General features: G+C 33.8%; 2 protein-coding genes and 1 long non-coding RNA gene across 15 annotated transcripts; 1 reads left to right on the plus strand and 2 right to left on the minus strand.

Annotated features, from left to right (window-relative positions):
• Window positions 1–27,902: 27,902 nt before the first annotated feature.
• On the minus strand, window positions 27,903–46,708 carry LOC114414604 (protein SPT2 homolog). Of its 12 annotated transcripts, none has more exons than XM_028378949.1 (15): window positions 46,388–46,708; window positions 45,204–45,282; window positions 44,942–45,011; window positions 44,036–44,200; window positions 43,649–43,704; window positions 43,161–43,279; window positions 33,444–33,532; window positions 33,060–33,343; window positions 32,206–32,323; window positions 30,417–30,491; window positions 30,206–30,329; window positions 29,610–30,103; window positions 29,365–29,501; window positions 28,783–28,869; window positions 27,903–28,376 (listed from the first exon to the last, which is right to left on the minus strand). In XM_028378949.1, the coding sequence occupies exons 7-15, from the start codon at window positions 33,468–33,470 to the stop codon at window positions 28,265–28,267; spliced, it is 1,458 nt and encodes a 485-aa protein (XP_028234750.1). In that variant the 5' UTR covers window positions 33,471–33,532; window positions 43,161–43,279; window positions 43,649–43,704; window positions 44,036–44,200; window positions 44,942–45,011; window positions 45,204–45,282; window positions 46,388–46,708; the 3' UTR covers window positions 27,903–28,264. The 12 variants fall into 12 exon arrangements, with proteins under 12 accessions (XP_028234750.1, XP_028234782.1, XP_028234719.1 ...); XM_028378981.1 differs by having other exon boundaries at window positions 30,426–30,491; window positions 43,637–43,704; XM_028378918.1 differs by having other exon boundaries at window positions 43,637–43,704.
• On the plus strand, window positions 34,564–40,577 carry LOC114414666. The gene is made up of 3 exons (XR_003667249.1): window positions 34,564–34,677; window positions 35,105–35,146; window positions 40,393–40,577. It is a non-coding gene; the product is annotated as an uncharacterized LOC114414666 (long non-coding RNA).
• Window positions 46,709–48,767: 2,059 nt separating the features above from the next.
• LOC114414670 (phosphoenolpyruvate carboxykinase (ATP)-like) lies at window positions 48,768–57,726 on the minus strand. Of its 2 annotated transcripts, XM_028379030.1 has the most exons (13): window positions 57,602–57,724; window positions 56,865–57,100; window positions 54,796–54,977; window positions 53,724–53,877; window positions 53,195–53,279; window positions 52,496–52,596; window positions 51,753–52,051; window positions 50,976–51,149; window positions 50,820–50,885; window positions 50,309–50,487; window positions 50,046–50,215; window positions 49,421–49,589; window positions 48,768–49,312 (listed from the first exon to the last, which is right to left on the minus strand). In XM_028379030.1, the coding sequence occupies exons 2-13, from the start codon at window positions 57,086–57,088 to the stop codon at window positions 49,169–49,171; spliced, it is 1,947 nt and encodes a 648-aa protein (XP_028234831.1). In that variant the 5' UTR covers window positions 57,089–57,100; window positions 57,602–57,724; the 3' UTR covers window positions 48,768–49,168. The 2 variants fall into 2 exon arrangements, with proteins under 2 accessions (XP_028234831.1, XP_028234823.1); XM_028379022.1 differs by having other exon boundaries at window positions 50,820–51,149; window positions 57,602–57,726.
• Between the last annotated feature and the right edge of the window lie 14,363 nt (window positions 57,727–72,089).

A 72,089-nucleotide genomic window follows, 5' to 3' on the forward strand; every position in this document is an offset into this window, starting at 1 on the left:
CTTTGCAGAAAAGATAGCAAATAGCTAGCCTCACCTTAGCAATAACAGATACAAATGTCTTTGTAGAAGCATTCATTGCAGCAAGAGTTGGCTTCGCCATAGTGAAAACAAGAAAAGACAGCTAGTTGCAGCAAATATTATTGCAAAACATCTATAACTATTTCACCATAGCGATTTTTTGACCCCTACTACCTCTATCACAACTCTTATACTTACCTTTCTCCACCAAGCAATTATCTAAAATGTAGTAATCATTGTAACACCTCATTGTGCTACAAAGATTACTACTTCATTATTGTTTCAATTTAAAACTTTATTTACTTAATCATGAAAAAATGAGTTAATTATTTTTCCATGTTGTTGTGCTTAATGATGTATATTGAAATCCTACAACCATCCAAAAGTAACACAAATATATCATACATAGATCTACTACATCATTATCATACATCCATGTCCTACAGTGTACTGATCGAAAGGTCTTCTAACTCATGCCTATCTAAATATATACATATAGGCCAAAAAGTAAAACTGTTTTAAAAGGATAAGTGGAGTGTGTGCTACAAGTAAGAATGTAACATCTACCATATATAATACATCCAAAAGGGGTGGCGGATACAAAGACTTAGTCACTAAGTTGGCCTACTAACAAAAAGTACAAGAAGTCATCACCCTCTAATCACACCTATGACCGCCATTGCTGGAGGTGCCACAAAAACCACCATGACAACGTGATGCAATCCTAACCCGCAAGGGCATTGGATAGAAGACTCCAAGAAGATTGGGCCAAAGATGCAAGAGAAGACCCTAGGGTTCTCATGAGCCTTAGGGTAGATTTCGGGCCCACGGGCTAAGTATAAGCCCGTTTATCTTTGTACATATTAGATTAAGGTTTCATTATTTTTGGGCCTTGTATTTAGGGCTCCATAATATAGGTAAGGTACCCTAGAAATGTAGGATTTTTCAGCCCTTGTATTTTAGGACACCTACACTAGTTTTTTTGTATTAGGGGTAGTTTTGTAATTTCACATGCATTAAGTGAATATTTTATGTGTGTGTTTAGAAATAAATTTAATTGAAATGGGAGAATCCCAATCCAATTAAATTTTAGAGGGGGAGGTGAGCATTTTCTTGCTACACCCTATTGTCACATCATATAGTCACACTTTGTGCATGTCCTTCATGTTTTACATGCCTCATGACACCTAAGCACACTTAGTGGAGAATCTTGGACTTGATCTTGGATTAGTGGGCTGAACCATAACTAAAATTCACCAATCATAATTAGTGAAATTTTGGCTCCAAAATTTGGCTCCACAAATTCAATTTCAAATTCAAGTGAAATTTGAATAAAAATTCAAATTTCCCTCCGATTTTGTGTGACACTTAGGCTATAAATAGAGGCCATGTGTGTGCATTTTTTGGAACTTTGATCATTTGAATATTAAACTTCAGATTTCAAAGCTCTCTTAGAGCACAAAATTTCGTGCTCTTCTCTCCCTCTCCCTTCATTCATCTCCTTCTTCCTCCAAGCTCTTATCCATGGCCTCCTATGGTGGTGAGCTTCTTCTAGACTCATCTTCTCCTTGAAGTGGTGTCTCCTCTCTCTCTTCCTTCTCCATTCCGCTGCCATTCATCTTTCAAGAAGCAAAGGAATCCATTGATGAAGAAGATCCTAGGCCTACAAGCTCCAATGGAGCTTACATCACCACGGCTGTAATCACACCTACGATCGCATCCACCAACAGCCACATGAAATAAACCCTTATATTCTCGAGAGTTCCTCATCCCACAAGGAATCTGGGAAGAGGTATGTCTAATAGTGTGTCATACCCTAATTTCGTTCGGGGATGATCATTTGCCAACATTTGGATATTTGCCAGCCGAAATGAGCTACTTAACAGCCGAATCGTGACTGCAACCGATTTCTACATCGTTCATCATTCGTTCTTCATCATTCTTCGGTCGTTCTTTGTTCATTCTTCATCCAGTTAGTTTTTGCTTTTAAGGATTTGAATTTGATTTATGGACCCTTAGGGGTCCCCTTTATTGTTTGTGCATCTTTATCTCCTTCTTCGATCATTGGTGATCTTTTTCTTTGTTTAAAGCGAGTTTCGATCGATCGTTCATAGCATAATCTCGTTTAATCACTGTTAAAATAAAATTCAACCGATCGTTTGTGTTGTAATCTCACTTAATCACTGTTTAAATAAGTTTCGACCAATCGTTTGTGTTGTAAACTCTTTTCATCAAATGTAAAGTAAGTTTTAACCAATTATTAACGCCGCAAGTTATCTTTAAAAAAAGGGATTGAAGATTAATAAGCAAAAACCAAATAAAACCAACTCATAAACTTCTTCATTTCATCAAAAAAAATCAAGAGGTCGTTTCAAGGTCCAACGCCTTAACGATTTTCTCCTTTCAAAATCAAGAGATCGTTTCAAGGTCCAACACCTTAAACGATTCTCTCCTTTCAAAAAATCAAGAGGTCGTTTCAAGGTCCAACGCCTTCACGACCCTCTCCTCTTTTCAAAAATTAAAAGATCGTTTCGAGGTCTAAACGCCTTAAACGAATTTTGTTCAGTTAAAATCAATCTTTCAAAAAAGATAAATACAATTTAACCATCAACATTCATACTTAAAGAACTACGTAGGTCTGATTTCCTCATCTCACCCGAGGATATGTAGGAGCGAGGGAAACACCCTTGTTGACCCCAAAAAAGTAAAAAATATAAAAAGGGAAAATAAAGATAAAAGAGAAAATAAATAACATTGACGTCATGATTTGCACACTCGATTAAAGGTTGTCGTCCCTTGTGACGAGTGTGTGGGGTGCTAGTACCTTCCTCGTGCATAAACAACTTTTGAATCCTCATTTTCAAAATATGCAGACCATTTGTCTTTTTTTGGTTTTTTCTAACGTTTTCCTCCAATAAATGTTGGTGGCGACTCCGCTCATTTTCTCCCTCGGAGACAAACGCTTTGGCCCATCTGATATCGGCTTTTCGCGCCCCCCTTCCGCCGAAGGGTAAGTTGCGACACAGTGCATAGGAGATTGACAATAGTAATAATAATATTGTAGGATAGGTCATCACTATAGATTTTTCAGGTAGATATCGGATCAAAAGTAATCCATCATAATGGAATGCAACTATGTCAGGTAGAAAGGTCCATCCTTGCTCATGGTGATGAAGATTTGAGCCTAACTTGAAGACAATATGAAAATCCAAAATCCACAAGTCAAGAAGCACTCATGGGGTGAAGATTTATTAGTTTTAGCAAGAATAATTATCCCAAACCCATTTTTCTTATTTTCATGGATTCTCACACTTTTTGTTGGAATAAGTTCATAAGTATTCTGATATTGTCTAGGTAAAATTTTAGTGTCGTTAGGCTTTCTAAACAATTATGATGGTTAATTGGTTAGTGTGAAGTCATTTCTAGGAATAAAAGCTTAGTCAGAAGTAATTCCTAGTAGGTAATTAATGCCTAGTGCATATGTTAGTGGGAATTCACTACTTGTACTTCAAGGGTTGTTTAGCTTAGCATATAAATAGTAACATTTTGTAAACAACCAAGACAAAATTTGGAGGTTAAAAATTGAGTGTTTCTTAATTAGGAGAGCATCCCTTTTATTCTTAGGTTAAGAACTTTTAGTGTTGGCTCTACTGGCAGGTAGCGATTAGGTTACACTTTCTTTGATAACTTTGATTCTACTTGCAGGTTATAATTAGAATCAAGATTCTCCAACTTTCTTTTACCAATTTTCAAGATGATCCTAAGTAAAATTACATCATCCCCTTTCTAAAGATGTGTTATGTGGGAACTAAACTCAAGTTATCTCCCACAAGCTTAATGTACCACGCTAGACTCAAATATAAGCAAAAAATTGTCATTTGTGATGGAATCAAATATAAGCAAATCTAATTAGTTTCACCTTTTCAATGAGAACATTCCTAAAATATCCTTCATTTAATTACAATTATATTTTAATAACTCTATTTATAATACAAGTTCAAATGAAGAACATTTTAGAAAGAAAAAAAAAGCAGTGTTTAATTGAAATTAATAAAATTAAATGACATTAACGGAGTTTTAATTAGTTGAAATTATTTATTTTTATTTCTATTTATCTTAAAATTTAGAGAGAGCATATTACCAATTAAACACACTCATTTATTTTAATTATGGACAAGTTTGTTTAAATTTATAAAAAAAAAATCGATTTTATAAAAAGCTATATAAGCTTTTAAGAAGTGAATAAGAATTGCTTCTTAAAAAAATAGAAAATTACTTATTTTAAGTAAAAGCAATTTAGACAAACACATTAAAAAAATCATAAAACCATTTACTTTATTTTAAAAATAAGTTTAAACAAATTAACCCGGTGTTTTAATCTTATAAATTCATAAGAAGTTGGAAATTGGGTAGTTTGCATATGATTTTTAGGTTCTAGCCAAATTCATCATTATACGTGGAAAAAAATATAAAAATATTTTTGATAGGATTCACAAAAACAATTTTCTCTGCCCTACTTTTTCTCCCTATTTCTATCCAAACAAATAAGGAGAAAAAGTGCAAATATTTTTTTGAAAAAAAAATTCAAAGACTAGAAGCAAACAAAACTTTAGACAAAAAGAAGAAAAAAACTATGTATACAGACTTAAAATATATTTAAATTGTTTCAATTTTCTTCTTTAAATATTATACTACTCATGTTCTTCCTTATTCTATTATTTGTATTCGTTTATTAACACGTCTTCTTATACTCCTATTCTTTAAAATTAATTGATTTATAAAATAATTTTTAAAACTATAACCAGAAACATTTCCTAGAACATATGCATCACATGTATTTAATAGGGAAAAAAGGAAAAATATATATTTGTTAAATAAAATATAACTTGACCAGAAAAGAAGAGAGAAAATTAAAAAAGAGAATACAAGAGGTTAGAGAGGATGAGAATTGTGTGTATTCTTTCTAATAGGAGTAGCCTATTTATAGGTACAAAAGATAAATATAAATAAGAAAAGATTATAAAAGATAATGAAAGATATGAACAATCACAAATATATTATTCATAACACTCTCTCTTGGATGTTCATTATCCAAGAATGTGTCTCGTTAAAACCTTATTAGGAAAAACCCTATTGGATAAAAACCTAATGAAGGAAAAAAAAAAGTACATCATTTCTCAATACGTTATTGCCTGCCTCATGAAAAACCTTACTAGGAAAATCCAATGGGATAAAACCATAATGAAGAGAAAAGAAGTACAAAACGAATTTATTTCTTGGCTTAATTGCAAAATTCGTCCCCCTATTTTGTCTATTACACTAAATCGGTCCCCTTATTTTTTAATTCACTATTTGAGTTCCCCTATATTTCAACAAGAGCCTAAGAGAAACCTATCCTTAGCCCAAACTAGAAACACCTATTCTAGCATGCCTTCAGCGATTCATCCACAAACAAAAAGATGTGTAAAACCATACACGAAAACCAAGAGTAAAGATAGACACAACCTAATCAATCCTTTCCGCAAAACCTTACTTGACTAAAGAGGTGTTCTTCTTGAACCCAAGAAAGTGACACAACTCACTTATCACAAAAGATCTTCACAATCAAAAGATTTGAAGGTGTGAGTTACTTTTCTAAGCATTTTTCTTCTCTTCTTTCTTTAACTAATAACAACATGTGATCTTAGCTCATTCAGAAGCTCAAAAATATTGTATTTCATTGTATTTTGAAGAGAACTCAAGCTGGTTATTTATAGACAAAACAATTATAATCGCCTGTAATCGATTAAATCTACAAGATAATTGATTAAGTAATCAATTAGATTATCTTTTTAATCGATTAAAGTGTTCTTCCCATAACCTGGAAATAGCTCAAGAACAATGAAATTGATTAGATACTCAAAGTAATAGATTAAAGTGTTCTTGTTCACTTCTAGAACACTTGTAGAAAGAGAAGTAATCGATTATATCACATGGTAATCGCTTAAAGCAGAGACTCTTGAAAAATCAATCATTACCGTTGTTTAAAACAAAAAATTTGCAACCAAAAAGCTCTCCAAAGAGAAATATTTGGTTTTCTTCCTTTATACAGTTCATAAAGAGTTTTCTTTAGAATAGGTGTAATAAGTACTTTGTTTAAGGTGTAACAAATAGTGATGTAAGCTCCATTGGAGCTTGTAGGCCTAGGATCTTCTTCATCAATGGATTCCTTTGCTTCTTGGAAGATGAATGGCAGCGGAATGGAGAAGGAAGAGAGAGAGGAGACGCCACTTCAAGGAGAAGATGAGTCTAGAAGAAGCTCACCACCATAGGAGGCCATGGATAAGAGCTTGGAGGAAAAAGGAGATGAATGAAGGGAGAGGGAGAGAAGAGCACGAAATTTTGTGCTCTAAAAGAGCTCTGAAATCTGAAGTTAATATTCAAATGATCAAAGTTTAAAAAAATGCACACACATTACCTCTATTTATAGCCTAAGTGTCACACAAAATTGGAGGGAAATTTGAATTTAATTTCAAATTTCACTTGAAACGTCGAAATTTCACTAATTTGAATTTTGAATTTGAAATTGAATTTGTGGAGCCAAACTTTGGAGCCAAAATTTCACTAATTATGATTGGTGAATTTTAGTTATGGTTCAACCCACTAATCCAAGATCAATTCCAAGATTCTCCACTAAGTGTGCTTAGGTGTCATGAGGCATGTAAAGCATGAAGGACATGCACAAAGTGTGACTATATGATGTGGCAATGGGGTGTAGTAAGCAAATGCTCACCTCCCCCTCTAAAATTTAATTGGATTGGGCTTCAACCAATTCAATTAAATTTATTTCTAAACACACACATCAAATATTCACTTAGTGCATGTGAAATTACAAAACTACCCCTAATACAAAAACTAGTCTAGGTGCCCTAAAATACAAGGGCTGAAATATCCTACATTATGGAGCCCTAAATACAAGGCCCAAAAATAATGAAACCTTAATCTAATATGTACTAAGATAAGTGGGCTCATACTTAGCCCATGGGCCCGAAATATACCCTAAGGCTCATGAGAACCCTAGGGCCTTCTCTTGCATCTCTAGCCCAATCTTCTTGGAGTCTTCTATCCAATACCTTTGCGGGGTAGGATTGCATCATTCCCTCCCCCTTGAAAAGGATTTGACCTCAAATCCCGAGGTTCTTGAAACTCTGGGCTTTTTTCCTTAACACCTGTAAAAGAACAAAAGCATATATATTAGTGGTGTTTAGTATATTGAAGTAAGGTAAGGTCTGAAAACCCATTTCCTGGGTATCTTCCCATGAAGGAACATGGTTCCTCACCAACTCAATGAGTGGTGCTACAAGTATAGAAAAATATGGGACAAACCTTTTGTAAAAGTTTGTTAAGTTATGGAAGTCCCAAATTTTTCTTATACTTGGTGGAGTGGGCCACTCAGGAATGACCTTTATTCTCTTAGGGTTCATGGGAATCCCTTGATCACTATTTAAAAAATTAAGAAAAGTAATGCAATAAAACATACCTTTTTCTGAATTTTCTTGTTGATTATTCCTACCAAAAAGTATGACAAACCTAAGGTGTCCCATATGAGTACCTAAGTTTGTATTGAAACTAAAAATTAGAACAAACCTACCTAATGGGTCCCTATGTACACACACCATGAAGATGTTAGGTGCACGAGTGATTTTACAAAAGAGGGTTGCACCAGTCAAAACATTCTTCATACCACCTATTTTAGGGACTTGATACCTAATAATACCTATTTTGGGCACCAACAAAGCACAAGGATTTAAGCTCTTGCGAACCAAACCCTCATCCAACAACTTCTTTACTTGAGGAATAAACTCAAGCCCAAGAGGTGTGGCAATGCTAGCAAGTGTCTTTTTACAAAAGAGAAAATGTGGAGGTTGTGTAAGAGGGAAAGTTTCTTTAATGTTTGTCTTTATTTCAAAATGTCTTTCCTTCTTAGCTAACCTCTTGGAGGAGACACTTACCTCCTTACACTCCTCCTTAACCATTAAAGGTTTTCCTTCTTCTTGGGGGTAGATTTCTTCACTAGATTCTTCCCCTTTTCCTTCTTCTTGGCTACTATAAATGTCTTGGCTCCTCATAATCATGGTTTTCTTGGTGGAGCATTGAGAAGTAATGTGTCCTCTTCCAAGACATTTAAAGCACTTTATGGAGCTAGTCTTTTCTTGCATACTAGCCTTAGGGGTTGCTTTTCTATTGTCTTCCCCTTATCATCATTGGGCTTAGAAGGTGTCACCCCTAAGATGCCTTGACCTTTTTCTTTCTTTGGATAAGAGTGAGAGCCATAAGATTTTGAAGTAGACTTATTTTTAAGTTGTTGCTTTACCCTTATTTCCCAATCTAAGTTAGCCTCTACATTGTCCTTCCCATGGAAGTATGGGAGGTTAATGTTAGCCTCTTGAGGCTTTCTTTCCTTTTATCTTCTATGGGAGTGAGGTCTAAGATGTGACCTATACCTTTCTTCGTAATAGTTACGAAGTTCTTCACTTAGGCTTTTGCAAGAGTTATGACTACTATAGGAGGCATGTTTTTCTCTTTTCATTTCTTTCATTATTTTTCTTCTTTCTTCCTCTCTTATTTTCTCTCTTTCATCTTGACTTATTTCTTCCACTCTTTTTTTCCCTTTTTCTTTTCTCTCTTGTTTTTCTTTCCACAACTTAAGGGATCTCAACTCATCTAATATCTTATACAAGGGGTCCTTAGGAGTAGAACCCTCACCATTAACACTAGATGAAGAATGAAGACTCATGTTGGTTCCCAAGTTATGGTTCTTTCTTGTTGGGGGTTTGAAAACAAAAGGTAAAAGAAACTATGGTTGAAACTAGCCAAAATAAACACTAAAAGAGGTGTGAAATAAGCTATGAAAATAAGCAAGAAATTAAAGTGCAAGAAATGCAAACTAGGCGGATCCTAAGAGTGTTTGGATGACCTCATTTAAGGTTCCCAACAAAACACTCACTATCCTAAGGGGAAATTGCCTAAAATTATTACACACAAATGGAAGTAGGGTGACCTAGCGGAGGCTCCCAACTTACTTCCAATGAAAGGCCTTTTTGTTACAAAATTTGAAAGCAAAGCAAATTGCCAATTACAAAATTACAAAGAAAAAAGTCCTCAATTGTGGTGGCTATTCTCTCTTTAGTGTTTCACTCAATTTGGAGTGCTTCTTAGTCTAATAGCTCTTAAGGTGGTTGGCCCCTTGCTTCTTGACTCAAATTCTTCAAGCTATGACACCAATCCTCATTTCCAATTCCCTATATGGCAACTCACAAGCAAGGAAACAAAGAGACAAGCAATAACCAAAGACAAAAAAAATGAAATGAAAGCTAAACCGATAGAGTTTTAACAAGACAAATTTTCAAGGATTATTCAACAATTAAAGCAATGAAAAGCACACAAAAGCAAGCTAGGACTCAAAGAGAAACCTAGAATGGCTCTAGAGTAGAGTAGAAAAACTAAAAAAAAGACACAAGAAACCTCTAGTTTTGGCACTTGTTTTCACAATAATTTTCAATTGAAATTTCAGAACTAGGATTGGTATAAAATAGGCACCAATTGTAGAACAAATTTTGAGCCAAAACAACAAGCACACTTCCCTTTCACTTTTTTTTTCCTGGACAATGATTTTTCTGCCAACTTGTGTGATTTTTTTTATTTTTTCCTTTAATCCAAATCGCTTGGTTCTTTTTTTATAATTTTGGTCCATATGTCTAGAAAATTCAGTAAAAATTTCAGCTCAAAACACGTAGTGACCAATTCCCAGTAATGTATACAATTTTGTATGTTCAAGCTGCTAGCACCAACGATTTCAACCTAGAAATCAAGAGTAGTGTTTATGTTGCTTAAGGCTTGGATAGTTACAATTTGTGTTTGCTTATGCTCAATTATCTTGAATGACACAATTAAAGAGATCTTAAGACTTATTTTGATTCACAAATCCAGCCACAACTCAGGACCACAACTCAACTTCATCATAGGCATCATGTAGGAAACTTAGAAAACAAAAAAAAGAGTTCAACAACAAGAGTACTTCTAGGAATTGGTTTAGAACATGTTATGAACTAAATAACATGCATGAATTAGACTCAAAATTCAAAAGATAGGCTAAGAATGACAAGAATACATGAACAAATGTATCTAGAATTCAATCAACAAAAATAAAAATTCAACACAAACTTAGAACATAATGTGACAATTACTATGACTAAACATGACTCTAAGACAACATGGATTAAGTGATTTACACTTAGATTTTTGTGTTTTTTTTCCTAATCAATATTTTGGAAGAAAATTTAGATCTAAAGGTTCAGCACAAGAATATTATGAATGAAAATTGATAGAACCTAAAATCAACACAAAAACATGATTCAAGAGTAGATCTACAAAATTTGAACCATAGAAATGCAAGAACAAGTGTAGATCTAAGATTTAATCGGTTTATTTTTTTTAATCTACTTTAAACAGCACCAAACCACAAGACAATTGAGGATATACATGGAGAATAAGATGAAGAACAAGGAATTAAAGAGAATTCACCGAACAAATAGATAGAGGAAGCAAAAGAACATCACCTAGATGAAGATGCTCTTGATACCACATGATGTAAGCTCCATTGGAGCTTGTAGGCCTTGGATCTTCTTCATCAATGGATTCCTTTGCTTCTTGGAAGATGAATGGCAGCGGAATCGAGAAGGAAGAGAGAGAGGAGATGCCACTTCAAGGAGAAGATGAGTCTAGAAGAAGCTCACCACCATAGGAGGCCATGGATAAGAGCTTGGAGGAATAAGGAGATGAATGAAGGGAGAGGGAGAGAAGAGCACGAAATTTTGTGCTCTAAAAGAGTTCTGAAATCTGAAGTTAATATTCAAATGATCAAAGTTCAAAAAAATGCACACACATGACCTCTATTTATAGCCTAAGTGTCACACAAAATTGGAGGGAAATTTGAATTTCAATTCAAATTTCACTTGAATTTGAAATTGAATTTGTGGAGCCAAAATTTGGAGCCAAAATTTCACTAATTATGATTAGTGAATTTTAGTTATGGTTCAGCCCACTAATCCAAGATCAATTCCAAGATTCTCCACTAAGTGTGCTTAGGTATCATGAGGCATGTAAAGCATGAAGGACATGCACAAAGTGTGACTATATGATGTGGCAATGGGGTGTAGTAAGCAAATGCTCACCTCCCCCTCTAAAATTTAATTGGATTGGGCTTCAACCAATTCAATTAAATTTATTTCCAACTACACATCAAATATTCACTTAGTGCATGTGAAAATATAAAACTACCCCTAATACAAAAACTAGTCTAGGTGCCCTAAAATACAAGGGCTGAAAAATCCTACATTTCTAGGGTACCTTACCTACATTATGGAGCCCTAAATACAAGGCCCAAAAATAATGAAACCTTAATCTAATATGTACTAAGATAAGTGGGCTCATACTTAGCCCATGGGCCCGAAATCTACCCTAAGGCTCATGAGAACCCTAGGGCCTTCTCTTGCATCTCTGGCCCAATCTTCTTGGAGTGTTCTATCCAATGCCCTTGCGGGGTAGGATTGCATCAAATAGTGTGTACAACATCAGCCCTGTCACAACCTACCCTACGGCGGGGTTGCGAAAAAAGGCCAAAATAACAGGCCGAAGCGTTTGTCTCCAAGGGAGAAAATGAGCGGAGTCACCACCAACATTTATTTGAGGAAAACGTTAGAAAAACCAAAAAGAAAAAAGGTCTGCGGATTTTGAAAATAAGGGTTCGGGAGTTGTTTACGCATGAGGGAGGTATTAGCACCCCACGCGCCCGTCACAAGGGACGACAACCTCTAATCAAGTGTGCAAAGCATGACTTCAAAATTATGTACTATCCATTTTATATTTATTATCTTTTCCCTTTTTATGTTTTTTACTTTTTGGGGTCGACAAGGGTATTGCCCTCGCTCCTATGTATCCTCAGGTGCGATGAAGAACTCAGACCTACATAGTTCTTTAAGTCTGAAAGTTTGTGTGTTAAATTATTTTTATATTTTTGAAAGGGTGAGTTTAATTACGAACAAAACTCGTTTAAGGCGCTGGACCTTGAAACAATTTTTTAAACTTTGAAAAATGGAGAGGATCGTTAAGGCGTTGAACCTTGAAACGATCTTTTGATTTTTGAAAAGAGGAGAGAATCGTTAAGGCGTTGGACCTCAAAACGATCTCAAGATTTTTGATGAAATGAAGAAGTTTATGAGTTGGTTTTATTTTGGTTTTTTTCCTATTAACCTTCAATCCTTTTTTAAAGATAACTTGCAACACTAATGATCAGTTAAAATTTACTTTACAAAAGAAAAGCGATTACCGATGATAGGAGAATGAGATGAAGATGCACAAAACAATAAAGAGGACCCCTAAGGGTCCATAAACCATGTTCAAATCCTTAAAGACAAACACTAACCGGATGAAAAACGAAGAACGAACAAAGAACAATGTAGAAATCGATTGCAGTCGTGGTTCGGCGGCGATTTAGCTTCTTTTTTTCTCTTCTTTTTCCCCAATTCTTCACCTCTAGACCTCAGAACCTCCCTCTCAGTAGTAGAGATTACTCAAGGTTCACATGGACTTTGTTTTTGAAAACCAAAAAGGAAGCTTTTCATGCTTTTCGCAAACTTGCCAAGATGATTCAAAATGAAAAAGGTCTCAACATTGTTTTACTTAGAAGTGATCATGAAGGTGAATTTCAAAATGAGTCTTTTGAAAGCTTTTGTGAAGGAAATGGAATTCACCATAACTTTTATGCCCCAAGAACACCTCAATAGAATGGTGTTATGGAGAAGAAAAATAGATTCCTTGAAGAAGGTTTGAAAACCCTTCTAAATGAAACAAAGTTAACTAAGTACTTTTGGGCTTGTCATATCCTAATTTCGTTCCAGGACTATCATTTGCTAATAGTTTGATTATTGCTAGCTGAATTAAGTTGCTTGACACCAGGTGCCGCGCAATACGAAAGGTTTTTCAACTTTTTAATCAAGGATGCAAAAATACCCAAAGGGGAGGGCAAAAGGGTCATTTTAAGGCTTTTTCTGAACCCTGGCTCGCCCAGGCTAGCCTATGTCTCGCCTGGGCCACCAAATAACTTCATGGTGAAGTAACCAGCTCGCCTAGGCAAGCAAGGTTACTTCAGAGTGAAGCAATAGCTCGCCTGGGTGAGCTACCTTTGTCCTAAATGCCTTGTTTTGCTATAAATAGGCGTGAACTAAGGCATAGTAATTACCACCAAAACTCATAGTTCTAGAGGGACCAAATAAATCAATGTGAAGTAGTTCAAGGGGTTTTGAAGGAGAAACAACATTTTTACTTTGAAAAGAGTTTTTGACTTGCTTACCTTTTTGACAAGCTTCACACAATTTATTTTTCTCAAACTTGAGTTTTGGAAGACCAATTACTAAGTCTTTCCTGACTAGATGATTGAGATGATGAATGTTTATATGTGCAGTCCTACAATGCCACAACCAAGAATCATCTATTTTACTTACCAAACAGCTAAGCTCATGAAATGATGCATGTTCAATGTTTAACATATAGATATTACCTATCCTTTTACCAATATGGAAAACCTCACAGGACATGGCTTCATTAATAAGGCAGCAATTCTTGTTGAATTCTATTTTGAAGCCTTTGTCACATAGTTGACTAATTCTCAAGAGGTTATGCTTTAGTCCATCAACATATAGAACATTCTTTATCTGTGTTTTGTACTGATTTCCAATATTTCTTTCTCCCATAATTTTTCCTTTATTGTTGTCTCCAAAAGTGGTGTATCCTCCATCTTTTGACACAAAGTCAATGAGTTTGGGCTTGTCACTCATCATGTGCCTAGAGCAGCCACTATCCAAGTACCATAGTGAGTCCCTTTCTTTTAGGCACACCTACATGACAAAATCAACTAGAGAGAGATGGTACCCAATTTAAGTTGGATCCAATGGGGTTAATCTTCACAAATAAATCTTTTGGAATCCAAATACATTTGCCTCTTGGAACATTAAATCTCCTAACATAGCGTTTATATTATGCATGACCTATTTTCATGCAATAATGACATATGTCTTTACATTCCTCTTAGAATACACTATGTTATTCCTTTTGGAGACCTTGTTTGGGTTTACCCCTTTTGAAGGTATAAACTTAGTTTTCTTTGAAAAGATAATTTGCATGTTATACCTCAAACCAATCTTTGTTGGATCAAGTGGCCTCGGAATAATTAAGAAGGGGGGTTGAATTAATTATTAACGTGTCTTGACTAATTAAAAAATTAACCTTCTTAATGTTACTAGATTCAATTAGGCTTTTACTACTAAGTTAAGAAAGTAAAGAACAGAAATAGAAACTTAACCAAAAGTAAAAGTGATAATTAAAAGTACACAGCGAAAATTAAAGAGTGTGGGGAAGAAGAAGACAAACACAAAATTTATACTGGTTCGGCCACAAACCGTGCCTACATCCAATCCCCAAGCAACCTGCGGTTCTTGAGATTTCTTTTCAACCTTGTAAAATCCTTTACAAGCCAAAGATCCACAAGGGATGTACCATCCCTTGTTCTCTTTGAAAAACCAAGTGGATGTACCCTTCACTTGAACTGATCCACAAGAGATGTACCCTCTCTTGTTCTCAGTATAACAATCCCCAAGTAGATGTATCCTCTACTTGTACCACAAAGGATGTACCCTCCAATGTGTTGGGACAAAGAATTCTCAGGCGGTTAGTCCTTTGAATCTTTGTAAGGGGAAACAAAAGATATCTCAGGCAGTTAGTCCTTTGAGATCTTTTGTTTAAGGGGAAGGGAAGAATGATGCAATCCTACCCCGCAAAGGCATTGGATAGAAGACTCCAAGTAGATTGGGCCAGAGATCCAAGGGAAGGCCCTAGGGTTCTCATGAGCCTTAGGGTAGATTTTGAGTCCATGGGCTAAGTATGAGCCCGCTTATCTTTGTAAATATTAGAATAGGTTTTTCCTTCGTTTGAGCCTTGTATTTTGGCCATTCTAGTAGTATGGGGTTTTAGCCTTGTATTTCGAGGCATTTTGAATAGTCTTTGTAGTAGGGATTTTTTTTTGTATCTTCATGTATTTTTTCATGGGGGTGAGCTTAGCTATTAAAGGGGGTGCGTAGCTAAGCTCTAGCTTCTCATCTCAAGGAGGTGAGCTTAGCTATTAGAGAGGTATGTGTAGCTAAGCTCTAGCTTCTTTAGGAATCTTCTTAAGGAAGCTTCTCAAGGAGGTGAGCTTAGTTATGAGAGGGGTGTGTGTAGCTAAGCTCTAGCTTCTCAAGGAAGTTTTCTCAAAGAAGCTTCTCAAGGAAGTTTTCTCAAGAAAGCTTCTCAAGGAAGCTTCCTAGTCTAAATAGAAGCATGTGTAACACTTGTTGTAACTTTGATGAATGAGAGTCTTGTGAGACACAACTCAAAGTTCAACTTCTCTCCTTTTTTCTTCCTTCAATTTCGTGCTCCCCCCTCTCTTTTTATCTCCCTCTTTCTTTTCCTCCATTGAAGCATCCTCTCCAAGCTTCTTATCCAAGGCTCATCTTGGTGGTGAAGCTCCTTCTTCCATGGCTTATTCCCTAGTGGATGGCGCCTCCTCTCACCTCTTCTCCTTTGTTTTCCGCTGCATCTCCATGGTGTAAAATCACCATTAAAGGACCTCATTGAAGCTCAAAGATCTAGCCTCCATGGAAGCTCCAGAAGCAAGCTTCCATCAAGTGGTAATCAGAGCACAAGAGCTTCAAGTAGGTGCTCCTTAAACCTCCATTAATTTTTTTGCTTTACCTTTTCTTCCATTGTTGTTTCTTCATTTTTTTCTCCATGCATCTCCTCACATGTCTTGTGCCAAATTTTGTTAACATGATTCTTTAGAGTTTCCACCGATTAAACTTGCTATAGAAGCTAGATTTGATTTTCTATGGTTCAAATTTCTTGTTCTTGTTCTTGAACCATGAATTGTGTTGAGTTTAGGTTCCTTTGAGTTTTGTCTTGTTATTTTTTGTGGCTGAAACCTAAACCATAAAATTCTTACAAAAATATTAAAGTAGAAGAAAACCTCAAAAATCTAGAGTGACTTGTTCACCTATTGTAGTTTTGTCATAGAAGTCATGTCTAGTCATGAAACTTGTCACATAAGATTTCTTATGTTGTGCTGAATTTTATTTTCTTGTTTCTTTGTCTAACTCATTTATTCATGAGTGTATGAAATTATTTTAGCCTATTATTTGATTTGAGTAAAATCTTTCATGTTAATTAGTCCTTAACATGCTCATGCAAAATTCTTAGAGAATCTTTAATTGTGAACCTTTTCTTAAACTTTTAGGTTTCCTTATGATTGTGTCTATTGTGAATTTGAGTTTTGGTGATTGAATTGCTGGCTGAAATGTTGATCCTAAGTGAATATTGAACTCCTAAAACTATGGTAAACAATACTAGTGAGTTCAACATACATAGGAAGGTTGAAAGTAAGCCCAAGGCAATCAATATACCATGCTTAAAAAAAATCGCTGGTGCTGGCAGCTTGGACATACAAACTTGTAAAAATTACTGAGAATTGGTTACTTCGAATTTTAAGCTGAAATTTTTTACTGAATTTTCTAGACATCTGTAAAAAATTTATACAAAAAGAACCAAGTGATTTGGATAAAAGTAAAAAATACTAAAAATCACACAAGTTTGCATAAAAATCGGTATCCAGGAAAAAAAAGTGAAAGGGAAGTGTGCTTGTTGTTTTGGCTCAAAATTTATTCTATAATTGGTTCCTATGTTATACCAATCTTAGTTCCGAAATTTCAATTGAAAATTACTGTGAAAACAAGTGCTAAAGCTAGAGGTTTGTTGAGTCTTTTTTTATAGTTTTTTTACTCTACTCTAGAGTCATTCTAAGTTTCTCTTTGAGTCCTAGCTTGCTTCTATGTCCTTTTCATTGCTTTAATTGTTCAGTAATCCTTGAAAAATTGTTTTGTTAAAACTTTATTGGTTTAGCTTTCATTTCATTTTTTTTGGGTCTTTGGTTATTGCTTGTCTCTTTGTTGCCTTGTTTGTGGGTTGCCATATAGGGAATTGGAAGGAGGATTGGTGCCATCCCTTGAAGAATTTGAGTAAAGAAGAAAGGGGTCAACCACCTTAAGAGCTATTGGACTAAGAAGAACTCCAAATTGAGTGAATCACCAAAGAGAGAAAAACCACTAAAATTGAGGACCATTTTGTAAGTTTGTAATTTGCAATTTACTTACATTCATTGCTTTCAAGTTTTCTAACAAAAAGACCTTTCATTGGAAGTGTGTTGGGAGCCTCCAATAGGTTACCAAACTTCCATTTGTGTGTAATAATTTTAGGCAATTTTTCCTTAGGATAGTGACTTGAATGTGGTCATCCAAACACTCTTAGGATTCGCCTAGTTTACATTTCTTGCTTACTTTCATAGCTTATTTCCTTTACCTTCCATTGTCAAACCGCCTAGATAGCTTTCCTTTTACCAATTAGTTTTTTACCTTATCTTTCAAAAGAATTAAAAGAATCAAAAGAATTCTCAGGCGGTTAGTCCTTTGAATCTTTTGGAAGAGAGAAAAGAGACAAAAGAATTCAGGCGGTTAGTCCTTCTATTCTTTTGGCAAATGGAGAAGAGAATGAAAAAGAATAGCACAAGTTTTTGATCAAAGAACTTTTCTTGAAAGAGAAAGGATTGAACAAAAACTTTTTGAAAGATGAAGAGAAATGAATCAGAAAGATCTGTAAAGAACTTGTTATGAAACTTGTTGAAAGATGAAGAGAAATGAGTTAGAAAGTTCTGTAGAAAAGCGCTGAAAGATTATGAAGAATGAAAATGAAATTCATGCCATGGTCACATATTTATAATCTCTTGATAACTCAAGTTAAAGTTTGTGACTCTTGGTAATTTCTTTAAAACTAGTCACTCTTTAAAAATTGTGACTCTTTTGAAAACTAGTCACTTAAAAAGTTATGACTTTTGAAAAAATCTTCAGAAACAAGTCACTTTAAGAATTGTGACTTTTGGAAATTTATTTTTCAAAATCAATCACTGGTAATCAATTACCATCAAGGTGTAATCGATTACACATCAACAGATGTGACTCTTCATGTTTAAATTTGAAAATCAAAACATTTAGAAACACTGGTAATCGATTACAAGTATTGTGTAATCGATTACACAAGTTTAAAATGATTTGAAAATGTTTAAACACAAGTTGTGACTCTTGAAATTTGAAATCTAACGTTTTAAAACACTGGTAATTGATTACATGCTCATGGTAATCGATTACAGCTTTGTAAATCAGTTTTGAAAACAATGCTCGCTACCGGTAATCGATTACTACCTTCTGGTAATCAATTACCAGAGAGTAAAACTCTTTGGTAATGATTTTGTGAAAACTTCTTGTGCTACTCAATGTTTTGAAAAACTTTTTTAGTACTTATCTTGATTAAGTCTTCTCTTGATTCTTGAATCTTAAGTCTTGAATCTTAAGTCTTGAATCTTGATCTTGATTATCCTTGAATCTTGATTCTTGAATCTTGAATCTTGAATCTTGATTCTTGAAACTTGATTCTTGAATCTTTGGAATTTGCTTAACTCTTGATTCTTTGGCATCATCAAAATAACCTTGGAAGGCATTGCTTTCACAGCCTTATCTGTAGTATGCTTTTGCATGCTGAGCATGTGATTGAGATCACTCTTTCCTTTGTTTTAATTTTCCAAATAGATCTTTAAGATAGGAAAGCTCAGTTTGCAACTTCATATGTTCAGCACAGTGATCCTTTTTGAAATTTTCAAATTCAGTTTGCAAAGACTTGTAATCATTCATGTTAAAAGAAGTAGAGGTACAATCACAGTCAGTGGCTTTATAGTTTGAAACAAGTTTTTCATTTTCTTGCTTCAATTTATCTAGCTCACTTTGTGTTGAAGCCAATTTAGTGATATGCAATTTCAAATCACTTTTCAATTTTTTGTTTAAAACATCAAGCCTTTGAGCTTCTTGATGCATTTCATTAAATGCTTCCAAAACTTCTTCAAGTTTAGGATTTACCTCAGTTTCTTCAAAGGTTGATGAGTTATCCATTGACTTTGCCATTAAGCATACATTTTCAACTTCTTCATGACTAGAAGAGTCGGAGGTTGTTGACACATTATCTTCCCAAGCTATGTAGGCTTTCTTTTGTTTTTTGTCCTTCTTTCCTTTCTTTTCACCAACATGTTTTCTAAGGTAGATAGGACACTCATATTTGATATGACCTTGCTTACCATATTCGAAGCATGTGAAGTTGTTTTTGTTGTTGTTCTCAATCTTCTTGGAGCATTTAGAGAATTTTCTGTCTTTGGACTTATGAAATTTTCCAAATTTCCTTACCATCTAATTGAAATTCTTTGCATCTTCCTCACTGTTGGAACTATCCTTATAATCTTCCTTTGAGGAGTTGACTTTGAGTGAAATTCCTTTCCTTTCCTTTTCTTTTATGTTTCTTTTGCATGAGATTGTTGAATCAACTCATGTTCATATGCAAGCAATTTACCAAAAAGAGCTTCCATCGTCATTGAAGCTAAGTTCTTGGATTCCTTGATTGTTGTAATCTTTGGCTCCCAAGTTCGTGTAAGACAATTGGGGATCTTGATGACTAGCTCTTCATCTTCAAATGTTTTTCCTAGACCAAGGAGATGGTTCACAATATGAGTAAATCTTGTTTGCAATTCTGAAATGGTTTTTCCATTCTTCATTCAAAACGCTTCATATTCGCATACAAGAGTGTGCTTTCTTGCCTTTCTCACATCTGATGTGCCTTCATGAGTGACTTCAAGCATATTCCAAATTTCCTTTGCACTTATGCACCTTGTGATAAGAAAGAATTCATCAGAAGATAAACTAGAAGTTAAAAATTTTTTTGCTTTTTGATCATCTTGCACTTTTCTTTTCTCTTCATCTTTCATCTCATCCCATTCTTTAGGTACTAATTCACCATTAAGTTCTTTAGTAGGAATGAAAGGACCTTTAACAATGGCATTCCATGCACCAGGATCAATTGATTGAATAAAGATTTTCATTCTCTTTTGCCAAAAAAAAATGTTCACCCTCAAACAAATGAGGTTGATTTAAAGATGCACCCTCTTTGAAAGTGTATGGTTCACTCTCTATCACTAGAGAAGCTAATCTAGTTATCTAATCCAAAATCCAAATTAGATTTTCACTATGCATATAGAATCCTTACAATCAATCTACAGTTCCCACCCTGGAAAAAGAGACTTAGGCACCTAACAATAGGGTCCTCTATGAATAAGAGCCTAAGAGAAACCTACCCTTAGCCCAAACTAGAAACACTTATTCTAGCATGCCTTCAGTGATTCATGCATAAACAAAAAGATGTGTAAAACCATACATGAAAACCAAGAGTAAAGATAGGCACAACCTGATCAATCCTTTCCGCAAAACCTTTCTTTACTAAAGAGGTGTTCTTCTTGAACTCAAGAAAGTGACACAACTCACTTATCACAAAAGATCTTCACAATCAAAACATTTGAAGGTGTGAGTTACTTTTCTAAGCACTTTTCTTCTCTTCTTTCTTTAACTAATAACATCACATGATCTTAGCTCTTTTAGAAGCTCAAAAATATTGTATTTTGTTGTATTTCGAAGAGAACATAAGCTGGATATTTATAGAGAAAACAATTATAACCGTCTATGATCGATTAAATCCACAAGGTAATTGATTAATTCAATAAAGTAATCAATTAGATTATCTTTTTAATCGATTAAAGTGTTATTCCCAAAACTTAGAAACAGATCAAGAATAATGTAATTGATTAGATACTCAAAGTAATCAATTAAAACGTTCTTGTTCACTTCTAAAACACTTATAGAAAGAGAAGTAATCGGTTATATCAAATGATAATCGATTAAAGTAGAGACTCCTAAAAAAATCAATCATTGTCTCAAAAATAACTGTGTAATCGACTATGATAAGGATGTAATCAATTAAACTAATACAAGAAATAACTCTGCAAGCTTCAGACAACTTGTGTAATCAATTACGATAAGGTTGTAATCGATTAAAACAAAGAGTTTTGCCTTCTGAAGAAACTTTTCTAACTTAGAAATTTTTCTTCTCACTTACTCATGATGATGCATGATGCAGAAAAGATATGATATGGACTTAGATGCAACATTCAATATAACAATCAATACAAATGTCACTCAAGGGAGTTGGGCATGTAAAAGACAACATCTTCAAGCTTTTCTCCAAGCTTCAAGCTTTAGTCTTCATGTTGTTCATGTTGCTCCCCTATCTCTAACAAAATTCAATCTTGTGAGCCAGTTGCTCAAAAGTCTTCCTTGGTAATGAATTTGTAAATAAATCTTCTAAATTCTCACGCGAACAAACTTGTTGAACATTTATATTACCATTCTTTTGGAGATCAGAGGTGAAAAAGAACTTTGGTAAAATATGATTTGTTCTATCTCCTTTGATGTATCTTTCTTTAAACCGAGCAATACATGTAATAGTGTCTTCATATGTGATCGTCGATGTCATTTTTCTTCATGTTGAGCTAAAATTTCTACATGATTAGCTTATGTGCCTATTTTGGCTTATTTCACATCTTGTTATGAAATTTTTGTAACACCTCATGTATACTTATGTTATATCATTATGAGGATCTAACAAATAACCTCTAATATAACGAAGTACATGCTTAAATGTCTTCATATTGGTGAAGAATTATATTTTGCTAGTGAATTAGTGGACATCGGGTCGTGTATGCACAATAAGATACACTAGTGTTTCACTAACACTAAGACTTGGTACTTCAAGACCAAGAAGTACTTTCATTTTCTCAAGATCTAGAAGGATTTTAGTTCACATCTAGAGATCTTTGATCATTGGAATGTACAAAGAATGTGATTTTCCATATAAAACCTTTTAAGCACCTCTACTATATAAGCTTCTTGGTGCACAATTTTTTTTTTAAATATTCAATTTCCCAAACAAAACTTTGTGTTTTCTAGGTCTTTCATCTCAAATTATTTCTTTAATCAATCTATAGCTTTTGGAATCTCTTCAAGAATTTCAATAATATTGACGTCATCTACATCAACAACAATTATGAAAAAAAAACTATTTTCAGATTTTCATGAAAATACGTAGCAAGTACTCACTAAGTCGATTATACTTCATGCAACTTGATTGCTTTAGTCCAAAGAGAGTATTCTTCTAGAGAATATGCATTATTGGGCAAATTATATCCTTTAGGGAGTTTCATGCAAATGTTATTATCAAGAGAGTCATATAACTTATATAAGTTGAAACAACATGCCTTAGATGTAAATTAAGTCCTTCATGTGCTACTAGAGTGATTAAGTATCAAAAGTACTCACATCCACTACAGATGAGGATGTGTCTTCAAAATTAATGTCAAGTCATGTTTTCTATCTCTCAATTCCACCATTCACATTTTTTTTTTACACAAAAACCTATTTGAATCCAATTGGTTGAACATCTTCAAGTGTATAACCAACGAGCCCAAAAATGTAATAGATTTTACACCTTCAAGTATAGGGAATACAGGTCCAAAAACCTAACTAGTTTTACGTCTTCAAGTATATGGACTACATGTTTAAAATTTTAATTTTCAGGTGGATGGACTACATGTCCAAAAACATAACTGTGTTTTACATCTTTAGGTGCATTAACTACAGGTCCAGAAATCATTCGCTTTGGGAAACAAGTCTAATTTTGCCTCAATTGAATCTTTGTATTTTGGTCAATCATTTGTTTGTCTACAATCCTTTATAGACTTACTCTTGATCCTCATTATCATTTATTACATTTAACGCTACATTATATGTGAACACATTGTCAACGTTGACTTTATTTCGATTCCATCATATTCCATTTATGACATAATATGAGATCTCTTTTTTTTTCACTAATTTCAAGTATCTGGGTTCTTTTGGAACTAAAATATATAACTATGTCAAAGAAATCTTTCAAAATTCTCATAGCCTCAATTTGGTCATCTTACTTTTTAGCTCATTTTCTTAATTGAGGATTTTTATGTTTGGAAACAACATGTCTAGCACTCTTCATGCATTTCTAAGACCCATTTTGTAATATTATCCAATAGGGATATCAAATTTTATTGGAGCATTAGCAATTGATACATATGATTTAACCACTTCTTTTGACTAAACTTTGTAAGTGAATTAACTTTTGAACTTCTAGTTCAAATTGTTTTGTATAAGGATCAAGATAATGATAATTCATTTCAAATAATCTCATTTTTCCAATTGTGTCTCTCCCTCATGTTGGGAAAACTAATTCAAAATAACAATCAACAAACTGACTCAACATATAGAGATTCACACCCAACAAATATTTCCAACCTTCTTTGAAGACTCATCTTAGTGTGTTGTGATCGAACAATTGAACTCATATTTATAACATACACAACACATAAAGAAAACAAAATATTAAGGTTGAAAGAGGGGAGAACTAACTATAAGGTTGCTAACCGAAAATCTATTTCAAGAGGGGAGAACTAACTATAATTTGTTGGCATGATGCAAATCAATATTGCAACATGCAAGATTGTGTGTCTCCATGTAAATGTTAAAAGTTTTTATCTCATAAGTGTATGAACATGTTCAACATAAATTTCAATAGTCATACAATACTCATTAAAAGCATGAGATGTAAACTCATTACCATTATTAATACATATTCTCTTAATTGGATAATTTCAAAATGAGTTCTAACTCAGATTAATTGAGCTAACAATATGACAAACCTCTAGTTGCGAGTTGACAACAAGGAAACATGTGACCATCTAGTTGATGCTTCAACTAAAATCATTAGATATCTAAATGATTCACATGGAGAGTGTATTGGTCCACAAGCATCACCTTATATTCATTCTAAAAATGAATTGAACTCATTTTATTTTTTCATGGTGACGATTTAATTATCAACTTTCTTTGGGAACATATAGTACATAAGAAATCATTGGATTAAAGAATCTTTTGACTCTTCAATGGGTGTCCACATGAAATTTCAAATATTTTTTTGCATTATAACACACATAAAATGGCCCAACCAATCATGCCCAACAACAAACTCATTTATGTTTCGTAAACTTTTAGTTTATAACCGTATGTTTTTCAATTGTATTAATAAACATGTAATGCAAATTTAACATTTTTTTTTGCCTTGTGTGAGTCATTATACTATTAACAAGACATACAAAATATATCTCAAACTATTTCTTAAATTATTTTTCTTGATATTGCTTACCATAAAAGACACATCACATACAATGTAACTTGTTTATAAACCAATAAAATCATTCAAGGACAAGTATTGTGACCTTGATACATGTAAAAGCTATTATAATTAGCTATATGAAATCAATCATGTGCAATACATAACTTTAAAGCAATTTCATATTACTTTTAATATACAATTAATTATGTCCATGATAAACAAATTGGACAATCATAACTCACTGGATGCACTTATAAATATGAAGATGGCAACATACATATATGATGCTCAAAATAATTTGAATTTTGATCACCACCAAAAGCATTACATTTCATATATTAGTTTATAACCAATTTATTAAAACATTTCAGAAACATATATGTGAAATACATACATTTGTTATTGGTTCCCTGAATTTACACTTCTTTTAAGCCAAATAATTTGGCTTCTAACAAAAGCATGAATCAAATCATAACATGGGAATACGCATGATTACAAAATAATCCAAAAGTTATCCATATAAAACATTTAAATCATAAGTAAACAATATTAATTACATCTATAACAATAATGAATAAAAGTTATATGATAAAAATAAATTATTCAAATAATTATTTGATAAAAATACATGTGTGCAACATTCACTTCAGGGAATGGAACAATGTTAGTCAGATGAATCATATGATTTTTTATATAAATTTCGTACCCTATATTTTTTTTATAAAGTATACAAGTAAAAAAATTAATATTTCTTATGTTGTTATTCTTTGATATTGCTAGTATAGGAGCATATTAAATGCATGAAAATAGATAAATTTTTCTTTTTAACATATCATCATTGATAATTTTTTCCACACAGTATCAATCAACTAGGGATTAAGAATATTACATATTTATACTCACAATATAACATACACATAATATATATATTTTTTTATGCATACATACACATAATAAGTAACATGTACATATATTCACCCACAATGATAACATTAATTAATATAAATATGACAAAAATATCATAAACAATTATCACAAAGAATTACGAATATCTTTGTTTCCTATTTTAAAATTATTAATTAATATGTATATATTAATTTAGATCGCATAAACCCAAGAATCATACGTAATATTCTAATAATATTTATCAAATGTAATTATCTGAATTAAAACATATATTAACAAATAAAAATATTAATATAACATATTATCTTATATATTACGTGATTTAGACACATAGAAATACTGTAGGCAAGACTAATCATGTTAGGATATCACATAAGAATTGAGATAAATTAATACACATGAGATTTTAATAAACATAAAATGTTGCATTCATCAAGAATGAAAAATTCTCCCTTTTTCACTTTTTGTATGATTTTCCCACTTCTAGTGAGATAAAGAAAAACTTCAAATTTCTTTCTTTAATAAGGTCTTGAGGACCTTTTGTAAAAATATTTTTAGAAATTTTTTATTTGATAGTGTCTTCAAGACACATTATGTCTAAATAAATTTCAGAGTTATGTGAACAATATAACTATACATGTCATAGTTATGAACAATATGATTAGGAAGACGAAAAGAGTTTTGCCTTCAAATATGAACTTAAAAGAATATGATTTTCTCTTACGTAGGATCAAATTATAATAAATTTATAGGTCTCAGTTATGACATTATTTGTTCACTTCGAATGAGAAAAAATATTCTTTTATTTTTACTTTTGTATTATTTTCTCACTTTGGGTGAGAAAAATATTCTAAAAGTTTTCTACTATGATAATGTCTTCAAACTCTCAAATGATCAAATTCACAATTACATAATATAACACAAATATTTTATCAAACAGTATGAATAACGAAATTTGATAGTGGAAAAATCTACCCTTGAAATATAAATTTAAAAGAATAATTTTTTCAATTGATATCTTTACATAACTTTTCCTTGCAAGTTGTAATACCAATTGTCGATGACTCATGGAAGAAAGACAATCATGATGATAAAGTGTTGAATAAAATATAATTTGAAGCAAAAAGTAAAAGAAGAAAATGCAAATTTAGAGAATGAAAATTGTTTGTATTCTTTTCAGCAGAAATAGCATATTTATAGGTAAAAAGATAAATATAAATAAGAAAAGATTATAAAAGAATGAAAGATATGGACAACTAAAGATAGATTATTCATAATAGTATTTTAGTACTTATACTTTTGGTCAAACATATTCAACATCTTTAAACTTTCATATTGATAAATTTAGGGTCCAATTGGGGTGATTGCAAGTTTTTTATTTTTTGTTTTAAATGTAATTTTTCAAACAAAATGTGTTTGACAAAAAAAGAACTGGAATAATGTTTCAATCCTTTTTGAAACACTTTTACACTCATTTTCAAAACCAAAAAAAAAAATCGTGAATTTGGTTTACTTCTAAAAAAACACATTTTTCAACCAAGTTATTGAACATAAGTGGTTAATATATTGAAGTTAAAATTAAATCGTCCGGATAATACCCAAGTTCGATCTTAGGCAAAAACAATTCTTAGCTAGGCTTTATTTCCCGGTCAAACTCGTCAGGGTCCTTAGGTGGACCGAAGGGTTAAGACAAAAAAAAATACATTTTCACATTAGACAATTGCACTTTTTGTAGCCACTACAGCTGCTACTATCACTACCACTGTCATCACCATCACTGTCACATCTAACACAACTATCACCACACATTCACTAACACTATCATTGTCACCACCACCAACAACATCGATACCATTGCCACCACCAACGTTATCGCAACCACTAGTGGTTGTCGACACCAACACCACTATCACCAACACCACCATTACTACTACCATCACCACCGCCAGCGCCACCACCAACATTACTACCATCGCCGCCGTCACTACTGATACCACTACCACCCACCTATCACTATCACCAACGTTGTTGCTGCAACCACCGCTAACATCGTTGTCATCACTACCATCATTGTCGCCACCTTCATTGCCGACATGATTATTACCACCACTATCAATGTTGTCGCCACTGATATCTATATTGTTATTATTGCTTGCTACATCACCATTGTCTTCACCCCACACAAAAACACTCTTAAACTAATTTTATTATAAAACTTTCAAAATGAGTTTATTTTAAAATTAATCTTGTTTTAAAACTTGAATATAAAATTTTTCAAAACTAAAACTAAAAATTAATTATTTTTAAAATTTAAAACTCAAACTTAAAAACCACCCGAAAGGAACGACAATCATCAAACTTAAAGTAAAACATATAGATTTAATTTCTTCCAAGTATAAAAAAAAATGATGAATTCTTAAAAGAGATGAGAAAATTCACTTGTTTTTTAAAATCGAAAAACCAAATTCCTTAATATGAAAACATAATCGTTGATCACGTTTAACCTAAAATGTATGAACTAAAAACACGCATTTTTCTCATAAAAGAATAACCTAGTTTTAAGAATGACTTAAAACACACTAAACTCGGCCTAATAGTGAGATTGGATAGCAAAGTTCAAGCTTCAATCTTCGTTGTCACTATTATACAAAAAAAAAAAGAAAAAGACCTTGTTTGGCTACCAAAACTATTATAAAATACATTGCTCAGAATAATAGATGAAGCAAAATGGTGAACAATATCTCATTTCCAATCCATCCACTGCGTATAATGACCGCCAATCAGTGTGCAAAACGCTCAAAATCATACATACACAATGCAACCCCAACCCCTGCCCTTGACTAAATCCGAAACTGCGTTTACATAACGGTATATCTTTTCTAAGTAATTCAAATTGAAACAAGCTCAATGTGAGGGCGAATGTTTTTCTATCTTCATTGATGAATTGTATAATTTAATCCCATGATTAAACTGCCCTTGGGAAAAGAGAATTTTCATTATACCAAAATCAATGACATGTTACTACTAACTACTGCTAGCCAAGCTTCCGTTTCTTTAACTTTGCCATTTTTCTTCTCCTCTCTCTTTCCTCTTCCTCCTCAATTAACCTAAGTTGCTCCTCGTCCTCCCTTTTAGCAATCATTTCACTGCATGTGTATTACACAAAAATCATCGAAAACCCAAAAAACTACTTAATATGAAAAGCATCATTCAGAAATCATGATTAAATGGCAATAGGATTTATAACACAATCAAGTGGCCGGGGAAATGGAAGGGATACGAAAGTATTTGATGCATGCAAATGGAAGAAAAAGTAAAGGGAAAGTGGCAAGGATGAGCATCAATAAGTGCCAGGAAAGGCCAACTTTTTTCAGCCCAAAATGAGGAAAAGAAGGACTTTGCATTAGCTCTTGAGTTCAACTTATTTAACAAGTAAAAGCAAGACAATTTGTCATCGTCATCGTCAAGATTTCACAAGTAAATGACAAGTAGCTCTTGAGTTCAACTTATTTAACAAGTAAATGACATTTAATTTTAATCTGAGAAACAAACCTCCGCTTTTCTTCCCTCAAGATTTCATCAAAGCCTGCCTCCATATTGTCATCGTCATCGTCATCAACAAATTTATTGGGGTTGTAACTGCAAATGAACCAACAAATGATTATTAAAAGTTCTAAATAGTCATCAATGGATGAAATCAAGATACAATCAATGCTTATTGAATACAATTTGACTGAAAATCCGTCCTCCCCAAGACCTACCCCCTCCCCTCTCTCTCCCTTCTGTATAACACCATAAGACAAATCAAGAGACAGGTATTGCAACAATCAAGCTTAATTTAAACATGTATTTTGTCAATTGAGGTAAATTATTATATCAGCCATTCAAACAAGTTTTTATTGAAAAATCTCTCCTCCCCGTAACAGAATCAAGACAAGTAGCACAGCAATGAAGGTGAATTTAAGCATATCTCTGTAGCCCATGGTGATTTATTAGTCCAGTTGTAGGGAAGATGTCACGCACAATAAAGAATATTCCAAGTTCCAAACATTTTCTCTCTCCAAAAAACATCAAAGAACACATTGTATAAAACTCAATGTTATCAGCATATTAGTTAGAAAAACAAAAACCCACTTAAAGATATTTCTGATCACGTTCCTGAAATCCACTTCGTCCTCATCATCATCAAAGGGTCGTTTAGCAACCTTATGCTTGGGACGACGATCTTGCGAAGCAGTATGAACTGAATTTTGTTTAAGTGGCTTATTTATCTGCAAAACGAGTGAGCAATTTAAATATATATTATGAAGAAGCTAAAGGTTAAAATCCATAATATAAGGGATCCATGTGTAAGTGAGCACAAGTATATAGCATCACACCTGTGGTTTTGATGATGCCACTGGTTGTTTTGGTGTCATTTTAGGTCTATTTAGTTCTCGTATGTCTCTTCTTTGTTCCACACTCTGCTTTGGAATTCTTTGTTCAACACTCTGCTTCGAAATTCTTTGATCTACACTCTGTTTTGGAATGGATGGATGATTCTTTGAAGGGAGTGATTTCCGCATACCATTCACAGAGTTTTTTATACCAGGTGCTGAAGACTTATTCCCAGTGGTACCAACAGAAATCTTTGAAGGCAAGCCTTTTGGCCCAACTGGCCAGCCTGGTCCATTATCACTGTTGTTACCAAGCTGCTTTCTAGAATCTGCTGATGCCATACTAGGTTTACTGGTCTTGTAACTGGATCCTGATTTAGGAGGCAAACGGCCGGCAGCAGAACCTACATTCCGTTCCTCATGACTGGCACGAACATGCTTGCCACCATTGCTCAAAGGCAGTTTACTCCTTGCTGGAACTTGAGCTGGTCGTCCCTCTTCAACATCAGCAAAAATCCTGTATAAGTTTCCTTAATTACAATAACATGTTTTAATCCAACATTCAACACCATATACACACATCACCAAGTGCAATATACCAGAATTTCTTATAGGCATATTCTGTGGTGGGGGGGCTTTTGAAGGAGCTGGAAGCTCTGCATCATCAGATAAAAGAAATGAGTAATCTCTAGTATTCTTGATTTTCTGGGCTTTAACTTGTATCTGTATGAATATGGAAAATAAACAATTAGAGCACAGAGATTAAGCTACAAAGTGACATCAAAAACTTAACACAGATAACCACAAAACCTCGCTGACTTTGGGTGCCAGATTATGAGATGAAGACTTTGATCCTCCACTAGGTACTTTATTCTGGTTCTTCTTCTGCAGACAATATCATTAAGAGGAAGCAGCATTCAATAAAATACTCCAGGGAGGAAAATATATTAAAAATAATCTAAATGCTGCATATTCTCGGTACATGAGCAAAAGTAATTGTGTAATGTTAAGAATTATAGTTTTAGGGTAGAAGGAAAAGAGAGAATGACAGCTAAGAATAATAACACTAACTATAGTATACAATAACCTAACCAATTACTCCTATTTATACCAAAAATTCGGCCAAGTATACTTGTACAAACCTAAATCTATTTACAATAAGACTAATAGCCTAATTAAATTATGGAGCAAAAAAAGACACAGAAGATATGCAAATGCTAGACCATTTAATGTCCAAGAAGAACAGAACTTGGCACACCCCTGCACTAAATGTAACACTCCACTCTGATATCATGTCAAAAATGTCTAATTGGCATGCCCAAAGGATAACGAGAGTACATGTTGGATCTATGGGTGTGGTTCAATGACCTAGTGCCCTGGCCCATACCCAATGCCTTAAATAGGGAAGGGTATGGTATCTGATGCAGGGTGCTATATGTCAAGAGTTGGGCCTCTACTGCCAGCTTAATCTTTTGGAATGGTAATATGTGTGCATTTTCACATCATTTGGCATCAGATCTGGTGTCGCATTAGATCTGGTGTGGGCTTGACATCTTTTCAATTACTTAAGGTTCAAGAGTGAACCTTCTCTAACATGGGAGGTAATGATATGCTCAAAGGGTCATGAGCGTACATGATTACTCTATGGGTTGGGTTTAACCCATAGAGCAACTTAAGCTATTGGCATGGCAATAAGTGCTTTTGGCCATATCAGCAACTCACATTTTTTAGGATAGCTATTCATAATTTCGGATAAGCATTCACTTTGGAATAAGATTTTAGATTTATAGAAGGAAAGGAGCAAAAAATGGATGACAATTATTAAACTTAATATACAATTGATAGGAAGCAATGTTAGAATACCCTAACCTAATTCACCTATTTAAACTAATAATTAGACCATGTAGTATTTTACAAGTACAAGCAGAAGCCCTGTCTCAGTTTTTCATAGCAACTGCCAAGGCCTGCCTCTTATCGATTTTGAGTACTTTTGAGTTTTGATCATCTAGTATGCAATGCATGTCTTAGAAACTATTTGTTTCATTGTTATGTTTGGTGTAGCGTTCACTCTCATCTGCCATACTACTACAGCATTTTGGGGATGCTTCATGTTGTTTTTCATATCCTACTTTAGTCACACTACATGAACTACATGAATCACTGCCAAAGGAGCTTCCAAAGTCACAATAAGAAGAAAAGCATTAGGAGCTTGACATTAAAGTAAAATTTTACTACATTAATAAATACAACACATCAAACACCAGACCGTATCTAGGTATTCCTCTACTCAAAAGATAGCAGGCAAAACAGGAAAAGGAATCATATCATATGTTTAAACAATAAACAGGTCAAGTTTCTTGCGCAACTTCTTTGTATTGCTTTATAGCCTTTATTTTAATTTCTTTTCACATTGCCAAATGGGAAATAAGATGCCAACTATAACAAGATCCCAAATAGTCAATTTAAAATGTTTAAGATCACTTTGAAAAAGAAAGGAATTGTAATAGTACATAATTAAGAATTGAAGACCAATAATATTATACAGAACTTCATACATAAGTTATAAAGAAACACCAAAACAGAAATTCTGAAGACTTACAATGTGTTGTGGGTTAGAAAACCTAGATGCCAAATGCTGATTTTCTAGCAATGACTTGCTCTCCTGGATTACTCTCTGTGCAATAACTGGTTGAGATGGACCAAAAAAGGAGCCATAACTGCAATTGAAGATTGAAACTATATTTTCAGCATTCCTGTTGCCAAATTTCAACTTACCAAGACAGCATGTCAAGCAAACTCAAAATGCATCAATGAAGAACACAAAGCATGTATAATAAATATCACCCACACAAGCCAAAAAGAAAAGTAACAAAATCTTGAGCCCCAAAATCACAAATTGCACAAACGAAATAAAACATATCTTAAAAACCAAACAGAAATTAAACAATATGCAAAACTAAACTCAGCTATTACATAAAGAAATGATTACACACAATCAATATAAAAAGTAAAATGCTTAGTTAAAAGAACAAACTAATGGATTGTGTGTAATCAACTGAGCATCTCACTTATAATATAAGGTAATGAAAACATCTATCCAGCTCTAGGGAAAAGCAAAAAATGGTTAAGCAACAACTAGCCTCTAAACAGACAAAAAACATCCTTTCAGGTGTGGTAAACAAATAAAAATTCATCAAATAAGATCATGTTAATGAGATTATAGCCCTCAAACAACTGATTTCATATAGATGTCCATGATAAACAAGATCATGTTAATGAGATTATAGTCCTCAAAGAGCAATGTTGAAGAGAAAAGGTGCAATTGAACTTACTAAACAAAAACAAATTTTAATTCTTGAACCCAAGCCCCAATCAAAAATAGGATATTTTAGCTCGAGACTTCCTCAAAGCACTCATGTAAATAGTTGATGAAAAGATGGTTGCAAGACTCACTTATCATAAGGAAGCTTATTCTTGTTTCGGTCGGTTGAATCCCGGCGCAAAGTACCATTAGCACTACTATCCTTCTTCATCTGCTTTCTAATGGATTCTTTCAACTTCTGCCTCAACTCAAGGTACTCCATTTCTTCCTTTGAAGGCTTCCTGGGCACCTCTTCCTCTTCTTCATACTCTTCCTCACCCCCCTCTTCATACTCATTTTCTTGTCCCTCATTCTCATAATAATCGTCGTAACCCTGTGGTTCCATGAGATAGGGAATTATCATGAGGCAAAAATGCTGCATAAAACTCAATCAGCAAAAGGAAAGGTAACAATAGAACAAATAATAGTAAAAGGGAAAATATTGACTTAAACCCTAAAAAGTCATTAATGCTTACATCTCCTTCGTCGTCATAGCCCCGCATTGTGGTTTCAATAACAACTGCAGAATCACCGATTGCAACGAGTATTTCCTTGAAAGATCGTTCTGTTGGTGCCAATTACACAAAGAACGCGATATTAGATGAGAAACAAGAAACGTACCCAATCCAATACGACAGAGAGACATAATTTTTTTATTAAGAAAAATCACCTCAGGAAAACTAAAATTAGGGTTACGAGAAGCACAATTCGCCAGAATGGAAAAACAAAACCAAAACCTAAAAATATCGATCATTGATTGCTCCCGAATGCACAAAAATTGAGAAATTGAAGGGATTATGCGATGAGAAAACCCTAAAATTGAGTCGGGGGAAGCCGCATCGGGCGAATACCAAACGAAAAAACATTATAAGATTGAAGCTATGGGAGAAAGGGAAATTGCGAAAGAGGAATTAGAGAGAGAACTTACAGTGAATTATCGATACACAGCGAGAATCGTTGAATGGGGAAACCGAAATGAAAGAAAGGAATTTAGAAGTGCAAGAGTAGCTCTTTTATGGTGTTCGTCGGGTTGCAGAATTTTTTATTTTTTTAATTTATTTATCTATTGATGATTTAATTAGATTGCAAAGATTTCTTTACAGTGAGTGACCCAATCTTATCGTATTATTATTTCCGACACCTTTCAGCGATGGTTCTCGAACTATATACCCAAAACAAAACACATTAGTTATTACCCACCCGACCCGGATCCCTTTACGGTGATTTTTCGCCGAGACGCTCTGGCCTGTCCAAAGATAAACAACGGGAAAGAGTCAAATCTATACTTCTATTTTCCTGTCAAAAAGAAAAATCTATACTTCAAATTTGGGATGTATGTATGTATCATAGACTCATGCTAGCGTCGAAGAGTGTAATAGGTCTCCCACGGTGGGAAAGTGAATTTCCACCATTAAAATTATCAAATTTTAATCCCATGGATGTATTTTTTTCTTCTTTTTTCTTTATTTTTTCCTTTTCTTCTTGACTTTCCCGATTTACCCCTCTGGCTTCTTCATCACCACTGTCGTTAACCATTGTGCGTTGTTGCCGAGAATCACCTCCGGAGGCGGCGCCGCCACCACCCATCATAGATCTAAACATACAAAACATGGCTAGATTACAAATAGAACAGATCAGTGGTACAATAATTTCCTTGAAACTGCAATTTCAGATCAGTGGGCATCGAGAATGTGAGGATCCAATTACAAGGTATGAGACTTGAGTCTCACATTGGAAGTATGGGATTTTTGTGTGGGGTTTATAAGGCGTTGGATTCTCCAACTAATATTTCTAGCTTTTGCAATGTGGTTCTTCCGATTTTCTTATCAATTGCTTGCAATCTTGTTTCTTTTCATCTATCATGTCTCCTTTTTTCTCTCATTTTCAGTTTCCCTCTAGTTCTTCTATGCTTTTTTTTTTTTCTATCATGACATGTATTACTGTTGAGAAATTTTGATTAACGTCACAAAAATAATCATATTTGATGTCTTTTGTTCCATAAAATATCTATGCTTGAAACAACATTGTACATTTTTTTGTTATGAAATCTCAATTTGAATTCTACTCATTTAATTTTATTACTATTTTTCTGATGACTATGTAACTGTTTCGATATGGTTAACTCTGCATACGGAAGTGCACTCATGCACACATGGACTCTGTAACCATAAAATCAAAGGTATGGCCTCCTTTTTATTTCATGATTGATGATTGATGATTGATCCTTGACTGCTATGCTATGATAAGCCTATATACATCATTTCATAGAGTTGAATATATATTTCTCTTCTGAATATTCAAAGAGAAACTTGTTACTTATTTAACCATTTGGATCGTTGCCTTTATTCATAATTGTCTTCAGCATTGACTTTGAAACGACGTGGCCACTTAATTTATGAAGACGTATTCCAATTTGGAGGAATCTTCTTTTCATTGGTCAATATTGCCTTGTAATCTGCATTACTTAACCCGTAATGGACTTCCTTCTGGCTGCTCCTTTGTGAAAATGTTTTGTTGCTTCCTTCAGCTTTTTTTCTTAATGCTTATTTTTACTATTTGAGAAAAGTTTTAAAAACAAGTATTTATTTTCAAAAATTAATCTTTCCTAGACATGCACTTAGTTTGACAATTAGCTAGTCATACACGTCTTGCAGCTAAGGAAATACTTATGAACTTGAAGGTCTATTGGGGGTTGTAACAAATGCTATTCAGACTACAGATGAAAATTTATTAGCCCTCTCTGATCTGGATTTTGATGTTGAATTGAATGAGCAGGATAATGATTTGGTAATATTATTAATTTTTTTGGAAGAATTTATAATGCAATTGCTATCTTTTCCCTACATATATTCCTTTGATTGAGTTTCTTCCCCTTCATAAATGATGAGATCATGCATCAAGCTTGGGAACATTCATTGAACTGTATTTTGTTTCTTATTATAAAGAATCAGTTACCATTAGGCAGGATAAAATATAATGATATAGAAGGACCATTGCCTTTTTTCTAGAATTTCACTTAATTTTCACATTGGCCCTCTTGCCCCTTCCCCATTTTTGCTAATAAATAAATAAATCGTTTGATTTGATTTTAATTTAACGTTTAACTTTTTTACAACTCTATCAAAATTTCAATTTTCATTATTTACTTTCTTTTTCTCTATCAAAATTTCAATTTTCATAATTTACAACACAATAATTTTCAAAATTATTGGAGATTTGAAATGTCTGGAATTTGAATTCTTTTGATTTTAATTTTCTTCATTTTCAAATATTTTGTTTGGATAAATCAATTCAAATTTCTTAAATTTTAAATTCTTTGTTTGGATAGAGTAATTCAATTTATCTCCTATGCAAAATTTCATTTTTATATTTTAAATAGATGAAATCCGAATATTATACTTTATAGAAAATAAACACTATCTAATTTTAAAATATTTAATTAAATTGTTTTAGCTTACGTTAACTAAGGTTTTTTTGGTTGACATCGACCAAAGTTATTTTTTAGTCAATATTAGTTAGTGTTCTTTTTTGTTGATGTCGGGCATGGTTATTTTAACCAATGTTGGTTAGGTTATTTTTTGTTGGCATCAGTCAATGTTGGCTAGGGTTTTTAGGCTAATGTTGGTTAGATTTTTCGACCAATATTAGTCAGAGCTATTTTTAGTCGACACTGGCTAGAATTTTTCAGGCATCATTGGCCATAGCTATTTTTTTTAGTTGACATTGACTAGTGTTTTTATGGTGACATCGACTAGGATTTTTTTTGCCAACATTGGCCAGTGTTATTTTGGGCAATGCTAGCTAGGTTTTATAGGTCAAATATATTTTTTAGTCAATGTTGATTAGGGTTTTCAACTAACTTCAATCAAAGCTAATTTTTAGTTGACGTTGGTTAAGATTTTTTCAGAAGAAAAAATCACAATCGATGACAACCTAAAAAACCCTAACTAACAACCACCAAAAAACCTAGTTGATGTCTACTAAAAATAACACTGGTCGATATCGACCAAAAAATAATCATGGTCGATGTCAGCCAAGAAAACCCTAGTTGATGTCAGCCAAAAAGTCATATCCAACCTCGACAAAAAAACCCTAGAGAACATTGGTTAAAAAACATTAGCTGACATCGGCTTAAAAATATCATTGGCTGATGTTGACCAAAAAAACCCTAACTGATGTCAGTTGAAAAACACTAGTCGGTGTCAACTAAAACTAGATATGGTCGACATCATTCAAAAAACTCTAGCCGACATCAACTAAAAAATAGTTCTAGTCAATGTCAACCAAAAAAATCCTAGTTGACGTTGGCAGAAAATTCCTAGTCAATATTGTTAAAAAAAAAAAAAACACTTGTCAATGTTGACTAAAAAATAACTTTAGTTAATGAAAGTTGAGAAAATCTTAGCCGATGTTGACTAAGAAATAGTTATTTCTGATGCCGACCCAAAAAACCTAGTTGATGTTAGCCGAAAAACCCTAGTTGATATCGACCAAAAAGACCTTGGCCGAAGTTGGCTGAAAAAACACTACCCAACGTCGGCCAAAAAGACCTAGCTGGTGTCAACCAAAAAATAGCCTTGGTTTGTCATACAAAAAAATCCTAACTGAAAAATCCTTGGCCAACGTCGATAAAAAAATAACTTGTGTCGATGTCAGCTGTAAAAACCATGATCATCCCTAGTTGCAAGTGTTGAGCGAGAGACAAAGAGAGTCATAAGCGAGACCATGAGTGAGAGTGAGCGTCTTTAAAAAATGAATTTCAAATTCTTTATTTTTTGAGAGAATTTGAAATCTCATTATTTTAATTAATCAAAATGACTCATAAAATTACTAAAATTTGAATTTTGTTTCAAATATTATATCCAAACAAGTTAATTTAACATGAATAATTTGAAATTCCCCAAAAAAATGAATTCACGTGTTGAATTACTCCATCCAAATGTTTAAATGATTTTTTTTAACTCAACAAAGAAACATATATTGATAGAAAGGTACTAGAAGTACCGATATTACAAAAGAGCATAAGGCCGTGAATAAGTGAAAGCCACACCAATTATGATTAGGTGTAACATCCTGAAATTTAAATAACCAAAAATAGATACTTGATGTATTTTGATGTTATATAATTACTTGATTATTTTGGATTAGTTGAAGTGTTGTGTGAACTATTCGTGTATAGTTGTTTGGTGCGAATATTAGGTTATGTTGAGTTTGGTATATCTGCATTAGAACATTCGCTTAGCGACACCAGCTCGCTAAGCGCAATTCCACCCAGAGGAAACAATTCGCTCAACGACTCCAACTTGCTAAGCACAATTCCATCTAGAAGGAATAATTCATTTAGCGACCCAGCTCGTTAAGCGTAATTCTAACCAGAAGAGAAATTCCGCTTAGCGTGAAATGTCTCACTTAGCACCAAAAGTTAAATTTCACTTAGTGAGATCAACTCACTAAGCAAGTCTTGCAGATTATAAATACGTCCAGGAAAAATACAATTTACCTTTTTCCTCTCCCAAAACCCTCACTCAAACCCTAACCCACCTCTTCCTCCTCCAACCCACGATCATCGATGACCGCCACGAGCCGCCGTCGATTGTCGTCAAACCACCGCACGAAAATGAACACTTTAATCGAAGCAGAATCTTCAAAACCCAACTCGCGAGTTTAGTAGAGAACAAAGCCCTCGACCCTCCCTTCACGGCTTCTTCGAGGTAACCACAATTCTTATGCTTTCTCCTAATTAGAAAAAACCTATCTATGTATCTCTTGTGAATTGGTCACCATTATCGGATGTTTATATGTTTCCTTTAAAAAACCCTTGAAAGTGAGACATTATAAGGGTTGTCTTTTTTATGAAATTGATTTCATTTTTGTGACCTTTGCTAAACCTCGATCACATTAGTGTGATCAGAATTTTAAAATGGCATCTGTTGATGTGGACCCCAAAACACCATTTTAGCTCATTTCAAAATTAAAAGGGTATTTGACCCCAAATGTTAATTTTGACTCTGCCTTTAAAATCTATATTAAATTGTCTTCAATTTGGTATATAAAGTTCTGTGTTTGGACCAACGGATGAGAATCTAAGAGATCTTTGAACAAAGTTACAAAGAACTATAAAGGAGATATAGATAGGTGAGGGGGGTTTATAGTTTTTGATGTCATATTTGGAGTTTGGAAACCCAATTATGGGGTTGTATGTTTGTTCAATTGCATGTTGATTTTTCAAGAAAACTTGTGTTTTAATTAATGAGATGAAATATATTTGTTATTGATGAATAAAACTGTGAATGATGTTGTATGGATTGAAATTTTGGGAAAAGTCTTAATTACAAAGGAAACTCTGTCCAAAAATTTATATTTGTTCTCTTATTTACTTCTTTTACTAAATTTTAAATAGGCTTAAGAATTGCTTGTATACAATAGTTCTTCTCTTTAATTCAGAATTTTTCCTTAAATATCAGTCTTGTTATATTACAAATTATTATTATAAGTGGTGTATGTTGTCTAAAGACCTGGAATGTGAATCCTAGGTATGAGTTACATGTATAAATGTGGAATGTGATTGCTTGTGATGTTGCTCATATTGAAATGAGATGATGTCGATATTGATGTTGATGATGATCTTCAGATGAGATGATGTTGATGTTGAGATGAGAAGATATTGATGATGACATTGAGATGAGATGATATTAATGATGACATTGAAATTAGATGATGTTGAAGATGTCATTGAGATAAATGCATGTTGTGTATGTATATTGGGGGTGCAATGACCTGTCTGAATATTTCTAAAAAAGCAAAAGGGATTTGGTCTTCAAAAAATTATAAGCATCCCTGGAGAAGGAAGGGAATTGTTTAAAATTTTTAATTATTCAAGGTCAATGCATTGTTGAAGCCTGTGTTTCAAACTGCATAATTGTGTGAAAATAATATAAACTTTGTCACTAAATACCTGTGGTTTTTCACAAGAAAAAAATGTTGGTACTTAAGGGTATATCACTTAGTTTGACACTACCTTGAGAATCATGTTGATCAACATAGGGGAGAGGGGGGAGGAGTGACCTATGCACGATAGAATGACCTCGACAGTTGCTTCTAAGTTTTCCTAAGTGAGAGTATCAAGAAGACACACTTAAGCTATTTCTCTCGAATGATACCACATTGTATTTGAGAGTTGAATTAGGTACATGCATCATTCCCAACATAATTGATTTAAATTGTTGAAAGGTTGATAATTAGTCTTATATGTGTATGCCAAACAGATGGGTTATTGAGAATAATTGTGATTATTTGTTGTTATTTTTTTTTTCTAATCATTGTCATTTGATAATTTGTTAATCTTTCACTATAAATTCACCCTTATAATTTTATACCATGTGATTGGTTCCTGTGATGATTTCAAACTTTTGTTCTTGGGAACAGATGAGCAGCAATAGGTGATTTTGGAGGGAGATTTTTTTGTTGGAGTCGCTGAGCAAACCTCATAACGTTGGAGTTCTTTTGGGAGAGTTGTGTTTTGTAATCAAACTCTTCTTTAATTGGTTCCTTATTTTTTTATTGAATATGTAAATTACAAGTTTAAATACATGTAAAAAATTAAATTATACCTTAAACATGTTATGATATATAATGGTTCTACTTTTATATATATATATATATATATATATATATATATATATATATATATATATATATATATATATATATATATACACACACACACACGTATTTGTGTGTTATTTGGTGAATGTATATCGCAAAAAAAATTACACAATTTTCATAATCAAATTAATAGAACGTTCACTTAAAATTTTAATGTCTCGTTGTAAAATAGTAATATCATAACGACGAGACAAATTGTTACAGTAGGAACCCAATACACCACAACCACTTCCACGAATCCAACATCGATTTTCGCACTTGCACCAACTCCAACATAGCCATAAGCTGGGCTATAAGATCATTCTCCAACACGAAAGTATGCCTTCACCATTTAAGCTCCCAACACCAATAATCATCCCTTTAAACACCCATACTCCCAATGATAGCATCTTCTTGTTCCGATGTAAGGAACAATCTCAACAAAGTGATGCCAAGCATTGTCCCTCCACCCAATCATCCTTCCAAAATCTAATCTTATCACCAACACCAACTCTCCAAGAAACCCCATTGTAAAACCATTTTACACCACTTTTACCCTCACACACCTTCCTCAAATCCCTCCACCATATAGAATCCAAGGACGCATCTTCCTCATTCAAAAGTGTCTTTTCCACTTGCCAAGTTTAGAGTCAACAACATCACACCACAAACCTCCCCGATTATTAAAAAGGTTCCACCTTCACTTACCCAACATCGTTTCATTAAACACCAAAATATCCTTCACACCAAGGCCACCCGATTTCTTGCTTTTACACACATTCTCCCAACTTACCTAAGCAATTTTGTTATTCTCATCATCACCACCCCACAAAAATCTCCTTTGAATCCTTACAAGTTTTGAACACAACTCCTTTGGCACCTTAAAGAAAGAGAGATAAAAAAGAGGAAGAGAATACAAAACTGAATTAATCAAATACACTTTTCCTGCAAAAGGCAAATGTTTGTGCTTCCAAAGAGTCAATCTCTTCTTAAACTTATCAATGATAGGTAGCCACATGCCTACCTTCCTAGGGTTAGCACCAATGGGTAGGCCTAGATACACAAATGGGAAAGAAAAGATTCAACGATTTAGCAATTTCACATACCTCTCCACCACCCCATCATCCACACCAATGGCCCCAAAACAACTCTTAAAGAAATTCACCCTCAATTCAAACATCCTTAAAATGGTCTTAATGGTAAAAACATTTTTCACATTAACATCCCCCACAAAAATAGTGTCATTGGCATATTGGAGAAAACTAACTTCACACTCTAGGCCACCCACCAAATAACCTTAAAACATATTTTTCTCTTTTGCTTCCTATTGTTATGTCATCTTACAACATTACTATAAAAAAGACATTTAACATCAGTTAAAAAAGTCATTTAACACCGGTTTTAAAACTGATGTTGTATCTAACGATGTTGAAAGTCAAGCACTTTTAACATCAGTTTTTAAAACGGATGTGGAAAACACATTTCTATATCAGTTGTTCCTAAAACCGATGTAGGAAGTCTGTAAAAATTTGTAAATCTGTCAATTACTACAACCGATGTAGTATTGATACTTTCTACATTGGTTAAAACCACAACCGATGTAGAAAGACATTTTTTTAATATATATATATATATAATTTCACTCAGCACTCTCCAAATCAAATTCCAATCCTAAATATAATTTGGCTCGGCACTCATATCACAAAATATGCATTGATACAAATCCCCTACAAGCATATACATAATAGCTCACATTTATTCCATTATAAATTTATAATCTTACTTAATTTGACATTCTTAATAGCAGGAATAGGCATAGATCAAAATGATGCAAAGATGTCTCTTGAAATTCCAATAAGAAAAGAAATAACTTTATAATATTTGGAAAGGAAAGTATGAATAAAACTAGCAAGGAGCAGTCCATACAACCTGTATTTTTCATTAACAACAAAGAAAAGTCACTTGGCAGGATGCAGTTGGAGTAAATTTTAGTACATCCTTTAGTGGCTTAGTTTCTGCAAGTTGCTTAAAGATTAAATATTAGTCTTTTAACCAAATTACAGTTATTGAAAATGATCAAATTGGATGAGAACAAGCATGGCCAAGTTCTGAACCAATTTTGGTAGTTCAGATTCTCCAGAATATTTTTGTATGTAAGAAGTACTTCTCAATAAGTTCTGAAAAAGACATTCATTCCCTTTACAAATGTCTCACATTTGTTTCAATTATATCAACCATCCAGGGGGCAACCAAGTGATCAACACATGGCAAATCATAAAAGAGATTGTGATTTTGATAAGATCAAGGACTTGCTAGGATGACTGCCCAGTTTTTTTGTTTCACAAATTAAATGCATCATTTTTTGTTTTTATTGAAACTGTGAGAAAATATTTGCAGCATCTCAGTGTATTAAATTGATCAGGTCATTGCACTGACCATATTGCAAAATACTCAAATATTACACTTAATATCTCAGTTAAAGTCAGAATAGGAACAGAACTTCAAGTCAAGAATATCTAATGTAGATTAAACTTGGAAATAAAAGTGACCTGAAGCTTGATGGGGCTGGAGAAGACTCTGATAGAATTCATTTCAGTCAGCTTTGTAACTAATGGAAACTTGTTGTAATCTACAAATTCCAGTATTTTATTCATTGTGAAAGCTCCATCTGCACAATCAGGAAAGTTTTGCATCTTGCCTTAGTAAGTCCTAACTACTCACCGTTTGGTGATTGATTGGGGAGGGGGAACAGACATAAAGCTAAGAGGAAAAAAATCATGTAATACATAACAAGCCTATAATGCGGTCTACCAAATTTTAACAGCTTAAATAACATAATGGTGATCAATGTAAATACTTTTTTTCTCCTTGCATGGTTTAATTTGCAACAAACATAGAATTCACTTATTAAGATTTAGCCACTTTAAGTGATACTGGTATATCAATATCTGTTTCACTTCTATAGTTTAATGCAGCAACACTAGAATGAATTCAACATATGGATAGAAACCAACTACAGACTCACCATATGCAGTACCTTTCAGGTTCCATGATTAGGCAAGAAGTGTTGATGATGGGAAGGCATACAATCCACTGCAAAAGTATTTATAAGGTTTAAGTGAGTCTTCCATAAATGTGGAAATTACATAATTAATTCCAGAGGTCTTCGTGAAGTGCAAGGGCTAAAGAATAAACTAATGAGCTAGCTAGTCCTCAAGATTGCATGGAATGGATATTTTAGTTGTTAAAACTTTAGAAACACTCTAATTAGTCCTTGGCTCTAGAAAAAGCCACTCATTTTAGTTATTTTTTATTATACTTTTTACTAGTACCATTTTACACTAAAATAAAAGTCATTTTGTATATCAGAAACTAATAAAATTTAAGATTATTTCGACGTGTAAATCACCCGGGTAGACCTTACTTTCTTGGGGGCTAATGAAAAGCATGAAGACTGATTTTAGTGAAGTTTTGGTTTATTGGATTGAAAAATTCAGCTGAGTGGATGGACCATCCAATATGCTCGTTGTCTTTTCTGTAAGTGACAGGGAAACCATCTATGCCACATTGAAGTTTCTTGCTGTTGTTCCTGGAAAAATATGAATTTGTATAAGACAATTTTAGTTTTCCAATTTCCACTAATTTAGATAAGTCTTAATGTAAGAAAGATAAATAAAAAATAACTAATTAAGGTATGTTTCTGTTCAAACATTGGTAGCATGAATTCTTATGTATGCATTTAACCCAAACAGCAGAGCTATTTAATGATCTAAATTATCTTTTCCACACTGTATTTTACATTTAAGCTTGTATTTGCAACAAATACTTAGGGCATTCTCATTTTCGTTTTTAGAAACGATTTTCTATAACAATTTCACACTACTTAGTAATCAATTTATCATTGAAAGTACACTATTTTAAAAATCTAAAACAAAAATACCTAGGTGTTTGCTGATCCTCTTTCCATGATATCCCTGAGCTGGTGAAGTGATTATGATTCTTTCTGTTTGTTTTTTGAGTGATAGGACTCATGGGGTAGTGAAGTTGATTCAAGCACTATCAAGATACAGTCTAAAAACTATTTTAAGTCGATCAAAATTTAGAGAAACATGAACTATCAAGATAATAAATGGAATTTACTTATTTACATAGTTCCAATGCTAATAACAATGCTACATTCCCCATGAAAAATTCAAGCCTTTTCCACAGTAAGTGGGCACTCGGTAACCAGAAGAAAGGTTAAGAAACATGTGACTATCTCTTATAATATTTAGTATATAACCAAAAGCATTCATTAAGGACATTATGCTCATGGATTAATTTGTTTTACCTTTGGTCTTGAATTCAAAACTCCACTGCACATTCTGCAATCTTTGAGCCATATGCTACAATTGTATTTACTGTAGGAAGCAAAGAACTAATTTCAATTAATAGTACTATTCCATGCATCCACAATGAACTAAACGACCTAGATATTGTAATTGCATTTAAGTTAAAATTCAACCATAGTAAGATACAACATTATCAAATTTAGACAACTTGAGGTTATTTTAACCATGTTTAAATAGATATATTCTCTTACGAATTTACACCTATAGTTTGAGGAGTATGTCCGACCACCATTGTTTTAGCACCAACTGCTTGTAGTGTCTCGTCAAGAATGGAACATACCTGAAGATCAAAATTAATTTCAAAATGTCAATCTATGTCAGCTTGAAAGAAAATTCCATTAATCTGCTAAGGATATCACAAAACAAATTAAAGAATGCAACCAAGTAATTGGACATTGCAAGTATGAAATAAATATACAACTTCTTGGATTCACATTGTAAACATTCATGTTTCTTTAAGCAAATACCAGATATAAAGCTCTTCAGTTAATTATTGTTTTCTCCAACCAGGTAACTTCTTTGTTGCATTATCTCTGTTTTGACACACTAAGTCACTTTTTCCAAGCTTTTTTTTTTAGTTATGGAGGTGATTTGTTCTTTTATTTTAACTCCAAGAGGAGTACATTTTGTGTTAAACCAAAATTGCTCCCTTCGAGTTTAGTGTGGTATCCAAATAAAAACAGGGGAAAAAAATTCTAGAATGAGATTTAAAAAAAAAAAATATAAGACAAACTCGATTATAAATTTTTTTTCCCCAGATACCAAACTGAATCTTCGAAACTTTTTATGTCAAGGATAACAGCCAAAGCGAAATTTCAAATGAGGCAATTGCGTACAGCAGAATATGCCCCAAATTATTGAAAGTGAAATAATTCCAACCTTTCTCCAATTTAAATTGCTTTCTAAAAAGTTCCGTTAGCTTCTTCAATGGCATCAAAAGGACCAAAAAAAAAAAAGTATTCCCTCTACGTTGCTTGGTATCTACAAAAATTAAAAACCGAAAAAAAGAATAAAGTCGGCATAATTACTTGACTTTGAAATCATAAAATTGCAATCATTCAATTACTAAAGCAGAACTTCAAATAAATAACGTAAACCACGAAAAATCACATCCACACACGAAACAGGACAGAATAACACTCCTACTTCATTATTTTCATAACAGGAAAAGAAAATGAATCTAAATCTAGCGAGAAACAACATTGAAGCTCCAATGTTAAGAATTAGGGTTGGGAAAGAAAGGCGTTGACCGCGGAATAACGCCACCGACATTCAGTCCCCTAACCTACATTACTGTGCGAAGCAGAGAGCGAGGTTAAGCGGAACGAAAAGGATGAAAGCGAAAGAGAGAAAAAACAGATCGGATCGGATCAGATCAGATATACCTAGAGAATGCGATGCAGCGCGCTTCCTCGGTCCCTCGGGAGAAGAACGTATGAAGATTCCGTCGACTCCATTCTTCAGCTTCTTCTTCTTCCACAAGAACAAGAACAATGAAAACCTCTTTCTCCTTCTTCGAGAGAGAAACTATTTATTTGTTTATTATAAGGATGAGTGATTCAGAGAAAGAGCGAGAACACGGAGGGCGAGAGAAGTTTCATGTGAATGAGGCAACGTGAGGATTGTGAATTTTGAGGGAGTGGAGTGAGTGAGTGGTGGTGGAAGTGGAGAAAAGAGAAGGTGAAGCAGTTCTGCTACATATCCAACGTGACCTTCGTTTCCCAACATGGGTTTTTAATAAAATCGATTTTAAATTATAAAAAAAATAACAACGTCAGTATTATCAAAAAAGCAAAAGGCCGATGTTAACTCCTCAATTATAATATTGGTTTTAAAATAATCGATAATAAAGGAAATTTACAACATGGTTCATTTTATGACCAATGTTAATAAAAATATTTTATTTATAAGAATATTATTGTATTGTCGACGTTACATTTATATTTTCCAGTAATGCAGGCCAGTCAAGGTTATTGACACTTTAATATGTTTATTCTCGCTCTTCATTTTTTAATTCCTATGTTTTTTCTTAAATTCTTCCTTGTTTTAAATTTTTTTAAAGTTTTCCATTAATTATTTTATCATTTAATCTCATTCTTTGAAATATCTGAATTTAAAAAGGAGCATGGTCAATAAATAACTCCTCTGCTCAAAATACCAAAAATGTAGAATGACGATTGTTTAGGATAATTTATTGCCATGGTCATTATAATTCTTTTCATTCTTATAATGTATTTGGAAACATGAATCCCCAACACAACTAGTAATTGCTTTTGCATCACTTTTAATGTGATTTTATTCTATATGTGGATCTTAGATGCGGAACCAAACACCCATTTAATCTTTGGAAATATTTTTATCCTTTTAGAATTTTCTTTTTGGAGGAACTACTTGGTTCTTGTTTTATTTATTGAGTGAACAATTCAATAAATATATATTTTCTTATTGAAAGAGTACATAACTTGGGGGAGAGATAATAAGCTAAAGAATAGTGTAATAAACTGAAGGGGCGAAATGTCAAAAAATATTTGTAGTTAGCTTAAAGATGCTACGAATTAAACATTTTATTCTAATTTTACTAGTAATTGGATATAGGTATGGTTGGAAGAACCAACAAAAAATTGTTGTGTTTTTTTTTTCTTAAAAGTTGGTGATTATTATCAGTCTTCGGGAACAATATCTGTACGTATTTATTTCATTATTTGTACAATAGATATACTTGTTGAGTCTTTTAACAAAGTTTATTGATCATACTAGTGTTTTTGGTTGGTGGGGGAATGCCAAAATGGTGGAGAGGTGAAGAAATTTTGATTGTTTTTCCTTTGGGATAGAAATTTGGAGTAGAAAAGAGACACAAAAATGGTAATATTCTTTCCTTTATATTTTTGTCTCTTCCAATATTAGAATTTGCAAGAGTTTGAAAAAGTGATTTATAATTTTTGAATTGGATTAAAATCGTCTCAATATTTTATTTTATTACTCATTTCATCCATTATCATTTATGGAGCAGAAAATAGGACATCTCAGGCATAGTAAAGCCCGTCTATATTTGATTTTTAGACCCTTTTGTTCAGGTGTGCCCATGGCCATGGTGTGTAATCTATCTAACCTTGTTGAGGCTCAAGGAATTGATATTTTGACTTTGATAAACTAGAGGTATAGTTCTTGTAACTAGTTAACAATGAAGATTATCTGATGTTTTCTATAAGCACTGATTCTGTATTGACATTAAAATTGTGTAATTGGACTTATGATGATTCTGTGGCTATGACTAAATTATTGATTACTACAACACTAGCAGCCAACCTTAATGAAATACAATTGACATTAACCCATTGGTATTTGGGTTCTTGGTCTTGGCAATGCTTTGCATTTGTTTCAACGGAGATAAATAATGTTTCTGGGGTCTCTAATTGTAAGTAAGATGTTCTACAATGTGATAGGGCTGCTTGAATATATTCTTCAAACCCATAATCTCTAAATCTGTGCAGTCCTAATTACTAAATCCTTTAACCCCATAACCCTATAAGCCATAAACCGAAACTTTAAAATTTTGAACCTACATCTCCCTAACCCCTAATAATGTATTGCAATACACAAGGATCAACCATTACAGCTTCTAGCTTGTAAAATATTATTAAAATTCAGTTAATAGTTCTAGTATTAGAATCAAAGAGGTTGATATTATCTTCTTGAATAATACAATAAGGTATGGCTATGATATCCAAACAAGCTGCAAGTGAATAGAGGAAGCAAGAAAAACTCTATGGAATGCTTTAAATTTTAATTTATAGTCAATGTCTAAAGGAAATATTGGTAGGTGATTTTATTTTGGAAAGCTACACACACTTGTACGAATGTATGTAGTGCTTTCAAATATAATAATCATCTTTCAAACAACCTCAGGTTTTATAGCATGCCTTGGTAATTTCATCTCACAGGTAACTTCTCTTCAAAACAAAAAAGGAAACAAACAGAACAAGACAAGACTTGATTTGCAAGCTGCAATAAAAAGACTTCCAAGACTTTCTTCTTTGTTTCAAGGCATGGTGACAATCTTGTACTTAAATCTTAAATATCGTCTTTCTTTCAAATCCAAATAACCAAAGAATGCAAAACCAATAGAAATTAGCAAAAAGTAACCGGGGGGTTGTCTGATCTCCTAATTAAGCATCATGAATGATTGGTCCAGCAGCAAGAATCTCCTTTGTCACTTGGTTGTTCTCTCCATAGGTGAATGTTTCAAAATTGTTCTTGAACAATCCAGCCAGCTTCAATAGTGTCTCCTTGTAGGCTTGTTTGTCTGACCACTGCAATCAAACAAAAATTCAAAATTTCCAACTTATGTTAAAAGACTTTTGAAAGTGAAAAAAAAAATAGTTGTAATGATTGAAAATGAGAGTTGTAGGACCGCTAACCGTGTTCTCAGGTTCTAGAATTTCCGAGGGGACTCCCTCCACTTCAGTGGGGATCTCAAGTCCAAAAATCTCAGTCTTCTTGTACTCAACATCCAAGAGGCTTCCAGAGTGAATAGCATCAATAATTTTTCTTGTATAAGATAGTTTAATACGACTTCCACAACCATAGCTGTAGTTTTACACAAGCAAGAAAAAAGTTGGTTATAGATATTTGAAGAGAAAAAAATATATTTTAGCTACACTCTTTTATAGAGAATGGTATCTGTACAAGAAATTGTATGACAAATTTTACGAGAGAGAAAAGAAAAAGAAGTATGAGAAGTGATGAGCAATGTGATATAGAAATAAATAGAAAAATTGTTGTTGTATCAACTATTGTATGAATTATTGTATTAATAACTCTTTTTTCAATATTCTTTATCTAACAATTTCTCTTCTGTTGGTTGAAATTCATTTAGGACCTACTAAAAATGTGGTTCTCATTCTCCATTTTTAAATTAGTGGATCCTATCTGAATTTTCAGCCAATAGAAAAAGGTATTTTTGAAAGCAATGTGAAAATGTGTTTGAAAAGAGTGCTAGCACTCCTTTTCTAATTATAATTATTATTACTACTAAACTGTTACCTTCCACCAGACCATCCTGTGTTAACAAGCCATCCAGTAGCACCATGATTCTGCATCTTTTCAGCAAGCATGGCTGCATACTTTGTAGGGTGTAGCATTATAAAGGCTGCACCAAAACAAGCTGAAAATGTTGCCTGTGGCTCCTTTATGCCCTCTTCTGTGCCAGCCACCTTTAACCATCATAAATAAAGAACTCATTGGAGAGATATAAAGAGGAAGCAATATTAGCCAAGATTGAGTGTTATAAATTACTCAGGCATTACCAAAGCTGTGTATCCACTGATGAAATGGTACATGGTCTGCGACAGGCTTAGCTTACTCACAGGTGGAAGCACACCAAATGCATCACATGCCAAAAGGATCACATTCTTAGGGTGAGGACCAACACATGGTAACTTCACATTTGGAATGTAGTCAATTGGATAAGCTGCACGAGTATTTTCTGCAACAAGGAAAAAATATTATTATATTCTATCAACAAGGTATATTGTAATTAATTTCGAATTAGTATAAGGTCTATAAGATGTTATTATGCCCTCACAAATTCCTGTAATTTAATCCACCTTAATGTTTATAGTCTGAATAATATTCAAAGGTTTGACTTGTTAAAATCCATCCTAACCAACCTCGTTTATTTGTAGGAGTTGACCTCACATAATGGATTAGTGTCATGACTCATGGATACATCTTGCAAGCATACATTAAAGTCAACCATTAATTTGGTATGATCTAGTCACAACTAAGCCCTTATATATAAACCAAGTCATTACTTACCTGTAACTGATTTGTCTGTGTAATCAACTTCTCGAAAATGCTCATCAAAAACAACATTCTCCAAGACTAACATCCAAGTGAATAAAAAATGTGTCAAAATGCATGAAGTCAAAGATAAGGAGATGTTAAAGTAGGCTAAGGTTAATAGGGTTATACCTGTCCCAAATTTGATGGCGTTCCAGATGTCAGGTTCATTCTCCCTTGAGAGATCAATGCATTTGGCATAGCAACCACCTTCAATGTTTGAGACACCACTCTCACTCCAACAGTGTTCATCATCTCCAATTAAATACCTATTATGATCCGTGGACAGAGTGGTCTTTCCAGTACCTAATATGAATATTTATAGAAAAATGGAAGAGGATACAATCATAAATCAAATCCATGCCTAAGAATATTTTATAACACATGCACTTAAGTATGGCCACACGGAACACTCTTCTTCTAATCACATTTAATAATATATATATATATATATATATATATATATATATATATATATATATATATATATATTGGTTTAATCATAAATTATTATATATAATAACATTGTTGATTTTTAAAATCAACATTTTAAAATATTTTTTAATTGGTTGACAATACTAATAATATATAAAAATTAAACTCTTTATTATTATGAATTTATTGTATAAATATTTTCACTGTAATCAACTGTCATACATGAATATTGTTGACTATTTTAATAGTTAATGTAATTATTATAAAAATAAAATTTAAATTTACATGACAATCCATTTGACTTAATAGAAATCTACTAACACTATATTAAAATTAAACATTATTATTATTGAGTAAATTTCTTGGGAGTTTTGTTAAAATCAAAACCCATTTTTTATTTAAAAAGAATTACATGAATTTTATTTAACTCAAATATGCTACTAACATTTCTCTAATAATCCATTAAAATCATACCTGAGAGTCCAAAAAAGAGAGCAACATCTCCACCTTTGCCCATGTTGCAGCCAGAGTGTAGGGAGAGGATTTTCCTCTTGGGCATGAGATAGTGCATGACACTAAAGAGACCTTTCTTCATTTCCCCTGCATACTGTGTCCCAAGGATCACCATTTCCTTCCTTGCAAGACTAAGATCAATGCTAGTAGAAGATGTCATGTAGTGAGTGTAACGATTGCAAGGAAACTGTCCAGCATTATAAATAGTGAAGTCTGGTGTGCCAAAATTCTCAAGCTCTTCGGTAGTTGGTCGAATGCACCTGCATGTCACGTATCCATTTAGCCATTTGTACACCTTTTTTTTTTTGGATAAGAATCGAGATTAAGTATCAAGAAATTTACAACAATTTATATCCAGTTCAATCAATATACAACAAGTTTTTGTATACACATTTGCCTATTCATTCCATTATATTTTTTTTTTCTGGAGACCTATTTCATCCGCTGAGAAGGGATGAACATGTTCAATAGATATTCGGATGATTAAATTAGGACTATTATAAGATACTTAAAATATTATTCACTTGTACTTATACACCTTTCTTATATAACTTGGTTTTTTAGTATTAAAACAAGAAAAATATAATTCCAGCCGATACATTTTTTTATCTTTATTTAATATTGGCTTGTGGTTTGGAAAACTAAAATATATATAAAAAAAAAGGGTAGGTGATATGGTAAATTATTCTTTTGCTTTTACTTACATGTTGTGCATAAACAAGGAATGGTAAGCTCTGGCAGAGACAATCCTAACTTTGATTTTGTTCTCTGGGTCCCAGTTCAAGAATTGGTCATTCACAAAGACCTGGAAAAATTAGGAATACATATATATTTTTAGAATACTACCGATTGCCATCCATACTTAGATAAGATATTTTTAATTTGAATGTATAATACATAGGAAATGGGATATAAATCAACTATACCAAAAGACACAAAGAAATTGGTCAAAAACTCTAATGCATCACACAAGAAATTCCACAGATAGTTTCCATTTTGTGAAATATTATCTATTATGAATTGGCGGGGAAAACAAGTAAATGACATGTAAACCATGATTAATTGGTTGTGAGATACACTCAACCTACTAGAAATATAATTGATTTTTCAAGGTCATTTGATTAAAAGGTAAAAAAAGGTAAAACAAAAAAAAAAGTATGAAGTAAATATGATAAAAAAAATATAAAATTAGAGATGTTTAAAAGTCATAATTGATTAAAAAACATTTAACTTGCCCATTTTAACAAATGACAACATGTTCTATTCCTTGTCACCACCTTATAAAAGATGAGATAAACCCACAAAATCAGAGCCAACGACCAACGACCAAAGCCATCGTTTGCACTCATAGTTGATTTTATTTTTTATGCATAATTTGTACATGTAAAGAGAAGAGAAATGACCTTGTCCAAAGAGTTCAAATAATCAACGGCTCTTTCTCTATTCACCATGAAACTGTGCTCGTCCATCTCGATGTTAGGAGAACCCCTTAATTGAAACAATATTTTGAGCGTTAAATGGGAACAAAAGAGAGAAAGGTAAAAGAAATACAAAGATTAATTATATTTTAAACCGTTAAATATATGAGCAATGGTAATTGGATAATACACTATAAATTATCTTTTTTTTTTTTCTCTTTCTATCAAATCATATAACTTATATTTATTTTCTTTTATTTCACTCTCTAGGTGTCTTGTTGATTTGGTTTTGGAATTGAACCTCTCATGTCTCAAACATGAGACTATTAATATGGTGTTACGATAAGCAAACCATTAATCCGGGTTGAGGATAGCCACTAGTTAGGTGTCTAATAATATATATACAAGGTGTCTACACATCATTTTTGTAAAAATTATTTAATAAAGTCAAATTTCTCTTAACCAGAGTTAATCAAGACCCAATACCATATATGATGTGATGAAAAATACTCACTTTCCCCACCAAAGTTCATTCTCAGTAACTTCATCTTTCACCACGCGCTTGTCTCTGGGACACCGACCCGTCTTGGCCCCAGAAAGCGTAGCCAATGCCCCAGTGGAAGTAATGAACGATCCTTTCTCATACTTGATCGCTTGTTCATAAAGTTCTATAGCAAATACAAAAAAAATAATATATATATATATATATATATATATATATATATATATATATATATATCAACACTATTAATCTTATTATATAGTATTATACATGGGATTTTCTCACATATCCAATACTCAGAAGTAGTAGAATTCATGTTTCATATTATATTCTTATATATTTTGTCGGCCATAAATTTCTACTGAGTAAAATTAATTTAGATTATTCAACTCATTATTTTTAAATAGTAGCATCATTAACATGCCATTGCCATTCCTGAGGACCTTGACTAATTCTTTTCAAATATAAGATATATGTGAGAATGTGAGGCTGAACTCATTTTCGTACATCAGAAGTACAAAATGATGTAATAGGTACTGCCAATCTATATGAGTATGACTGTATCATCAATTTTTGAATTAAAAAACGCGCAATGAAATTATGGACTATATTATCTATATATTCACATTAACACGTGGTAATGACGTGTTTGAAGGAAACTTGTCTTATGAGAAGCTTTAAGGGTCATTTTATTTTCGATTTTCAATTTCACTTTTAGTTATCAAATGTTCCTTTATTTATATTTTGTTTCTTATTTTTTAAAATTTTATATAGAAAATAGTGAAAATACTGTTTTATTTTTTCATAATTTTTATAAAATTTTTAAAAATTAAAAAGTAAAATAAGAAAGATAACATTTTTATAATTAAAAATAAAATAAAAAACAAAAACCTTATTCTCTAAAAGGAAAATCCCTAAGACTCCGTCTAGAGAAATTTATGTATAATTTTATTTGACTTTATCTCCGAACATAAATATTTATATAAGTATTTGAAACAACTTATATAGAATTAATTCAACCCTAATTCTCTATTTTAATTTATGAAAATATACTATATATAAATGAATAAAAAGAAAATAAAACCTGCTGGGGAGAGGTTATAGAGAACATGTGTAAACTTCAAGGCACTGTCACTGACAGCAATGGTAGGTGTGAGAATTTGGTGCGGCACGTGTTCAACCCTTGAGGCTTCGTATTTCCTAGCTGCTGGATCCCCTTTCACTACCTTTGGTCCACTTTCTCTTGTTAGTGACGCCAAAGATGCACTGCATGTACACGTTAATTTCAACAAATTAATATAATATGTTGATTAAAACTATGTTTATTTTTTACCTTCAATTTTGATTATAAATTACTACTATCACTTGTTTGTGATTAATCATTCAATATTTCTGTTTAAAATTTTATATCAGAAGTTAGAACTAATTTTGTTAAGACTGTATTTGAACGAAGGAATTTAAAATTCTATAAAATTTTAAATATTAAGAATTTCAAATTAAAATTTTTTTATTTTCAAAATTTTGTGTTTAGATAAAAAAAAAATTAAAATTGTGAGGATAAAAGAAAATGAATGCAAAGAGAAGAGAAGATATGATTGTTCCGCTTTCAAAAAGAAGAATATTGATGCTGCATAGGATTTGTAGGGGAATCAAGAAACGACGGCGTACATCACCACGCCGACCCCACAACATTTCGTCAATGACGCAAGACATGACTCAGACCCTTCGTGCCAACGAGCACCTCTGCCGCGTGATGGGCAACGAGAGTTGCTCCCCTGATTGGTGGGTACAGTTCTACATGTCCCCCTATGTCTACACCTTGATCGACGCTTCGCGAACTTAAATGATATTTCTTGAAGAAGAGGGTCATCAGGTGTGAAGTAAGAGTCGCAAGTTCGAGAACGAGATTTCGGAAACCTTTAGGTGAAAGACAAGATGAAGGTTATAAAGAAAATACACAAATATTTTGAAAGGTTCTTCGATTTAGAAGATAATTTCAATTTTGTATCTTTTAGAAAGAAATTAAAATTCCACACTTTTAGTTGTTTAAAATTCTATTTTAAAATTTCAAAAATTCAAATTCTTCATAAAAAAAACATTCAAACAATGAATTTTAGATTAAAAAAAATAATTTTTTTAATAAATTACTTTACTCAGTTAAAATTCTCTATCTAAATGTATTATATCCAAACCTACTCTAAGAGTTTTCTGGGAAAATTATAATTGAAAGAATTTCAGTGTGTTGATAATATAGCACATAAAAAAAACATGCATTTAATATAGTAAAAAAAATACCAGAAAGGAAAAGAAAATCCACTATATGATCTGAATGATTTTTTTTTAGAAATTTCAATACTTTTGAGCAAGAAAGACGGATTATTCAAACATCTAACTTTTGACAAATAATTATTTAATAAATAATAAATTTAATAAAAATATTTAAATCACTAATTTATGTATAAAATTAGATATATGATATTTTACTAAAAAAATTAACATACATAACTCAAAAATATATTTTTATTAGTATTTTTTAATTTTATTTTTTTCCTTAGAATCCCGAGGAGGGGTCAAGGCGTCCCTTGGATCCGGTACTACGCTTTCAAGCAGATATAGATTAACCATTTTTTTTTTAAAGAAGGCAAGCCAAATGTAAAAGGATAAAGAGCTAGAAATTGAAAAAGGAAAGAAAAGTGATTATTTTGCTTAGCAATTTTTTTTGAAGAGACGCAAGATGCAAATAATATAATATAATAAAATGTTTTCTTTCAGGTTTATTAATGGAGCCACCCTGGTTCCACGTTTTGTTATCTTCCCATAATTTTCTCCCGAAAACTTGGTAGGTTTTGTCAAGTCAAAGTGTTTTGTTATATTACCAGCACATGCTAATGATATTGTTATGAGCGAAAAATAAATTGCTATAACCTGAAAATATGGCGTGGACATGAGATACAGAGATATCATATAAAAATAGAAACTCATAATTTTTTAATTAACAGTGAAAAGAACTACGTAAAACTTTTGGTCACGTAAATATATCATATAGCTATTAGAAGTAATCATGGCTAGTCGAGTCGAGTGAGGTAATTAATTATAAATACAAAACTCTTCCTCCAAAACGTAATGAAATGAAATAGTAGTATAAAACATTACCTGATGGACTCAAGCTGCTGTTTGTTGCGTTCTTCCTCGGTAAAAACGCTGGCAGACGTAGGCAGAGAGCCCTTGGGAGTGGAAGGTGCAGATTTCTTCTTCTGCAAAGAGTGAAGCTCATCAATGGTTTGAGCCTTCACCGTTGGACGACCTTCTTCATTGTCACCAAGTTGTTGAATCTTTGCCAGCCCATTTCCGTTTCCAGCGTTGTCACTTGTCGGCATCTTCTTCTATATCTAATAATTAATCAATTAACCAGTAATTTTTTTAAAATTATACGATAAACATATGTATATGTTGATAATGTTAAAAGTCATTCTTTATAATAAAATTGATTTTTTTTTTTTTTGTGTTCTAGAGTTTATATTTAGCACTCAACTAAGTATATGTTTGAATTGCCGTTAGCTAGCAATCCTTAGAATGGGATTTCAAAAGGATCAAGGGCGTGTGTTTTGCAATCTAAGACTGCATGTCACCGCATAATGATCGGCAACTCAATCATGTTCTAATTTCTTTCCATCAAATCAATTCATTTTGAAATAAAATGATATTTTCCATCATGACTATATTCAAATTGGAAATCAAACGCTAAACCAGAACTCCATTGGGCGTGCATGGTTCATGATCAAGCCAACAGGCCATGATCACCATGATTATAATATATATATATATATATATATATATATATATATATATATATACACACAAAAAAAAATATGTATTGAAGAATGACATACTATATAAGAACCGGAATGTTGAGCTTGATGCGCAAAGCTAGAGGCCAGAAGTGCAAATAACGTGAAACAAAGAATGGTTGCAATAACAATGAAAGCGCAAAATGGAGAAGAACGATTTGGGAAATATGTTGCTCCAAGCTGTGCCTTTTAAAGTGTATGGTGTCCCCACCTTAACCATGTGTAGTTGAGGTAACCATAGTTTGGTCATATCACTACACCTGAGGGTCAAGCTCCCAAAAATGGAAGAATTCCAAATCATACACAATACAAAATCATCATGAATTAACAATCCTATGGTCCTCATCTCCACCTTAAATAACTGACGTTGCACATATGTGCTGCCACGTAAGAAAAAAGGTCATTATGGGAAAAAAATAATCAAAGTGAAATTTAATTTCAAAATTGTTGCACTTACACGCAGACAAAATTCACCTGTTCAAGCTTATAACTAGCTCATTCCACGTATGCATAAATAGTAAAGACGCGCGCAAAAAATGTGTAGAGAAAATATAAGAAACATTATAATCTCGTTCACAACACCTGTGTGTTGGCTAGAATAAATCAACTCTAGATTCAACTTCCGTTACTCGTGTGCTATTTTAATTCTAGAGTTAAAAGGAGTAAAACTAGGCTATGTTTACTGGGTGAGTAAAAGAATGTGAATATACCTCGATACTTCTATTACTTGAATGCGATTTTTAATTACGTGTGTAAATTATTTTATCTTTTCATTTATTTATTGTTTTATCTTTTCATGTACACGTATTTTAAAAGCACATACCAGGAATTAAAGAGATTGTTTTTGGTTGTCGACTTTTAAAAAGATTGAAGTTTTCTTTTTTAATTAATTAAGGTATATATGTTTTACAACTAATATTTTAGTACGTGAAATGCACAAAATATTTTTTTTATATAACTAGTGAATGTTTTTATAAAATTAAAGGGATTGTTTTTCTTGTCAAATATTTGTTTTCAGAAAACATTTTCATATTTTTTTAAGAGTTGAGCTTTTGAAATTAAAGCATGTCTTACAATTGACACAATAAACAATTTAGAAGTATCCATTACTGATGTATAGTACAATAAAACATCAACATCATCTTGACAGAATTAATGTTGCATAACATGATGCAACATCGGCTTAGTCCAAACTAATATTGTAAGTATTATACAATACCAATTTTGGGAGAATATTGATATTGTTTTTATATTTTTTAATATTTTGTTCATTTATTAAATGAACCAGACCTACAAATTAAAAACAAAATCAATCCAGACAGTTTATATTATATTTAATTTATTATTGAATAAATATTAATAAATACAATAATGCTAATACATAAATACCCACTACAAGAAAAATGACATATGTTAACAGAAAAAAAATCATCATTAGATGTTAAAAATGCATAGGTAAATGTATTACAGACTTTGTACCGCAGATATATATTTTGGTTGTCAACTTCAAGGGGACATACATTGACGAATTATAGTCTGTAAATAGAAGTTTTATCTACGAATTTACTTTCACATAATTATATTTGATTGTTACTATATGTGATTCCTACAATTCATAATATGCGTAGGTAAAAGTTGTTAACTTATATCTACAACTTGTAACTGTAAGTAAAAATATTAACTTGTATGTTTGACTTTCATTAAGTTAACAATTGAGGTTTTGGTGTTATTTTCTAGAGTGTGTGAACTTGAATAAGTGTGAATAATGTGTGAGATTTTGTGGAATGATGTTGTTTATGTAAATTCAGCTCTAAGTATTATATGTTTAACATGTCATAGTGTTTTATTATATACGAATGTGATAACTCATTCCAGATGTGTGTTTGTGTTTGGGCTGAATAACATTTTATTTCAAGTGAGCCAACACATGATGAGTTACATGCGGGAGATGGAGAGGCTTAGCCTTTGCCAGGGAAATGCTCTGATAAATGGGACATTGGGGCATGGGATTTTAGTTCACAAGTTAATATTCTATGAATAGTATAGTTGTTTTATGTTTTCCGTTATTAGTTTGACTTCTTTTCATTTCAGAATGGACAACCTTGTTTTGAGTTGAGATGATTTTATTATTTATTTGGATAAGTTCTAGTATGATGTTAGAAAAGTGAATGTGAACCTTTTATCCTCTTTGAAATGCTTTTATTTAAATGCATTTTAAAACTTTTATTTAATTTTGCATTTCGATTCGTTTTATTATTAATACATATATGTGTGGGGTGGAGGGTGTTACAGATGTCAATTGTATCTAAGTTAATCATCTAAGCTTTTTACAAGTTCAAGGAACTAATCTATGCAATAAAGTAATTGCCTTACTTTAAAAAAAAGTTCTTGTAGTTTTGAAACATCAGAACAAACATTGAAAATTGACAAACATGGACTAATTAAATTCCTCTTTCTCTGAGGGATGAAGGGGACAAAGGTCCATTTCCCAGGGAAGTCGCATAATCACAAAAACAAATAAGAGTATTTATGTATCCCAAAAAACCTAACAAAGATGAGATGATATCTAGCAGCTACAATAACCAACAGAATAACCACATCCAAGTAAAATCACATAATCACAAAAATAAACTAAAGTATTTATGTCCCAAAACACCTAGCTAAGCTGAGATGATATCCAATACTCACAATAACCAACATAATAGTCACATTCAAGTAATCACCGATCTGCACATTCATGAACTAAGTTAGCAACAAATTTTTAAAATGATCTAGCATATATACAAGAAAAAATGTCTTTAATTGAAAACCATTACTTGGTTATCTTTATTGTTATAAGCCATTACAATGACATAAAGGAATACATATTAACATATACAAATGAATATCTTATGCAAATAGATGTGATAGCTTCTCAATTATAGTTGCATAGGTATGTGAATCAACTAACTTGGCCTAACTTGAAGCTTAAAAATTAGACTACTTAGATGCTACAACTACTCTAATCTGATTTCAATATTTAATTTCCAAATTAGACTACTTAGAGATAAGGTGCACTATTGTGTCCTTTTTGCTTGACAATTACTGTATAATTTGTTTCCTTGTGTGCTGGAATATGTACGTACCAGCAATTTGAAAATGAATAATTTTGTTTCAGATTTGATAAGATTGTTGATAGCATAGCAGGTGCAAAACTCACAAAAACAAAGGAAGGGAACACAATAGTAGAAACAGGGGTGCAAGCAGTAAGAGCCAAAAGAAGAATTACCAAACCTTTGTATCTCAATGAGTATGTGTGAGGAAGAAGATTGCTGAACTGGCAGGTGGATTTGCTGGATATTGTTGTTTGATGCTGGGGAGCATTCCTATCCAATTCCATTAGCAAAGAATATTTCTAGAATAGGATTAGGAATTCTGTTAGGCATATGCACTATATATATGAGTATGTAATAACCAGCAAATCAATAAGAACAATTACATTTTTCTTGCGTTTGCCTTGTTCTCCCTTTTATTCTCGGAGGTACTGGCCCTCGAAGCCAGCATTGACTCTTTTTCCACGTATCAACTTTGATGCTCTCGTTGCCCTCATGCCTGACCCTGAGAAGGATTCGGGATCGCCTAGAGGATGCCCTGCTTCGCCTCACAAACCAGGATATGTACCTCGGTGAATCTGTGCATGCCCTAACCCTCCAAATCAAAGAACTCCTTCAACGCACAAATCCTTCTCCACACTCCACCCCCACACCGATTCCATTGTCCCTTCCGCCTTCTAACCCTGCATCACCACACCGCATGAAGTTAGATATGCCTCGATTCGACGACACCGAGCCTCAGGGTTGGATCTTTAAGATCAACCAATTTTTTGAGTACCATGGTACTCCAAAACAAGACAAACTCATTGTGGCTTCGTTTTACATGGAAGGACGCACGCTTGCTTGGTATCAGTGGATGAACGCGAATGGCCATTTCACCTCTTGGTCATCCTTTCTTCAAGTCTTGCGTGCCCGCTTTGCTCCGATGTCGTACAAAGATCCCACCGGAGCCTTATTTAAACTTACACAGAAGGGCACTGTTGCCCAGTATCTGGCCGAGTTTGAAGATCTTGCTACCCATGTTGTTGGCATTTCCCCTCCTCTTTTGTTGAGTTGTTTCATATCGGGCCTTTCCCCCGAGACTCGTCGGGAGGTCCAACCCCATCAGCCGCTATCCATGGTGCAGGCCGCCGGGTTTGGGCGATTACAAGAGGAGAAGGTCCTCAACCAACGACCACCACAACACCCTCGGCCGCCAACCCCAAATCCCTTTCCTTCACACTCTCGCACTAACCCTCAGATTGCAGCTTTCCCCCTTCCCCCCTTGCTTAACCCACCACCTCGTACAACCCCAACCCCTACCCCAACCCTCAAACGCCTTTCCCCAGAAGAAATTGCCCTCCGCCGCGAGAAGGGGCTTTGTTTCAACTGTGAAGAAAAATATCACAGAGGACACAAGTGCTCTTCTAGGTTTTTTGTTCTCATCTCTGATGAGCTTGACCCGACCCCCTCTCATATACCAATACCTGACCCGCCAAAAAACCCACCACCCGACCTGCCCGATAGCTCAGACTTGTACCCGACCCAAATTTCCCTAAATTCCTTGGCAGGCCATATCGCCTCGGAGACCCTCTGCCTTTTCGGTCATCTCACCGGCCATCCAATGATCATTTTGGTTGATGGGGGTAGCACCCACAACTTCATTCAGCATCAGCTTGTTACTGAATTGAGTTTATCATACCGCAAAATGAACCCTTTGCAGGTGCTAGTCGGAAATGGCCAATATCTAACATGCAATTGTGTTTGTGCAGACATCCCTATCGAGATGCAGGACCTCACCTTCACCATTAATTTATATGTTTTGCCTATTTTGGGCACGAATGTAGTTTTGGGGGTTCAGTGGCTCATAACCTTGGGGCCTGTCCTCACGGACTATGCCAATCTGAGTATGCAGTTCTTTTATGATGGTCGATTGGTGACATTATAGGGAGACAAGGATGCTAACCTCAGTATATTATCTTCCCCACAATTCCGGCATCTTTTTCGAAAGCAGGGCCCTAGCCTCTATTTCCACATTATGGTCATTCCGGAAGATACCACCCTTGATTCCATTGCAGACTTGCCGGCAGATATTTGCACATTACTCATCAAGTTCGGTGCGTTGTTTTGTCCCCTCCATGCAATGCCTCTGGCCAAGGACACCAACCACCATATACATTTGCTGCCTCAGGCCACACCAGTCAACGTGAGACCCTATCGGTACCCGTATTTCCAGAAGAAAGAAATTGAAGCACAGGTCACCTGTATGCTTCAAAAGGGCTTGATTCAGCCTAGTACCAGTCCGTTCTCCTCGCCGATTTTGCTCGTGAAGAAGCACGATTGGTCCTAGCGCTTCTGCGTCGATTATAGAGCCATAAACACAATCACAATCAAGGATAGGTTTCTGATACCTATGATTGATGAGCTTCTTGATGAATTAGGCGATGCTCAATGTTTCTCTAAACTTGACTTGTTACAAGGCTACCACCAAATACGCATGCACTCCGACGACATCCCCAAAATGACCTTCCAAACTCATCACGGTCACTATGAGTTCAAGGTCATGTCGTTTGGGCTGTGTAATGCCCCATCATCCTTTCAGGCCACCATGAACCTCATATTCCGGCCTTACCTCCGTCGCTTTATTATAGTCTTCTTCGACGATATTCTAATTTACAGTCCATTTTTCTCTGCACATCTATGAAATCTGGACCTCACATTCCAGGTATTACTTGACAACAATTTTATTCTGAAGCTTTCTAAGTGCTTCTTTGCCCAATCACAGGTGGAATATTTGGGCCACTTAGTTTCATCCCGTGGGGTTGAACCTGTTGCTTCCAAGGTTGCCACCGTATCCTAGTGGCCGGTGCCTCTGTCCACTAGAGCTTTGCGAAGCTTCTTGGGCTTGGTTGGGTTCTACAGACGCTTTATAAAGGGTTATGCCATGATTGCAGATCCTCTGGTCAAGGCAACAATGCTTGACCCCTTCCAATGGTCTCCTCAGGCATAGGCAGCTTTTAACCATCTCAAACACGCTCTGTCCACAACTCCTGTCCTCGCCTTGCCCAACTTCCAACGACCATTCACTATCGAAATGGACGCCTCCGGTATCAGAATGGGGGTTGTGCTGTCACAACAAGGGCACCTAATTGCCTATTTAACAAACCTTTCACCGCAAAACTTCTTCGATCTTCAACATATGTGCGCGAATTGTTTGCAATCACGGCGGCCGTGAAGAAGTGGAGGCAATACCTGTTGGGGCATCCATTTATGATTGCCACTAATCACCGGAGCCTTAAAGAGCTACTTACATAGGTCATTCAAACTCCAGAGCAGCACACATACTTGGCTCGTTTGATGGGATACAACTACACGATCCAGTATCGTTCTGGGTCCCATAATCAAGCTGCTGATGCTTTATCCCGATTGCCGGAGCACACTGAGCACACTCCTTTGATGTCATTGCTTCTTTCAGTGCCATGCCTGACCATTTTAGAAGAATTGCACAAGCAATTGCATCAACACTCCTAGTATAACAAGCAACTTCAGAATGTCGCACAGTCACCAGAATCCCACCCTGACTTCACCATTGCAAACGACCTGTTATTGAAGAAGGGTCGCATTTGGTTGCCACGCGACCTTCCGCTTATCCCCTCCCTTCTTAAGGAGTATCATGCAACACCGACTGGGGGACACATGGGAGTCACGAAAACCGTTGCTCGTATATCGGAGAACTTCCACTGGCCAGGACTTAGGGAGGATGTCACGAAATTTGTAGCCAATTGCATTGAGTGCCAACATACCCAATATGAGACCAAACGCGTTGCCGAGTTGTTATGTCCTTTACCGGTTCTGGTGCGACCATGGGAGGACCTCTCATTAGATTTCATCACGGGGCTGCCGCCATACCAGGGGAAGACAATCATCCTTGTTGTGGTCGACAGGTTTTCGGAAGGCATTCATTTGGGTCTGTTGCCCTCAGCACACACAGCTCATATGGTAGCATCGCTGTTCGTCGACATCATCGTCAAATTGCACGGCATACCTCAAAGTTTAGTTTCCGATAGAGACCTTTTATTTATCAGTCACTTCTGGCAAGACCTCTTCCAATTGAGTGGCACAAAGCTGAGGATGAGTTCGGCGTATCACCCTCAGAGTGATGGACAGACTGAGGTGATGAACCGAGTCATAGAGCAATACCTACATTCATTTGTTCACCGCCGGCCAGGTACTTGGGGTAAACTGCTTCCGTGGGTTGAATGGTCCCACAATACTTCGTGGAACTTAGGAATAGGCTCCACTCCATATGAAGTGACGTTTGGACGAAAGCCCTTCAACTTTCTAGACTACCTTGCGGGATCTTCCAACATTGCCGTCGTGGACGACATGTTGACCAACCGCGATGAAGTGTTCCACAGTATTCGAAAGAAGCTGCTTAAGGCACAAGAGACCAAGAAACGTCATGCAGATTCCAAACGCAGGGAGCTAACTTTTCAAATCGGGGATTGAGTCCTTCTAAAACTCCGTCCATACCGGTAGAGATCAGCCAAAGGGGCACAGGCAACTTCCGGCAAGTTGGCCAAAAGATACTATGGTCCCTTCCAAATACTTGACAAGGTTGGCCTGGTAGCTTATCATTTAAAGTTGCCAGAGGGGACCCGCATTCACTCAGTCTTCCATTGTTCTCTGCGAAAACCTTTTCATGGCAAACCCAATGCAGCAAATTTAGCTGATTTACCAGATCAATTCTTGAATGACCAACCTTTAATAACCCTATTAGCTATTCTGGATTACCGCAAGTCAGCTTCATTCAAGGATGCTCCTTGGGAAGTATTGGTTCAATGGCATGGTTTGTCACCAGACGAGACGTCCTGGGAAAATTGGGATCAACTCAGGCAGGATCATCACCTTGAGGACAAGGTGATTCTCTAAGGGCCTCGAGAAGATGATAGCATAGTAGGTGCAGAACTCACAAAAACAAAGGAAGGGAACACAACAACAGAAATGAAGGTGCAAGCAGTAAGAGCCAAAAGAAGAATTACTAAACCTTCGTACCTCAACGAGTATGTGTGAGGAAGAAGATTACTGAGCTGGCAGGTGCATTTGTTGGATATCGTTGTCTAATGCCGGAGAGCATTCCTATCCAATTCCGTTAGCAAAGAATATTCCTAGAATAAGATTAGGAATTCTGTTAGGCATATGCACTATATATATGAGTATGTAATAACCAACAAATCAATAAGAACAATTACACTTTTCCTGCCTTTGCCCGGTTCTCCCTTTTATTCTCGGAGGTACTAGCCCTCGAAGCCAGCATTAACTCTTTTTCCACGTATCAATTGTAATCCCTCGTATCTACATGTTTGTCTTTCCTAGGCTTGCTTTAGCTTCTAGGGATACATTTTTCACTTTCATAACCTTTTAATTAAACAACATACCTAATGTAGCCAAGGCTCCCTCCCCTATCTTTAAATTTTAGCATACATTGTTTAATTTTTTATACAACATTTTTTAAAAGGAGGTGTTACAAGATTTAAAATTTAACAAAATTGATAAAGAGGTGAAGTAGTCAAAAGGGAAAATTATTTTAATTGACCAACTGGCCACAAGAGCTGAAAAAATAAAACATAAGAATACAACCATAACATATCTTAACAAGAGCGTGCATTGAAATAAAAACTAAAATGTTAACAACTACAGGATCTAACCAACATTAAATTGAGTGAGGGTAGTAAGATCCGTAGTTACTAACTTTTCCACATCAGCTGGATCAACAACTTCACACCGCATAAAAAAACAAGACCCCAATTATATTCTATTTCTATCAGATTCACTCCTTCAACAAAATTATACAAGACTATTTTTCTAGTCCACTTACTTCTACGTTGAATGCTCCCAGGTGGAATCCAGTATACCCTTCTTGAACGGTGTCAACAAGTGGAAAAAATTATGGGTACCTGTAGAAAAATTTTAATGTTTAAAGAGTAAAAAAAAAAAGGTCTGGGAACACCAAGGTGTAGATGAGAAGGAAGCAGAGAAAAAAAAGCATAGTCTATATCGTTCCATATGGCATGGCATGCAACTAAACTAGACCACAGGGTTCAAATCTACTAGGGATCACTATAAGTTTTTCTTCTATGAAATATAGCAAGACACATCATTACGAACATCAGTCTTTCAAAAGGATTAAGTATAACTAGTAAAAAAGAAGGCGCAGAACAAAAGCCATGTGTGACAAACCTCGCAAATAAATTTTGTCATTCCAACACCCATTCTTTTGATAATGTCCACAATTGCATCCTGATAGCTGCAAAATTAATCATTGCCAACATTTAATTTGTTTGTCATAGAATGCACACCCATAACTCTAATTACATATATAACTCTAAATGATAGTACTAGTATTTGGTAGAGCAATTAAATATACTTCATTAAACTATGAAGAAAACATGATGCTTAATGCAATAGGTGTTGGAAAAATATACCTTATTTTAGTGAGTGAACATAACATCCCTCACATAATCTCTCTCTCTCTCTTCCAATTTTGGTCTGTGAGTGGTAAGGGCACAAGGCATATACCAAGAATTCTTCCACCGGATCTGCTTGTTTCCAACATTATTAAATGAAAGTAGGAAGCAAAAGAATAAAGATAATAACTCATACTAAGTTCTTCAGCTGCTTCAAAATTTGCCCACATTAGCACACTAGTTCCTCTGAAAGATCCTCCACTAGAAAGCAAAAGATTGTAAGCTCAAGTTCCACCGCTAGCTTTCTTGTGTGCTCAAGTTCTCTCAAATCAATGAAGCTTGAATTTTTCAGGTGAAATGATCTAACCATATCATTATCTACATGCAACAAAATATGAATGAACACTAGAAGAAAATTTGGTTGATAAACAAAATGATATAGGAGGGAATCACCAAGTAGCAATGTTGTTAAGTAATTATTAGAGAGTTTGATACACTAAATTTCAAAACCGAAACAAGTTCTTTTAATGCAATCTGCAATTTGTCAGTGCTTTGTTAGTTAATACAAAAAAATAGAATGCAGAAGAGGCGTTCCTTAAAATTGACTTTTGCAAAAAAGTCCTGGAGAAATAAAAAGTGAGTCCTGTTAAGTGCATTAGATGTGTGGACCAATCTAAAAAACTAATAAGAACTAGAAAAAACATGTTTGACTAACCACCTCAAGCTAGGGCTGTAGAGCAAGCTTTTGAGCTCTATCATCTTTTAACTGCTAAGGAATAACTTCATAGTTGCACATGTAAATTAGGTGGATTCTAAACCTATAATAGAGTTTTTATCATTTTGAACCTGCTCTAAATCTGACCTTGCACAAAAATACAACACAAAGATTAGTAGCCAAAGTGATTTCCCATCATAAAGAGAGACCAATATGCATACTCATACTTGTATTCCATTTTCCCTATTGTACGGTCCAAGGTCAATATCGCTTGTTCCATTTTCTCACCTGTTAACTCGAGAGATTTTTACATGAGCTAGCTAACATTTAGAGAGGAAACAACATAGCTTTTTATTATTTTTTATAAAAAAAACATTAATCAAGGCACTCACATGATCAAATAATTTGATTATTCAAAGGATTACAAAGCCTAGAATAAAAAAAAAATTGAAATGGTAAGATGATTAAAATTTGAATGAGAAATGGCAATTGGAATTTGGAAGAACAAAAAAGAGCAAAAGCCAAAATAAAGTGAAATTTAAGTGAGAAATAAGAAATAGGTAGCAATCTAAAACAACAAGTGAATTCCAGTTTCATATCCTATTATATTCCACCGAATTCCCTCCCTTGCCTTCCTAATCCTACACACCTACCATGAGTGTGATTGGTTACAACTTACCATTCAAAAACCTAAGATACTCTCTCCTTGCATCTTACCTTATCACTAGTACGAGCTACTAATCCCCTAGTATCCGTTCTATTTCTTTTAACATCAACTTAGTAATTGTGCTAGACAAAACCAGATTCTAGACATAATAGGTACGGTGGCAATAACTACTACACATTTTAAACATCGTATCACCATCACATCTCATGATTAACAAATCATCATCATTTCCTTTGTGAGAACTGATGTGTGCTCCAATTCATAAAAAATAATTGGCAAAAATATCAAATTGGGTCTTTTTTATAATTTTTTTTTATCAAAATGGGTTTGTTTTGTAATTATTTACTCTACAGGTCTCTTTTTTTACTACAACGCGCCTACCCGGGAGGAAGCGGTGGTCTGTCAGGCACGACCACTAGTGGTGGCCTGCCAGGCGCGACCACTAGTGGTAGCCTGACACTTCCTTCTTCCCTATAAAACCCTTCGTCCTCCGTTTCATTTGCGCTACGAAATCGTTAAAATAAATTAACATCAACAAATTACTCAAAATAAATTAAATTACTGTAAAAAAATTTGCTCAAAACTAGTATATATTTTTTATCTTCGATATATTATAGCATTATTTAATATTTATTCTGTTGATGATAATAATGATTATATTTTGTAGGTGCATAAACAAATTGACACGGACTATAAAATGAAATAGTAACTTTGTTTATATTTTTTGTGATAAATAGTAATTTTTTGTAACTTGATAATTTAATTTTTGGTTATAATTATGTTGTGTTTATATATGTTATATTTGTTTGTTGATGACAACAATTATTTATTGTAGTAGTTTTTATGTCCACCACACTATTATTATTAGTAGTTAAGCTCATAATTATTGATGTTGTTGGTATATTTTTTTAATAGCCAAAATTTACATAGACGTTAAAAATAAATGCCGATTATTTTGCATCATGAGTGTGCGAAGTAGTAATTTGTTCTGACAGTAATTTAATTTATTTTGAGTAATTTGTTGATGTTAATTTATTTTAACAATTTCGTAGCGCAAATAAAACGAAGGAAGAGGGGTTTTATAAGGAAGAAGGAAGTGTCAGGCTGGCCACCACTAGTGGTCGCGCCTGGCAGGCCACCACTAGTGGTCGTGCTTGGCAGGCCACCACTTCCTCCTCCTGTCCCACCTCCCCTATCACCTAGTCACGTCATGCCACGTGTCAGCTTCTCGTGGAACACGCTCCTTGGGTAGGTGCGTTGTAGTAAAAAAAGAGACCCATAGAGTAAATAATTACAAAACAGACCCATTTTGGTAAAAAAATTATAAAAAGGACCCAGTTTGGTATTTTTGCCAAAATAATTGGTATCAATAGTTATTAGTATAGTCATTCAAAATAAATTGGTGATCTTAATGCTTGTTTAAGTTGTAGAGTACTGCTTTTATGAGTAAAATCATTAAATCAATGGCATAGACTAATGGCATAGACCAATCAGGAAATGACATACAAGTTCTATTTGAAAGGTATTATGGCTACAAAGCTTCAAAGTCTTAAATGTAATAATTCAAAATTCAGAATTAATCAAATGCAGGTGATCGAGGCCGTACCCAAATCAAATAAACATGATAATGCAGTAACTAGGAAGTGATCCTAGGTCGTTTTCCAACGAGCAATGATAAACCAAATGTTCATGATATACTTGCAGTAACAGTAACGATTGAGGGGTGGGGGGGGGGGGGTTTGTTTGTTTTGTGATTTAAGGAGCAGAACAAGTAAACTGAAATACGAAACTAATAATATTAAAAATGGGTTGTTTCCTCTGATTCAGAAGTCATTCTCTTATCCTGGGTTATGGAGAATTCGTCCCTAACAATAACCACTTAATCCAACCCTATTTCAATTTACTAAGCGAAAATCAACCTAGGGTTGTCAATACGTGATTAGGCACCACATACACCAGTTAGCCCTTCGTCCATTAAGCATGAACGCAAGTTAGGCTCAGAGGCAATTAATCGAACACGAAGCGTGCACTGATTAATGTTCACGAATTTGGGTTAACTGGTGAAGGGAAAACTGCCAAGGAACCACATTATAAACGAAACCTCAAAGAGAGTTGGGCTTCTTCCTCAGAAGGAAACAACACCAGAATGATTAGCCTTCCATAGATTCAAACGGAAAACGTAAATGAAACATGAAGCAGAAACGTAAATAACAAAAACGTAAATGAGACAGAAACGAAAATGAAAACAGAAACGTAAATGAAAGTAGAAGAAGAAACAAGAACGAAATTGTAATTAGAAGCAGGAAATGGGAAATTGCATTAAGAACGAAAACAGTAGCATTAGAACAGAAAGAACTTAAAACCCTAAACAAAGCTCTAAATAATGAATGGCATAATAGAATGCCTTGCACGAATCCCAAGGCTGCTATTTAAAAAGAGTCACTCAAAGTCGTTGGGCCCTATTACAATACTCTGGCCCAAAACGAAATAAACACTAAACCACATAAAATAAAATTGCGAAATTTCCTAATTAAAAATTAACTAAGGTAAGCGCTGCTTTATTTGCCCTCTTCAAGTCCACAACCAAAATCCGGATTAAGCCAAATGTTTCATTAATTCCTGAAATTAGATTAAAAACATCAAATTAGCTAAATGAGACCAAATAATAAAACTGCCTAATTAATTGACAATTAAGACCAATCAGTAATTAAAATGGTGCAAAAAGGGTTTAGAAAATAGAAGAAAATGATGGCACATCAAAACCCCCCATACTTAGCCTTTTGCACTCCTGGGCAAAATGAAACAAAGAACAAAATCCAAGGATATCAAAGAGAGGCAAACGAAAACATTCACATATTTCTCAATGAACATCAAGGAATGAAAGGAATGGGTAACATCTAACATAAGGAGATCCGAAAAGTCAAGACATTCATGAAAATCATCCAAGCAACCCAATCATGTCAAAATAGTTAATCAGCTCAAGAATGAAAAGTGATAAAGCCTCACAAGATATACACTGTATCTCTCAAGTGTCTAGGCTACTATTTACCCTCAAAGCACCCATGAAAATAAACACCACATAAATTTGGCAAGATTCTAAAATTGACAATCAACACATAAACACAAGCACATGAGGATCAAAAGGTCTTTTAAGGTTGTAATGGGGCCAAGGACAAGGTATGGAAAAATATGGAATAAGTGGCTGAATCCCAAAGGAATAGAGGAGCAATGGGGAATAAGTGCATATTAAGAAAACATAAGAAAATAAAAAGAAGTAAAGATAAAATTTAAACATAAAGAGTAGAACCAAGAGTCTCATCATTCTTTTCGTATTCACTCAACTTTACTGTTTTTCTTTTTCTTTTTCGATTATATATATATATATATATATATATATATATATATATATATATATATATATATATATATATATATATATATATATATATTTTGCTTTGTAGCCTTTTGAGAAACATCATCATATTCAGCATGTCCAACATTTAACCAATATGCAATGTATATCAAGTATGGCTCAAAATATATCATGAAGCATGGCCAACAAAACATGTTATCCAATGAAACAAAAACCCCCACACTTATTCCCAAAACA

Source organism: Glycine soja, chromosome 1, assembly GCF_004193775.1.
Source record: "Glycine soja cultivar W05 chromosome 1, ASM419377v2, whole genome shotgun sequence".
In the NCBI taxonomy this organism is placed as follows: domain Eukaryota; kingdom Viridiplantae; phylum Streptophyta; class Magnoliopsida; order Fabales; family Fabaceae; genus Glycine; species Glycine soja.

Coding starts and splice junctions, on each gene's coding strand:
- LOC114414604 (XM_028378967.1), bottom strand. CDS start 33,470: ATGCGGGGCTATGACGACGAAGGAGAT. Junction 30,492..32,205: donor TTTCTAACCCACAACACATT/GTAAGTCTTCAG, acceptor TATTGTCTGCAG/AAGAAGAACCAGAATAAAGT. Junction 28,377..28,782: donor TTGAGGGAAGAAAAGCGGAG/GTTTGTTTCTCA, acceptor ATACACATGCAG/TGAAATGATTGCTAAAAGGG.
- LOC114414670 (XM_028379022.1), bottom strand. CDS start 57,088: ATGCCGACAAGTGACAACGCTGGAAACGGAAATGGGCTGGCAAAGATT. Junction 53,280..53,723: donor AATGAACTTTGGTGGGGAAA/GTGAGTATTTTT, acceptor GTTTCAATTAAG/GGGTTCTCCTAACATCGAGA. Junction 49,590..50,045: donor ACAGGATGGTCTGGTGGAAG/GTAACAGTTTAG, acceptor GTAAAACTACAG/CTATGGTTGTGGAAGTCGTA.